The 72,089-nt window shown below is 31.7% G+C and overlaps 3 protein-coding genes and 1 non-coding gene across 5 annotated transcripts; 2 read left to right on the top strand and 2 right to left on the bottom strand.

The window, feature by feature from the left end:
* Positions 1 to 8,111: 8,111 nt before the first annotated feature.
* Positions 8,112 to 10,583, bottom strand: LOC120084796. The gene is made up of 5 exons (XM_039040616.1): positions 10,580 to 10,583; positions 9,303 to 9,602; positions 9,123 to 9,190; positions 8,263 to 8,384; positions 8,112 to 8,174 (listed from the first exon to the last, which is right to left on the bottom strand). The coding sequence occupies exons 1-5, from the start codon at positions 10,581 to 10,583 to the stop codon at positions 8,171 to 8,173; spliced, it is 498 nt and encodes a 165-aa protein (XP_038896544.1). The 3' UTR covers positions 8,112 to 8,170.
* Positions 10,584 to 34,281: 23,698 nt separating this feature from the next.
* TRNAA-AGC lies at positions 34,282 to 34,354 on the top strand. Its single transcript has one exon. It is a non-coding gene; the product is annotated as a tRNA-Ala (tRNA).
* Positions 34,355 to 44,141: 9,787 nt separating this feature from the next.
* LOC120086888 (kinesin-like protein KIN-14N) lies at positions 44,142 to 49,342 on the top strand. Of its 2 annotated transcripts, none has more exons than XM_039043703.1 (16): positions 44,142 to 45,262; positions 45,437 to 45,581; positions 45,695 to 45,804; positions 45,893 to 46,012; positions 46,088 to 46,270; positions 46,357 to 46,566; positions 46,683 to 46,757; positions 46,891 to 47,037; positions 47,113 to 47,251; positions 47,378 to 47,487; positions 47,761 to 47,922; positions 48,030 to 48,247; positions 48,424 to 48,505; positions 48,606 to 48,710; positions 48,798 to 48,902; positions 49,044 to 49,342. In XM_039043703.1, exons 1-16 carry the CDS (start codon positions 45,041 to 45,043, stop codon positions 49,197 to 49,199), a joined length of 2,289 nt encoding a protein of 762 aa, XP_038899631.1. In that variant the 5' UTR covers positions 44,142 to 45,040; the 3' UTR covers positions 49,200 to 49,342. The 2 variants fall into 2 exon arrangements, with proteins under 2 accessions (XP_038899631.1, XP_038899632.1); XM_039043704.1 differs by having other exon boundaries at positions 44,143 to 45,235.
* Positions 49,343 to 49,408: 66 nt separating this feature from the next.
* LOC120086890 (photosynthetic NDH subunit of lumenal location 3, chloroplastic) lies at positions 49,409 to 50,581 on the bottom strand. Its single transcript, XM_039043705.1, has 3 exons — positions 50,238 to 50,581; positions 49,802 to 50,088; positions 49,409 to 49,717 (listed from the first exon to the last, which is right to left on the bottom strand). The coding sequence occupies exons 1-3, from the start codon at positions 50,497 to 50,499 to the stop codon at positions 49,619 to 49,621; spliced, it is 648 nt and encodes a 215-aa protein (XP_038899633.1). The 5' UTR covers positions 50,500 to 50,581; the 3' UTR covers positions 49,409 to 49,618.
* Positions 50,582 to 72,089: the final 21,508 nt, after the last annotated feature.

Below are 72,089 nucleotides of genomic sequence, written 5' to 3'. Positions count from 1 at the left end.
AGAATGTGATAACATAAAGACCAAGAGTAAAACAGGGCCATGGAAAATTTGATCTTTAGAAGATGTAGGACAAAATAGGAAACATGGAAAAGACAATAGTAGGGGAGGGATTTGACTTGGATGATCTAATCAAGTTGACTCAACCTTCATGAACAAGATTATGGATACAAAACATGTTGGGATCGGATCCCGCAATGGAAGCATTGTGAACACCTTGCATCCCATAAATCGATTTTTACATAAACAAAGCAGTAAAAAAAAAAAAATAGAATAAACGTAGAATAAATATGTAAATAGCATGTTGTAGGGAAAGGTTAGAACCATTCTCACCTTTGTAGATTCCTAAGCTCCAAAAACGATCCTCTCGATGTTCCAACGAACAGCTCCTCCAACGATCTTGAACACGAACGTTTCCTCGAACAAACTCGAACACGACCATGAGAGTAACCTTATTATTCTCAAGGATTCCAATAGAACGATATATGGTATCCAATTGGAAGAGGGTGAGGGAAAAAAACTTTTTGGGAGAGTAGAAAGGATTTATTGCTTAGGGAAAAATTGTACAATGAATGCTTGTAATTATATTGTGTGTTGTGTGTTTCTTGTGTGTCCTAGAAAGGGCCATAAGGAAGACTTTATATAGAGAAGAGCCAACCCCTACTTCTAGTCTTTTTCCATTTTTTCTTTGTGCACAATTAATAAAATAACATTTATTTAATTAATTAGTACAATTAATTAAATAATTATTTATACATAAATCCAATTTAACATATATATATATATATATATAATTGTAATGATAATTATCATAAACATCATATGTATATGTGCAATACCTATCTATTAATTAATTAATTCTTTGTGAATCTAATTTCATTGAATTAATTATTTGAATCTCATTCAAATGTTTCTTTCCAACTTAATTTTAACTACACATCACATCTATAATCAATTACATATTAATCAAATTAATATACAATTTCCTCAAATTGATTTGAACAATTCAAATCATCTCTCTTTAATATCCTTTAGTGAACAAGGGGACCTAGTGGACCTGTAGATCAGAAGCTCCAATGATATGAGATTAATTGACTAAACTCATTAATCAAGTTAATCAATATTTGTTAACTGTGGGTACACTCCATTAAAGACCTATAACTGCACTCTTCTCACTATGGATATATTTCTGTGTCCAACAATTTAGTCATTCACGAGTGTTCATAACTCCAACTAGGTCAAATTACCATCTTATCCTTGACTTACCTTTGACTCCTTAAGTACCATTACTTCTCTAATGAACAACCTGTTTATGGTCCAACTAATAATAAAAAACCTAATCTTGGGCCAATGAGAGGGTAGGGCCTTTTATTCAAATCCCAGAGTCACTACTTAAGAGAACATTCATCTACTTATCCCGAAGACGGGAAGGAATGAATTCTATCTTATATTATTATGTTCCCAGCTCTCCATTCAATCTTATCCCCAAAATGGTAGACATATTAAGTGGCCAAACTAGCGACATTCACCCTACAAATCAAAGGACAATCCCTCATGAACAGAAATTCATAATATACTAAGGATTAAGACTAAGTTGCCTAGGTTTTCCTATTAAAATAGGAACCTAACTAGTTAATGGTGTCCCATCTAGTGGTTAATTTCATGATTTGGTCTTATGCAAACTCATTGCATAAGATGCCTTCACTCGTGTGTCACCTATATGAATGCGTTGGATCATTGTGTTTGTATCAAATACAAAGTGGGTCGTATCCATAGTGCCACCAGGATAAGGTACCCAACTTTATCCCTCTACTATAGACCTTTTAGGTTGTATCTTGAACATTGATTCCTGTATGTCTCCACATACAGTTCAAGACTCATAAGGCAGCCTTGGATGTTAATTTATTGGATTTAGGGTTATTAAGACATAATAGAAAACAACACAATAACATTTATTGAATTAACATCTATAACTCTTTATTGATGATGGTCAATAATAACATTTATTATCTACGAGTTTTAGAGCATAAAACCCAACAAAATTTTCACAAAAGATTAAGGTACCAACAATAAAGCCATATGATAGAAAGATCAAGGATTCCATTGAGCATTTAGATACATATCGATCTTGGATGGAGCTCTCAGGTGTTTGAGATGTCATTAATATGTTGGACTCTTTCTTTTACCTTGATAGGACCAATGAAAGAATAGTTTTGAAAACTCAAGAGAAAATCAATTAGTTTGTATAGGGAATTAGCATGAGCGTTTTTGACACAATTCCTAAGCAGGCAAGACCAGAAGAAGCCAATAATGTACCTACTGTCAATTTACCAGAAGTTAGAAAAAATATTGCAAGAATATATAGTAGAAAAGGTTGCAAGAATGTATTGTACGCTTCAACAGCGAAGCGTTGCAAGCAGAAGGTTACAATGATAGAAAAGCTTTAATGACGATAGTTAATGGACCGAGAGACAGAAGACTCTTGAGATCATGAGAGAAAAGAAAAGTCACATCTTATATTAAGCTTATTACACAAGCCTAGATATATGAGTGCAAACGAGATCCTTCAATCAAAGGGAGTAAGCAGTGATAGTTGAAGTGTCAGGATTGAATCCCATAGTAGAAGCATTTTATCACTTTTGTCTTTGAATTGGAAGATTAAAATTACCGAATTAAAGTAACAAACGTACATAACATCATATTTTGTATAATTAACTAGGTTAAGCATGGAATTAAGAATAAGAAATATTACCTTTGAAGAACTCTTCAATTTTCTCCAAGTCTTCACAATAATGAATAATACAATAAAATCTTCTTTCTGATAGGTTGGATATCTCCACTTGATCTTCCTTGCTATTCTCTCGCAAGGACGGGTAGGTGGGAATCCTTTTTGAAATAAGAGAAGGGAGTGGAATTTTTTGTTGTAGAGAAAAACTTTTTTGTAAAGCTTGTGAGTTGAGAGAGTTTTTTTTTTCCCACATTGAAGCAGTATCACACCAATTGTAAAATTTTGCAATTAAAATGAGAAAGAGGAACTCTCTTCTAACTACATGAGAGTTAATTATTTAATTTTAATAAATTAAATTAATTTAATTTAAATATATTAAATAATAATTTATTAATTAGATTAAAATTTATTTATTTATTTAAATATCTTATATTTAATTAAACATATATTTGAATCATATTCAAATAAATTTTTTTCTCATGACCTATAGTTTTAATATGAATCTAATTCACATTAACTTTTAACCTATAAGTTTAAGGTTTGTTTTCAAGTATAGAAAAATTAACCAAAATATTTTCAAATAAAGTAAAATTTCACTGTTTATTTGTGATAGACCGTGATAGACTACTATTTGTGTCTATCTGTGTCATGATAGACTCAAATAGTAGTATATTGCAGTCTATCGCAAATAGACTATGTTATTTTGCTATTATTTATAAATATTTTCAGCAATTTTGTCAATTAAAATATTTTTTCTAATTTTAATATGAATATCATTCACATTAATTTTAACTTATACTTATAATATGAATCTCATTCACATTAATTATAGCTTATAGTTATAATATGAATCTCATTCACATTAATTTCGACTTATAATTATAATATGAATCTCATTCTTATTATTTAAATCTCTCATATTATATAGTTTAATTTTGAATATCATTCAAAATAAACTTTATAATAATGTATCTAAATACATAATATTAATTGTATCATATACAACTAACATATATTCCCTTAATCAATTTGAACATTTCAAATTCTTTAAAAAATCTTAGTAATTGTTTTATCTGTTGTGAGCTAGCTGGGGGATCTAATAGACCTACAGATTGTAGGCTCCATTGATCCGAGATTAATTAATTAAACTCTTTAATTAAGTTAATCAACATTTATTAATTATGGGGTACTCTGCTAAAGACCCTTAATTGCACTCTTATGCACTGTAGAACATATTGTATCCATGGATATAACCACTGTCATGTTCATTATCAATTTACTACACAAGCCGAGTAGTTCATTTCTGTCGCCATGGTCGACTTGCTTTAAAATGCAATGTTTTGTTGTGTCTATTACCTTTGGTTGGTTTAATTTTATGTTCGTTCATAACTCTTTCAAAAATATCGATACTATGTTAAAATGATAAAATAGGAATATAGAAAAAAAAAATTAGAAATTGAATGTTTGGGGCTTGCTATATATGCAAAATGAAAAACCTTAGAGACACAATTGCTATTCTCCTAATCTCTTTTGCTACCCACTGCAATTTTCCTAAAATCAAAGGGTTGTTTTATACATCACCTAAGTTACATTAGCCATAGAAATATAGGTTTAATGACTTAGTCTCCTAAAAATATTTCATAAATGGTTGAATAAGTGTAGAATCCAATTTACCTTGTGCATTGTATAATTGAATCCAGTTTATCATTTCATATTAGACTATAACTCCTTAAATTTGGCATGATCAAATTTAAATCCCCTTTTTTTATAATTGAATTTTTAGCTATTTCCATCATTTACTTTTTGTTTTTACAATTTTCAAAAACCCATAAAAACAATTTTTGATTACCAAAGTTGCAATTTTGAGAAAAATTTTGTTGCCTATAAAAACTTTGTTGAATAACCGTTTCATTGGGAGACGATTTGAAATTCTTCCCATAGTTTCTATTACTTGACGGTAGTGTGCACTTACACTAAGCTGAAACTTTTGTTTAAAGAAGTTTTCAATTTAGTAAAAACGAATTCAACCAATCAGTAATTACAGTTGGGTTAATTTACATTTTACTCTTGCAGTAACCTCTTTCTTCTTAAATACCCCGATCCTTTAATGAACAATTTGTTTATGGTCCAACTATAAACCATGTTCTTCTCAGGCTAGTGAGAGAATAAGGTCCATTGTTCAAGACGTGGTATTAGCACTTAAAGAAACTACTCATCTACTTACCCTAAGGTGAAAATGAGTGAATTCCATCTTGTGTAATTATGTTCTCGTCTCCCCACTCGGTCAAGTCCCTAAACCAAACAAAGAGCCCTCATAGGATACACCATTCACATATGGTAATCTTGTAAAATATTAATCTCTTCGATCAACGGTGTTACAAAGAGAGATTAATTATTTCGCGGTCCAATCATATACAAACTCTTTGTATAGGATATCCTTATTCGCATGTCTCCACATGAAAATTTTGGATCACATCGTTTGTAACGATCACAAAGTGGGTTATATCCACAATGTTATCAGGATAAGGTACCAACCTTATTCATATATTATAAAATCTTTAGGTTATTACTTGAACATGATCGAGATATATGTCAATTACATATTTTTCAAGTCTCATGAAATAACTTTGAATTTTTATTATAATGGATAACTCGTTATTGTATATTTAATAATTAAATTAAATACTATATTAAATAATTAACTATGAATTTAGGGCACAAATTCCATCAAGAAGTCCACCAAAACCTAAAGATCAAGAAAGAAGATATGAGGAAACAAAGTTCAAAAGACAATGTTTAGATGATAAAGAGATAGTTTGATCCCAACCAACTTATAAAATTAAGAGATATACATCAATCGTGACGGAGCTAGAAGAAATTCTCATGGAAATATGTCCCATGAATTCACTAAAAGAGTTATACATAATAGAAGAAAGACCACACATGATAGACAAAGAAAAATATTGCCTTTATCACGGTAACCACATACATCTCACCAAGGAATGCATTCAAAACTAAAGGACGAAATTAAGGTACTAATTAGAAACAAACTCTTGAAAGAGTATATAGGTGAAGGATACAACAAGAGGTCGCGGCGGACTAACAAGGAGTCAAGGTCGCCTGAGGTAATCGATCTTTCGAAGAAAGAAATTTTGCTCCGAAGGAGATCTTGACCATCATTAAAGGACCAACAGATGGAGATTCAAGGCAAAAGCCCAAGGCTAAGGCACGAAAAGTAGGGCACGAGCTAGAAGGACTAGGCATATATTTAGTGGTAAATAAAGATATGGATACAAAGCTAGAGTTCACTTAGACCAAGGCCAACTCCAATCTTGGAATGATTTCAATAAAGCAGTAAGCAATATGTTTTAAAAGAGAGTCTCAATGTTATTTTAAGCAGTTTTATTATGCAAACAGTTTTGTAAAGCTACATTGAAAAAATGCATTTGCTGCAGTTAGAAGACCAATGAAGAACCGATTAAAGGACTCATTGACGATCAATAACTCACTGCTATATCCAAAAAACAAATAAATGAGAAGAAAACCAAGGTTGATTATGAAGATCCAAAGAATTTACATCAAGCATTGAAGAATGTTGCAAAATACAGTGACAGTACAAAAGGAACATAATCTCATTCAGGTGTGGAACGTAAAGACAAGATGGAGCTACAATAATCAAATTTATCAGGGAAGAACCTGTAAAAAACAGAAAAGCAGAAAAGAAGAGATATTCGCCCAACCTAATGCTGAGGTTGATCAACGAAGAGATGACACGTGGAAGATTTGAGAATTGCATGAAGGGCCAGTCATTTGGCTATTATTGATGGGATGGAGAAGAATTGTGCTTGATCATTGCTGAGGCTGATTGTTTAGAAGCTGTCACACGACTATTCAAGGACATGTATCTGAGGTTCTGTTATACCAAGTAAGACTAGCATTGGATAGAAGAAACAATTTGACCTAGACGAGAATGACTAGTGAAGAAGCAACATGTGGCAAACTTGGGATTGCATAGGAAGATTGAACATCTAACTACTGTTGATGGAGTAGATGCGAAAAGAGGTGGAGAAGACCATACTCAACCATTGTTGAGGTCAACAAGTAGGGGCCTGATGCGAGGCAAGTCAAGAAGTTATATGAAAAGTCTTGACAGTACCAGATGAGTCAAGTGCTAAAAGAGGAAACGATGGGGCTAGTTAAGGCAGACTAATGGAGGATTGACACATGGCATGTTAAGAAACTACATGCACTTTCCTCTTAGTAGTGATGTCCAAAATTGTTTAATGATGTAGATGAAGGAGATTTTCCTTGGTTAGACAGACGAATAATAAGGGGTTAAAACAACATTACATGAGTTGAAAGTCCAAAACCTAAGTTCACTCAGGTCGAATGTGAATTGACTGCCAAATCCCGTGGTGAAAAGGCAGGTAAACTAACACCACTTAAGTGTAAGAGGATGAAAACCCAGGAACTAGATAAATACGATGATATTTAACCAATATTCCCGATTAGGCTGGTCTAAAAAAAGATTACCTCGAACAAAAAAAAAAAACAGAGAGAGAGATCTAAGTTCAGATGTCTATGTCCTTCAGAAAATGATTGACATAAAATAAACTTTGAGCTCAACGCTACTTAATTATGGTGGATGCGAGCCAGAAACCTAGCCATATCTTAAAAAAAGATTTGGTTAGATATTTTTTACATGGCCAATGATCCAAGAATGATCTCAGAAGAATCAAGTTAGATATGGGTATATCAGCATTAATAAAGCAGGTACGTCATAAAAATAAGGCATAAGCCCACTAAAGTGCGATGAAGATGAAGGTCATACTCCCAAGATTAGTATACCAAAACTGGTTAGCACACATCCAAACCATGGTCCCTAACTTAGGAGTGGGGGTAAATGTTATAGGTGATTTTGGACCAAATAACATAATCGATATCAAGCAAAAACAGAAACAACAGTCAAGAAGATAGCAAAACTTGAGCCAAGAGTGGCAACTTGAATCGAAATGGGCCTAGAAAAGGGGTGGCTTGGGCCTAACTAAGGCATCATTGGCCTCGATTATGGTTGAGCCCAAGGCCGAGCCTCACAAAATGTAACGACCCGACTCCCTAGGACTTAAGTTAGACCGTTACTAAATACATGCATGCATGGAACTCAAAACGACACTCGGTTATGGTGAAATAAATGCTAATTAAATAAGATAAGTTCAAAAGACTTTCATTAAATTCAAATACTAAAACAATAATAGGGTACCCATAAATCATAAAGGATAATAAATAAGTTTGAAAAACGATTCTTAAAAGTAAGTTTTAAACATCAAAACTAAAAGTTAAGAGAAACATGAAAAGAACTCTAAATCTCATGAGCAGAAGCGTAAAAACTAGTCCTAGTGGCTCGATCACGAATTCTGCTTGTCCATCACCGGTGCATCTCTACCCTTACCTGAAACAATAACATGAGAAAGAATGAGTATAAAATACTCAGTAAATAATCCCACCACTGGGGTCAGGCTAGGCATCTAGATACCTACCTATGGTGAAACATATAAACTTCTCTGGTCCTCATGGGACACAGGAGACTGGGTTCTATCCTACTGCCTCTGGTGAATCCCGAATGAGACACAAAACTGGTGAATCCCAAAGGAGACACAAACTGGTGAATCCCGAAGGAAACACAAACTGGTGAATCCCGAAGGAAAAACAAAATCTAATGGGCATTTAACTAATCAGTAAGGATACTTACACGGTCTCAACATCATAATTATCACTATATGAATCTATGACATACATATATACCTCAACATCATGGCTCTATAATATATACATATATCTCAATATCATCACATCCAATACAACCATATGGAATCAAATACAATCTCATGCTATCATTCAAGTGTCTATGTGCATAAATAAATCTTTCAGATCTCCTACCAGAGTATACATTGGTTATACTATACTATCAGTCTATCATGTCATACTGCCATAATATTCATTTATCGTGCTAGCATACATCTAGTGCCTGGCCGGTAGGCAGTTCCTAAGATTACTTACTTTAAATTTGGTCACAATTTAATCCAAGTAATTAACCCTCTTACAACTCTTGGAAGGCTTTGAATCCACCCTATAACATACATTACAAATATTAATTTAGCACCCCTGGTCCAAAAATAACAAATCCAAAGTTCTAAACTCATCTTTGGGGTCTAAATCCAATTAACCAAATTATTTAAAGATCTTCAATTTAACTTTACCTAAATCGAAAATCTGTAGACAAACTCAGACAGCCAACGAAACCAACAACTCCAAGTAAGACCCTAACATAAGAATGCAACCAAGTTTTAAAATTAAAACAAGGCCTAATCACACATACTCCAAGTATTGCCAAACTCACCCAAGGTGTGACATGAGGCACCCCAAATCTGCTAAACAACTCCAACTTCACAAATAACACCTTAATACCTTCAAGAACATGAATCCAAAGTTGATACATAAAGGCCTCAATCGATTGATGCCAACAGTAAATGGGTAGTCAAGAATCAATTGAAAACAACCCAATCAGTAGAAATCTTACCCAAGTTGACAAATTTGATGACGACATGAGCAACGGCGGCGGGACAGGAAGAATCCAGCGCAGATCCAGTCGATTGCGCTGCAGCGGCTCCGGTGCAGACGCGTCTGGAGCGGCGCTGGTCGGTTCGGACGAAGCGGCTCGAACGCGGGCGGCTTCGGCGTGGGAAACCGGAATCAGATCTGGGCGGCGCGAACGCGGGAGACTCGGCGTAGGAGACCGAAATCAGATCTGGGCGGCACGAACGATTGAGGCGCGAAGAAGCCGAAGTCAAAACTGGGCTGTTCGCGGCTCGGATCTGGGCTGGCGNAGACCGAAATCAGATCTGGGCGGCACGAACGATTGAGGCGCGAAGAAGCCGAAGTCAAAACTGGGCTGTTCGCGGCTCGGATCTGGGCTGGCGGTCAAGGTCAGCAGCAGGGAGATCGGAACTGCTGGTCGAAGTCGGCGGCGGGAGTGAGCGGCTGATAGATCAGAGTGAGGAAGAAGAGGGAAGGGGGGAAGAAAAAGGAAAAAAAAGGATAAAATAAAATATATTTTATTTTATTCTTTTCTTAATCCACATAAATTCTTTAAACTCCCTTCCTTTCAAGAAGATTTAACTCCTGCCATTTAATTCCAACATAAATATTTTCAAACGTCCATAATTAAATTCTCGCAATTACACTTAAGGTCCAAAATTCAAAAAATATCCTCAATTAGTAAAAATTACTGAAATTACATTAATACTACTAAAAGAATACGGAGTGTTACACAAAATACCTAATGGAGCATGCCCTGACTTAAGGGATCATCTTACGCTAAGAATATGGCTAAGAGAACATGGTCGGCCTTGATTTTGGCTGAGGCCAATCCTTACCAAACTTAAGGAACCACCTAAGAAGGGATGTCACACAGATGATCTAGCCCAAGAAAGAGGATAAGATAAAAAGATAATTCAGAAATCTTAATGGAAGAATATTAGGCCAACAAACATTATTAATACACAACTCCAAGGAAAGTGAATTCATTCTAATACTCAAAATTTCTACTTTCTACATATATACATTTTCTGACTTAAGCATTGGAGCCTGTGTGACAAGCACCATACCAATATGTAGTTATTTTCATCTTGCATGTCACGTTTTTTTCCCAAATTATAAATTTTATCACGTAAAGGTCAGATACATTTTTCTCTGTCATACCATTCTAAAAATTATTGTTAATATGACTAACCATGAATGAGAGTTATGTGGAAACAATTTCCTATACTATTATAATACTAAAATTCATTCAATCACCCATTGTTCTCCATCCAAACTAATTCTAGAAACGACAAAATAAGCATATAACATTTCACTATAGCAGTAAATTAAAGAGGCAAGAATAAAAATAATAATAATAATCATTCGGGTGTAGTCTAGTGATTAAGACGCTCATTATCATATTTCAAAAGCTATAGTTTGATCTTCTATTCTTATCATGATTGAACTTAAAATAAAAAAAAAACATCGATAACTTATTGTAGTTTGAATAGTCATTCATACCTTCATGTATTCACTTTTAAGTATTCAATCACATCATAATAATTTTGTAGAACATTTATTTCAATAGTACAAGATTAAATTTGTTTACACCAAACTTATTCATGACTACGTCAATTTGCTCATAAAATTCTTGTTCTTGAACAAAAAATGTGTCGCATACTATCGTTCATGTAATCAATTGGTTCATAAGCATATTATTGCATAGCATATGCAAGTGCAACAAGTATATCTGCAAAACAATTTGGGTAATATTTAAGAAGTTACACCGACACATAATAATCCTATTAAATAGGGTAACATGGATTCGTTTGGTATGTGATTTGGATTGAAATTTCTAAAAAATGACATTTTTTTTTTAATTTTTTCATTATATCTAAATTTTTTAATTTGAAATGTTGGAAAAAGAATAAAAGTTTTAATAAATATGTATAGTACTTCAGTCGTATTATAAATTTATTTCATTTCAAATTTAAATATGTATAAAATATATTATAAAGTATATGGTGTTTGTAAGATAATAATTATACAAACTGATGTATAAAATAAATCATATTTGTAAATTAATGTATAATTATTATTAGATAGATTTTGTTAACTATAACTATTTTTAAAAATTTTTGTTGTGGGGAACTATTTTTATGATTTATAAGTATCCAATATTTTGAACCCTTTTTTAACTTCAAATTAAAAATTTAAATCTACTACCAATCAAATATGAAAATGATAAAATTATGAAATACAAGCCAACTTTTTTATTTAATCCATTATTTTTTAAATTTTGTTTTTAGAACACTAACGAAACACATCTTAAACTTCTTTATCATTCTTCACAAGGGAAACTTTATATAATTTTAATTAATATTGGAGAGAATATTTGAAGATAATTTTATTTCAATATAAATTGCAAATCTATTCTCTTTTAATGGATAAATTATTATGAAATTGGAGCAATATAGTTATATAGTTAGATGTAGGGGAGATAAACTAAAAATTATAGTTTGATTATATATCTAATGAGGTAAGGGGCAGCCACCATGTGATATCCCATTAAATAATTCTCTCATTTACTAAAAAAACAATAGATGTAGAAGATATAATAAAATGCATTTCTTTTGAACAACAAAACCTATGAAGAACTTATCATATGTTTAGGCCAATTAAGAATTAATATGCGCTCGTAAACTAAAATTTAGAGACAAAAAAATTACAATTTATAATTTGGTCAATAACCCAATTCAGCCTAAAATTGTAAACTAGATTAGGTTCGAGTATGAAAAGTAGGTAAATCTAATATATGGACTACATAAGTCAAATGCAATATCACAAATATTAAAAGACAATAAATCAAACCATAGAGCTAATAGAAAGATAAGAACAAAGAAATGAGTAACTTAGGCCTCGTTCACCAATCTACAATCCAAACGAAGATAGTCTAATTCACAAAAGTGAGGCTCACTAATTACTTTTGTGGTTGATTACACTAAAAAGAAGTTGTGAGGCTCATGTAATTACATGACTTCTTTGGACAAATGGCCAAAAAATAATTGTATTTTTTAAAAATAGTTAAACAATTTTGTCCTTATAAAAATGGCCAGAATATTCCAACGGTATGATTTTGTATTTAAAAAAGTTACAACTTAACCCTCCTATAAAATCCCTATATTTTTTGTGTGTTTAAAACCAAAATCTTTTGAATAAAAATTTTCCTAATATCCACATTTAAACTAGTAAAATATATCTCCATTTTTTATACTCATGACTATAGTACCATCGATATCGTGCTATAATTATAGAATATATAAAAAAATAAAAATCAAATTAAAATTAAAAATCAAATCAAATCAACATTTAATACTACGTCTTCTCAAGGAGAAAACTTTCATCTTCCTTCAACCTCCCATGCCCCATTTCATCTTCCCATGCAATACTGAAATAAACCATCATCTCAGATTAAAAATATATATCTAATTTGAGATGCCAAAATATGTGTATGTGAAAAATAAATTCTAATTTGAGATTCTCCATTATATGTCATGTATCCATTCACCATTCACCTCAGTTCTTTATTAATGAGCAAACCCTCCCTGCTTTATTAATTATCTATTTTACATTTTTATAAGGAGGATATTTGTATTTTATCTTATGTTCCTCGTTCATTTACTTCACATTCATAGCATTCTACATATATCTTCTACTTAAAAATACTAGATTTTCATAGTTTTACCATACAAATACATTGTACGTGGGTAAAATTTTCATTAGTCCTTTAGCAAAACAAAATACTCAAAGAGTTTGAATCTTAAACCTTATAACAACTTTAAAAAAATACCCTTTAACAACTAAAGTGAGCCATACTAATAACAAAAAAAAAATCTAAAATTATTAGCATCTGAAGATATAGCGTACTTAGACGAATAAATCGTAACTTAAATAATTGTAGTTTTTTTAGAGGATTGAATGCAGTATTGAAAGGTTGAAGACAAAAGATTGGTGGTGGGAGGGTTTTCGTCGAATATGGAAGATGAACAAACAAACTATAATTACTAATTAATCAAATATATAAGGTTAAATATTGATAAATTGAACACCTAAAAAACAATTAAACACCTATAATTAAAAAAAAAAAAAAAAAATAGAACACACTACTCTTTCCTTTGAAGACCCAAAAAATCCAAATTTTCAAACCTTATATGCATATTTCTCTTCATCCTAGCACTTTTCCTAAATCCTGTTAGCATAAATTATTTATATCTATATTGAATAGATAAACCTTAGGATCATTCATGTCAAATTGTCAAGAATAACATACCGGATTCTATTGCAAAATTGATGATAACTTCAAGATGATGATGGATGACTATGGTCTTCCTCAACCAAAATTCCGAATGCCCTTAGTGAGATCTCTCTCTAGATGGGATTTAAGAAAAACTGAGTGCTTATTGCTTTGATATCTCGGGACCATAGCCCTAAGGTCTAGTTCAATTAGGTTCTCATTAAACCCTAATTAACTAGGAATGAGCTTCTACCCATTAAGTCCATACTCAATTAGGAATCTAGGACCTTAATTAATTAGATCATATAATAATCTAATAAAATAACCCAATGTGATAAATTATTAATCCACATACATAGCCCATACTTTAATTAAACATATTATTATTTAAATATGTCTAACAATCTCCCATTTGGGCTATGTCTATGTACCTAATATAATTAAATCACATAAACCTTAAGCGCGCATAAACAAGTTATTTCAATAATAGAATTCCCCTTTAGTTCAATCTGGTCCATCTCCTGTATTAGCATGGTATCAAGGTGGCTTTCATCACTACCCTTGTAACTAAACCTTTCTTGATCACCAATTCCAGTACATTTAATGACATAGATCAAGTATGGATGGATAACATGGAAACTACATGCAAAGTGATCTGGATCATGCCTGTTTCCAACTGGTCCAAATTCCTTAATGAGATCATTCTAAAAAAAACTTTATGCTAAACTGCATGCACGATAAACAAGTTCAGATAATAAAACATAAACCATCAACTTTATTCTATGTAGAAAATAAACAAAATAAGGTCAAAGAACATCCTTAATAATAAACTCCCACTAAACCATGGAATCAAAAAAGTGACTAACACCCATGTGAGCAATATGCTCATGAAAAACTTTAGGTGGTAAACCTTTAGACAATGGATCTGCCACCATAGAGTTTGTTCCTATGTGTTCTATCGAAATTTGACCATTCTGAACTCTTTTTTTAACAACTAGAAACTTCACGTCTACATGCTTTAACTTCATATTGCTTCTGTTGTTGTTGGAATACATCACAGCCGACTTATTGTCACAAAATAATTTTAGTGGTCTTTCTATGCCAACCACTATCCGCAACCAGTGACAAAATTTCGCAACCATATTCCATGATTAGATGCCTCATAACATGCTATAAACTCTGCAGCCATGGTAGAAGAAACCATAAGTGTTTGTTTAACACTTTTCTAGGATACAGCTCCTCCAGCCAACATGAAGATCTAGCCTGAAGTGGATCGCAAAGTGTCTTGACATCCAGCATAATCAGAATCAGAGTACCCAATGATCTCCAAAACTTCTGATCTCCGATAAGTGAGCATATAATCTTTTGTTCTCTGTAAATATCTCATAACCCATTTGGCTACTTTCCAATGATCCATCCCTGGGTTACTCAAATATTTGCCTAACACTCCAACTATGAGCGCAATATCTAGACGCATACATACTTGAGCATACATTAGACTTCCAATGGCCGATGCACAGGGAACCTTCTGCATCTTCTTAGTCTCGAGTGTGGTCTTGGGGCATTGACCTAAATGAAATTTATCATCTTTAGTGATCAGGGTATCTCCCGGCACACAGTCTTTCATGCCAAATCTATTCAAGATCTTTTCAATGTAGTTCTTTTGTGACAATCTCAAAATACCTTGAGAACGATCTCGTAGTATTTCAATTCCTAATACAAAAGAAGCATCACCAAGATCTTTCATCTCAAAATTTCTTTTGAGAAATCTCTTAGTGTCATGCAATAAACCTACATCATTACTAGCTATGAGTATATCATCAACATATAACACCAGAAAGATTGATTTACTCCCACTGAACTTGTGATATACACAATCTTCCACAATGTTCACCTCAAAACCAAATGAGGTTATCACTTCATAGAATTTGTGATACCATTGATGAGAGGCTTGCTTGAGACCGTAGATGGATTTCTTTAATTTATACATCATAGACTTGGTATTATCAGACACAAAGTTTTCTAGTTGCACCATATAAATCGTCTCATCAATGTTCCCATTGAGAAACGCGATTTTTACATCCATCTGGTGTAACTCTAAATCAAAGTGAGTTACCAGTGCCATGATTACCCTAAAAGAGTCTTTCGATGAAACCGGAGAGAAAGTCTCTTTGTAATCAATTCCTTCCTCTTGAGTAAAACCCTTTGTAACAAGACGAGCCTTATATCTTTCGATATTTCCATGTGAATCCCTTTTGGTTTTAAATATCCATTTACAACCTATGAGTTTCACTCCTGATGGCAGTTCGACAAGTTCCCAAACGTCATTGTCTTTCATGGATTTTATTTCCTCTTCCATAGCACTTATCCACTTTTGAGAGTTAGAACTTTGTAAAGCTTATTGGAAGTTAATTGGATCATCTTCCATTACGCCCACATCATCTTAATGTTCTTGAAGAAACACAATATAATCATCTGGAATTGCACTTCTTATCTCTCTAGTGGATCTTCTTAGTGGCACTTCTTGAGGTTGTTGAGTTTGAACTTCAGGTTCAACAACGGGGACTTTAATGTTGTCTTGTTCTATAATTGGTTCAATAATGAAGTCAGGAATTGGAGCCTGAACATCATTTATAATCACATGAGGAAAAGAAATCAATTTCACTCAACATCCTCAAGGAATCTAGCATTTCCTATCTCAAACAATGATCTAGAAGTGGGATCATAAAACTTGAAACCCCGAGATTGCTCAAAATACCTAACAAAATAGCAACTAATAGTTCTTGAGTCCAATTTTCTTTCATTAGGCTTATAAGGCCTAGCCTCAGCTGGACAATCTCATATGTGAAGATGCCTAATACTAGGCTTCTTTCCTGTCCACAACTCATAAGGGGTTTTGGCTATTGCTTTACTAGGTACCCTATTAAGGATATATGTTGCAGTCTTTAGTGCCTTACCCTAAAGGGATTCTGGTAGAGAAGAATGACTAATCATACTTCTTACCATATCCTCTATTTTTCCTTTCTGCTACACCATTCATGCTGGGTTTGCCCAGCATATTGTACCCTATTAAGGATATAAGTACCAGATGCACGAGTAAATTTTCATTTATCTCGATATCAAGTGCCTTTAATTTACCTGCAAGATTAGACATTTCCATAATGTACTCCCTTATGTTTCCATTGCCCTTATACCTCATAGAAGTTAAAGAAGTCAAAAGATTATTTGCTTCCCTTTTCTCATTTTTAGCAAAATATTTCTCACTCCGGAATGGAGTGCCTAATAATCATCAAACACATGCGATTTGACCGTTCCCACTTCTCTATATTAGTTGTATTTGGTTGTTCCTCGGTAGAAGTAGGTTTATCGGTCCTCAATCCATACACCCAAGAAGTATCACTAGGCTTTCTTTCCATATCTTGAAGTTCGATCCATTCAACTTAGGGATTGAACTTAGATTTCCAGATATTTGTGTAAGACCAACTGAAACAATATACAACAAAACATATGCTCACAACTAAAACATAACAAAATAATTTTACATATGTGGTGGGCCCCTTTAACAAGATACCTAGCACAACATTGATGTCCAGCCTTTGGGACAAAAAACACCAACTGTAAATGGTACTATCAACACAGTAATCAAAGTACTGACAATTAATTCTGTCAAAAAATAGCCTTTCTTTGGATCGACTATTTTTCACATGAGCAATTCTTATAATTACCACATACTTATTACCACATACATACCTACAATTTGGCCAAATAATTATCTTCTTTTGGGCCGATAATTATCCGCATAAATTCATGAATATGCACATCTTATATTTCATAATTAAAACGATCTAGATAATAGAAGCTTCTTTGGTAACATATTATTTTTGACCAATTCAATCTAAACTATAAGATACAATAATATAATTATATTATTGTACAAAAAAATAAAGGAGGAAGAACGCCAAATAGTCTTTTACAGAATTCACTTAATAATTGCATACACATAATACAATTAAAGTAACATAAACATGTGAATATCACAAAAAATAATCAAATTGTAGATTTTAATTCACAAACTTATCAATCAAGAACTAAGAACCCTTTTCAAGAATTTCTCCAAGTTATTAATCAATAAAACTTAGATCCACTAAATTCAATCCGTTTTTTATTTTTATTTTTTGAAACTCATATATCAATTAAGTATTAACATAAGTTTTCAGTTAAAAAGAAAAAAGAAAAAAAAATAGCGACAATATTAACTTTTCCATTACTAATCAAATTTAAAACCGAACTCATAAAGTCATCCATTAAGAATTAAAAAAAAAAAACTGATAATTAAAACCAAGGACCTTCGACAAGACTTTAATCGGTAATTGACAGATACCTTCGCCCAACGGCAACTCTAGTCAGTCATTAACCGAAAGTCTTGATGGATAAAACTTGTAGCAACTAAAGACCTAACTCCTTCGATCGGTCTTTAACTTTTTCTAGTGGATTTCATCACATTAGTGGACTTTTGTCAAGAAGGTTGAACTAAACATCCTTAATTTTGATAATAATAGAACTAAGATTTTTTTTTCTTAAAAAAAAAACTTTAGGAAACCGTTCAATCAAAATAATCAACCAAAAAAAAAATCACTTTAATCCACCACTAGCATATCATTCATAATCGGTGATGGGTATGCCAAATACCACAGACAAGAATACGGGTTGCAAGAACACATATTGCCAAAGAAAAAAATGACTGTCGAGATTTTCATCCTACCGTCGAGTTTACAACGCTGCTATAGTAAGCCGACCATTTTTTTTTTAATTCTTTAAATTCTTTACCGAAACCAAAATTTAATCAACAATGCCAATGGAAAATGCATAAACTAACAATCCAACATGAAATTCATGCTTTGATAAGCATAAATTCTTTATATCTATATTGAATAGATAAACCCTAAGAATTCATGCTTTGATAAGCATAAATTCTTTATATCTATATTGAATAGATAAACCCTAAGATCATTCATGTCAAATTGTCAAGAATAACATCCAGATTCCATTGCAAAATTGATGATAGCTTCAAGATGACGATGGATGACTATGGTCTTCCTCAACCAAAACTCCGAATGCCCTTAATGGGAACTCTCTCTAGATGAGATTCGAAAAAGACTGAGTGCTTATTGTTTTGGTATCTCGGGGACCATAACCCTAAGGTCTCTTTATATACAAGTTCAATTAGGTTCCCATTAAACCCTAATTAACTAGGGAATGGGCTTCTACCCATTAAATCCATACTCAATTAGGAATCTAGGGCCTTAATTAATTAGATCATATAATAATCTAATAAAATAACCCAATGTGATAAATTATTAATCCACATACATAGCCCATACTTTAATTAAACATATTATTATTTAAATATGTCTAACAAACCCTTCATTTTTCTTTGTATTTTTTGGCTCTGGCTCATGCTTGATCTCATTCTCACTCTCACTTAGGTTTGATCTCGCTCTCGCTCTTTCGCTCTTGCTCAAACTCTTGTTATATGGCCAAAACTAGACACACTAGATACTTCTCGATATGGTTTAAGATTGCATAGTAAGATTATAGTTTAATCTCGAATTCGAGTTCCAGATCTTCGATTTCATTGATAAATTCCTCTCTCACTCTTCATCTCAATCTCATGCTTGCGTTCATACTGATCTTGCTCTCGCTCCACCTCACTGTGCGGAAACAAAACACCCTAAATACTTCTAGCTTTAATTTAAGATTATTGATCGTTACTTTTTAAAATTAAAAAGAATATATATTATTTATTATATAGATGTTATACAATTAAAGTTTTGTTTATTTATATAATCATCTAAAAGATATCTATCGGAAATATTATATTAGTTAAAAGAAGATTATTTTGAAAAAGTAAATCTACAATCAAATTAAAATGTGAATTAGATTAACAAAATTTAATTTAATTACTACTTTTTAAAAATTAAACAGTTTTTGGTTTAGGTATTAGTAAATAAAATAAAATAAAATAAAATGAATAACTATAAAAAAAAAAAATGAATAGGGCATTATAAAATTAGTTAAAAATATAAAAGGGTATCATCATAATCAGTTCAAATTTTATTCCCATTACATAGAAAAGTAAACACCACCAACGAGTTTTTAATTACGATTCAACCCATTCTTATCATAGGTTAGTAAACACCTTGAAAGATAATTTGATTACATTGCATCCTACGCCCTTTATAACACAATCCAATTACAATTGCACCTTAAATTGCAAATGGATAGAGGTCTTAATTTAGTAGTTCAATGTAATCACACTTATGTCTGGAAAGTAATGTATCCAACGAAAATAGTTTCACTAATAAGAGTTAAGCAATTACAATGAAATACTTATCCGATGAACACTATCTACAAAGACTCTCAAATAGTTTACTCCTGATGAAGAGTTCAGGCTTCTCGTAAACTTGAAACTTCCTCTCGTAATACTCTGTTACTCTTTTCACCTTCGTGATTAAAACACGAATCTCTCTCAATGCTAGAACTTTGACTCCTCTAAATATAAAGCAATACTGAGATTATTCTTTAGAATAGTAGAAACATAAACTACAGCCACAATCTCACGTTAAGAATACGCCATGTTGTTCGGCACAACGCCTTTTCTTCGGAACATACACATCCAGCTTTTCAAAATGTGTAATCCTAAAAATGCCACGAGCCCACTAAATATCATCGTCACAATTTGGTAAAGGCAAGGAATCATTCAAAGACATGAAACATAAAGTATCTTCTGAAAATTTGCAACATATAAGGAAAAAATATTTTTCTAAAGAAGAAAGGTTCATACAACCAAGATGTTCTTGACAATACAAGAGACATGTTGCAACGATAAAGTCTAGATAACAATATAGTCAATATAACTGTAGTAACAAGGTAAATTAAAAGGGCAACTTGACAAATAGCTAAATTTAAAAGACATATTGAAAGATGTTACAGAAAGAATCGAAATCAAGAAGTAGAACATCGCAGTTGGCAGCTGAACAGTTATCGACCTCTTTCTATTAAGTGTTGTAACCACCAGAGCTTCATCGTTGACTGAATCACCTGCACATATATAAACGAAATTGAATGTGAGATCAATGTAAGAGTGAATAAGAAATCGAGAGAGCAAGACATTCGTTTTGTAATACTTTGAAGAGTAATAAAAAGAGAACCACCCAATTGGTACAGTGGACGTAGGTCTTTGGCCGGACCACTTAAACTCCTGTGTCTTCTCTTCTTACCTCTACCATCGTTTAGATTTTGCTAAGGTATTGTTTACATGATCGTATAGTTTCTATCACATCGTGTACACGATCGTTTAGCTCCTCAGCTGTCGTCTAAACGATCGTCTAGCTTCAGGTAACTGTCGTCTACGCGATCGTCTAACACTTCCTCATATCGTTTACTTAATTGGCCTATCGTTTAGTTCTTGGTGCATCGTCTATACGGTCGTGCAAACTTTTGGTAAATGACATAAGGATTTTCAAGTTTCTACATTCTATCTCCTCTGACTCTTGAATTGTTATCAACCGTTATAGCTAAGTGTTTTGTGATTATTAACATGAAGACCTGGTGGGACAATAAAAGATAACTAATTTTTATCTTTTAAAATTAGCTAAACCAAAAATTGAGAGATTTTTTTTGCTATAATAATAGAGCAAAATGTCCCTGCTAGTTTAAACAAAATAAGATTATAGGTTTAAAACAATTATGATTCACTCCTAATTCTAGCTAACTAAATTATATTTAAAAAGAAATAGAAAATCTTGAAACAAAATTAAAGCTCAGAAACAGTGTATAAATGATCGAGTTATTTCATGATTTTCGGCCCTATGAAATAGAGTTCACTGACACTAAATAAACTTGTATGGAATTAAATGGGAAATAAAAAAAATGGAAATCATCCATAAATTTCAGGCCAGAAAAACAAAAACTTGCAAATAACTCGTATATAAACCATATGATCATACATGTACAACCAAATATCCTATAATTCCGAACCTATGAAAAATTTATGAGGATTAATTTCGAACCATGGAAAAATAGATCTAAATGATTTAATCTTTCGATCCTATTGTATTTGAATGATCAACAATTATGGAGGATTTGGTGCGAGGTTTGAAATGTTAAGCCTCGGGGTTAGATTGGAACGTTTAGGTAGTTTGTATCTAAGAAAATTGTGTTTGTGGGTTTGGAAGTCTAAGTTTAAAAAGTATGTACTTGGATGCATGAGTGTAGATTTATATTTTGAGTTTGTAAAATATTTTCTTTGTATTTAATCAGTTATTAGATTTTAGATTAATTTAAATTTGTCATTTTAATTATTTTAATATAGTTAAGTTTAAAATAAACCGAAAGAATTAGAAGAATATTTATTTTTTAAAAAATAAAATTGAAATAGAGATATGAATAAAATGGTAATTCTATTTAATATATTGTTTTAACAATTTGATATTTTGACTTACTAGGTTTTGAAATAAAATTTTATATAGACTTTTGTTACTTTAACTAATTTAAATGAGTGTTTTTAACCCAAGCCTAAATAAATATACTTAATTGCATAATTGTAGTCTAATGAGCTATTATTTTACACACAAAAAAATTAGTCCAATTTACTTTTTAGCTATTTTTACTATTCAATTTTTATAGAAAATGTGTATATTATAATAATAATAATAATAATAATAATAATAACGATAACGATAATAATAATATGAAAAGAAGCAGTAAGTGATATTACTTGTTGTGATTGATTTAAATAGAAGAAAATAAAGGAAATCTCCTAAAATAAAGGAAACATATAAACAAAAAAGAAACGAAAGAATTAAAAAGATAATTTAATAAATAATAATAACTAAAAGAAAAAAAACTCCAAATGAAAAAAGAATTAGAGAAAGAAAAAATGTAATTTAAAAAATATTATCGTAATTAAACTAAGGGTCTCTTTAGAATGATTTAGAAAAAAACTATATTTCGAATTTATTTTTATTTAAATGCTTTTGAGAAAAAAAAAATCCTTAAAATAAAAACAAACATATGTTTGGCAACTCTTTCTTAGAAGTATTTTTATATATAAGTTTGTTTGGTTTGTTATATACTAAAAATATTTTTCTTAATGTTTTTCAAAGTTAGTCGATGGTAATCGAAGTACGGCCAGACTAAGTGACTGGAAGTTTGCAGGTAAGATCGCTAGAAGTGGAGACCAAAAATTGGCCGACAACAATCCTCAGAGGTGACAGTTGGAGTTGGTTGGCGGCGATCACCGGAGATGTGTTGTCCGGAAGTTGACCGATTAAAAACTTCCTAAATTAAACTTTAAATATATTATATATATATATATAACCTGTGGGTTTGAATAGTGTTTACCATTCATGGGTTTGATAAATTGGTATGATTGTTGGGTTGGGTGATTATTTATTACCCATGTTTGTTAAGGCCATAAAGAAAAATGGTAGGTTATAAAACCATTTTTTTACCACTAAAACTAACCCTAGTTTCATTTCCTTTCTCTTTCCCTCATCTTTGCCGTTTGGATTCTCCTCCAGATCCCTGATTTGTTTCCAGCTTACTTTTTAGTTTTACAAAAATGTGATATGTTTGGTTCATTTGTTTTTGTTGGATTTCTACCAAGGTCGATCTTATCTTATGTTATGTTCTATTTGAGTTCCTCACTGTGTTATATTATAAGTATCGAAAAAAACATATATTTTTGTGATTTTTTTTGGAAACGGCCACATGTTCGGTCGGTTCATATTGTTTTTGTGATTTTATTGAAAAATGTTATGAAAAATGTTACTGTACTACATCATATTTTCACTATCATAATCAAATGAAAGGTAATTATCCTAGGTACAATTTCAATTCCAAATATACTATCCATATTATATAAAAATAAACTGTATGATATATGAAATAATAATGTTAAGTTAACAAGATTCAATATATATACATGCAATATACCGATTAGTAATTAGGATAATTATCTTCAATATATACATACATTCAATATATATATATTATATATATATATTATACAATATACCAATTAAATGAGCAGCAATATGAAATTTATTTTGTTGGTATGTTTTACAAATTGAAGAGAATTAGAATTATTACAGTTTTTGAAAAAAATATATGAAAAATAATCTATCATGTTCTACAAATTGAGAAAAAAATTGAAATTGTCCAATTTATGTCATAAATGATTTGAGAAAATACGTGTATATTTGAAAGTTAATCAACAATAGCAAAACATAAAACTATAAAAAAAAATGAAATTAAAAAAAAAAACAGAAAAAAATAGTTCATGTGTCAGATCCCAACTCAACTCAACTCAATTCTGCACAACAAACATAGATAATAATTACCAACTCAACTCAATTCAACTCTGCAAACAAGCACAGACAATTTAACTCTCCAGATAATAATTACCAACTCAACTCAACTCAACTGATAATAATTACCAACTCAACTCAACTGATAATAATTACCAACTCAACTCAACTCTCTACTTTTATCACGTACCAAACACACATTCAATGGTTTCCTAAGCCCTTGTTAAACTCTTGCCCCAAATAAGGGTTCTAACTCATCCCATACCCAACCCTTGAAACTTCCTATGTGTACCCATTATATTTGAATTATTTAAGCTCTCAAACTTCGTTGCATAAAATAAGAACTATGGTATCCCTTTCTTCACCAAGTCTAAAATATGTCTTCTCCTACATAAAAGCTTTTGACAATGAAAAACCTAAAATACTAAAAATATCAAATAAAAAATTCAACAACAAAGCATACCCTAATTGACTAAATTGTGGGCGTTTAAGTTATTGTTGTGAACTTGAGAAACACAACGGGAACACAGATACCAATAAAATATAATACTAAAATAAATAAATATGAAAATAAATTAGCAAAATATAAAATAAGAAATTTCTCTAAATTATCCACTTTCTCCAATTTTCATGAAATTTTTTCGATATGTGTATGTCTTCAAAACCTACCAAATGCCACTATTATAGTAATTTGACGGATTACATGGACAATAATAATGTGTAATGTTGAGACACATTGACAACACTTGGAAATGAGGGCATGACACATGGTCAATAGAAACTAAGCATGAGCATCTAATGGACATCTATTATTATAATATTTATAATACTCCCTTTAGATGCCCATTATATATATGAAATATGTCTCGTTAAAACCTTAGAAAAAATCCAACGGAAAAGAAGTGAAGGGAAAAGAGTACATATTTCATATAATTTATAATCCTAAGAAAATATATTTACTCCCCTTCATAGAAACATCACTTGAGATCTTTGAGTCGCTGTATTCCAATGTTGTGTACCATTTTTTCAAAGATTGCGGTAGATAATGCCTTTGTAAATCTGTCTACTAGGTTATCTTTCGAACAAATTTGTTGTATAGTGATGTCGTCATTTTCTTCAAGATCATGAGTATAGAAAAGTTTTGGTGAAACATGCTTTGTTCTATCTCCTTTAATATATCCTCATTTGATTTGGGATTTGCATGTTGTATTGTATAATATTGTTGGAATATTTTTACTAGAAGACAAACACATGTTCCATTAATATTTTGAATAATTGATCTTAGTCATACACATTCTCGACTAGCCTCTGAATTGCAAAAATTTCAACATGATTTGAGGAAGTGTCTGTTATGGTTTGTTTCACCGATCGTCATGATATAACAGTTCCTTCACATGTGAATTAGATAACCTATTTGAGATCTAGCTTTGCGTGGATCGGATAAATGTCCAGATTCTGCATAACTAACCACATCAAAATTTGATTTATTTGAATAAAACAAACTCATATCAATCGTTTCTCGGAAATAACAGAGTATATACTTAACTCCTTTCCGATTTTTTTTGTTGGAAAAGAACTATATCCAGCTAATAAATTTATTGAAAATACAATATATAGTCTTATATTATTAGCAAGATACATAAATACACCAATTGTACTAAGATATGGTACTTCGGGACCAAGTAGTTCTCCATTATCATCTCAGGGTCGAAATATATCATTCCTCACATCTAATGAACGAACTTTTCAATGGATGTGTTTTGTCTATATAGAACCTTGTCAAAACTTTTCTCGTATAATTTGACTGATGAACAAATATCTCATCTGCTAAATGCTTAATTTGCAAGCCAAGATAAAATTTTGTTTTTCCGAGATCTGTCATCTCAATTTTTTTCTTAAGATATTCTATTGCCAGTGAAAGCTCTTCAAGAGTTCTAATTATATTTAAATCATCAACATATACAGTTATAATAACAAATTCTGACTGTGATTTCTTTATAAAAATACATAAACATATTAGATTGTTTTGATATCATTCTTTCAACAAATATCCACTCAGGCGATTGTACCACGTTCGTCTTGATTGTTTCAATTCATATAATGATTTCTGTAACTTTATTAAATACAATTACCGCGAATTTGAATTATATATTTTAGGTATTTTAAATCCTTCTGAGATTCTCATATAAATCATTATGAAGAGATCCATATAAATATGTTGTGACTACATTCATAATAAAATAAATAAATTAGCAAAATATAAAATAAGAAATTTCTCTAAATTCTCTATTTTCTTTCATTTTCATGGAATTTGTCCAATGTGTGACTTCCAAAACCCATTAAATGCTACGCAATTTGACAAGTAGGGGTGGATTATATAAACACTAATAATATGTAATATTGAGACATATGTACAACATTTTAGGAAATAAAACATGACACAGGGTCAATAGACACTAAACATGAACATCTAATGCGCATCTATGTTCCTAATATTTATAATAGTTATATCTTCCTTATTCCTTCTTGTTTTTCTTCTTGTTCTGCCAGAAATATATATTTTATATTGATATAAAGATAGATAAAAATCAATTTAAAAGTAGAAATATGAACATATATTAAAAGAAAAAAAACAAGTCGAAAGTTAACCAAATAGGAGATCTACATCAACGTGTAGGAGGAATGGTAAAATTAGGCAATTATAATGTGTGTAAATCTCATCTAATTGGCTATAAATCTAAATCAAAAGGCGATTAGTCATATCTCAGGAAAATAATTAAAAGTTATTCAAGTCTACTATGTTCATAGGGTTGTGTTCAAGTCCAATTTTTTCCCAAGCAAATTCAAAGGATGGGCCCAAAAGGGTAACCATGTCCAAGCCCACACAAGATATTTGAAAAAGGAAAATTGGATACTATAGCAAAAGTTTAGATTTTGTTTGGATATTTGGCACGATTCAAAATTAATAAGATTTTTGGCAAACCACACTTAATGCACGTGTAGATTGGCCATTGTATTCCAAAAATACCCCCAAAACAGAATCTTTCACCCAAATTTAGTTACACTACATTTTTTAAAAAAAAAGAAAATCTTTATATATCTAAATCAATATATATATTCTAGTTTTCAAAATCCATTCATTCTCAATTTTCTTTCTTCGTTTGCTCTCCTCCTTCTTTTCCGTCTTCTTCCCATGGCACATAACACATCGCTTGTCTTGAAACCAAGATCCATCATTGCAGGCGAGTTTTTACCATCAAATTCTGATGCCTCAGTTTTTGTTCCCGTGTTTCTCTCCAAACTCGTACCTTTGCTTACCATTTTCCTTCAATTTTTTTTTTGTATAGATTTTTCTTAATTTCTCTTTTAGATTATTGACTAAAAATTTGAGATTTTTTTTCAATTTTGTTTTGACATGAATGTTAGACGGTTTTACAAGTCCATGATTTCTTTTACTTATTTTGTTTCACATTTCAATTTTTAAAGAAAATACTTTAAAATTATGCATTAGTAGATAATAAAATTTTAAAATCATAAATGGTTGGTTTGAATATCCAAAATTTTGTAATTTTACTTATACTTTTAAATTTTCATTTTTAAATCTTATTCTTCTTTTTTAATGCACATTAAGTTGTAATATACTTTTAAAATATAGTTTAGGTTTTTTTTTCCTTTTTGCAAAGTAAATCTAGTTTACATATATAGAGTATTTTCTGAAGTATTTGCAATATAACTATACTATGTCTCTTAATTTTTTTAGAATTTGCAATATTTCTATATTGTATTTGTATATATATATGTATATATTTGATAGTTTGCAATATTCTTACCTTGTATTTGTTATATTTTGAGAGTTTTCAATATACCTACATTGTATTTCTTATATTTTATAGAGTTTGCAATAAACCTACACTATATTTCTTATCGATTGCCTTTAAATAACATTAGTTTTTTTTAGGTAATTGTGTTTCTAAAATAATCAATGGCAAATTATGCAAATACTTTGAATATCCATTAGTTTTGTGAATTTAAGTGAGAAACATACTTCTCTCTTTTTTAAAAAAAAAAAAAAAAAAAAAGTTGATTTCTATTTCATGCCTACTAGTAGATGGGATGAAGTTAAAAAATAATTTTTTTTCCTCAAATTATTGACAAAAATGGGGTATATGGGAAAGTATTTTTAAAAGTAGGTGGGAGTCGAAAGTATTGACAAAAGTAGGGTAGTGAAATCGTGAACGGGGTACATGATTACCATTTTGCAAAATTGTGTACGAGACGAGTAACACGATTAACGTTTAATCCAGTTAGCACCACGTCGGCTGACTTGGTTGACCGGTCGCATGGAGACTCGTGGACCCTGTCCACGATTTTTTTCTTTTTTTTTAATTGGACATGTACAAAAATATTAAAACTTTAGGAACAGGTCCACAAATTCCTTCATTATTAAACTTAATTATATATTTAATTTACGATGAAAACATAATTATTCTGCACTCATATTAAAAAAAAAATGTTATGATATTAAAGAAGATTTACAATTAGTTCTTTAATTTGAAAATAGAAGTTTACATGAAATTAAAGACGACCCCCTGGCCCTTACCCTTATGGGGTTGTCTTCGCTTCGATTGGTCTCAGTAACATTGAGTCGTCTTGTTTGTTGAATAATACTTTCTATGTTGACCAATGTTTGCTGACGCATTGAACCAACTCTGTAAGTTGTGTTGCACTGAATATTGTTGTACATCTCCGATAAAATTATTTTGTACAATAAAAAAAATAAATATTAAACAATATCCATATCATGTATATGGAAAATGTCTAATTTTAAATCTCTTACCATGCAGTAATAATAAGCGCCGTCAGGTGTGATAAATCGCCTCATGATTAAATCGTACCAGGAAAAGTAGTCATCTGATACAACTGGCCCATTTGTTATTTCTCCCTGTGCACAATGATCATGTCGTCCATACCAGTAGGATATATATTCTGCATCGATTCAGCACCAGTCTTGGTCATGCTTACCTCTCAAACCAATCTGGTATAGTGCTGGGAGTGCATAGGACAACGAATGAGTCGTTTGTCGCAAACCGAACTGTCTCAACACACGATCTAGATGATGCCACTCTACTATATGGAAGTATATAAGAGGGTTAACGGTCAATCAAATATCTTCACCATCACGACAGTAATCAGGTAGTGATGACCAAATCTGTTGTGTGTATGGTGTTTAATTAATCTGACAAAAAAAGAAGAAGAAGATAAGTATACATCCAAAATGTTTTAAATATTCATTTATATATATAATTGTTACCTGATTGTGCATCTGTCTGTCAAATATTTTTCGAGCAACATATTTGCATATTTGCTGACTGTTCAGAGGCAGCCAATATACCACTCCAGATTATAAAAAATACAATTAATTAAATAAATATATAAATGAAATAATACCTGGCACTAAGTGGGCGATGATTTGGGGCTTGTAATTGGACTTGTGGTGCTATAATTGGAAATCTATCCTAAGCCCATACCTTAGTAGTATCAGTGGCCTCACTATTTCCAATGCTTATGCATTGGTAGCCTAACAAAGTTCTCTATACAACCATGCAAGACATGCATTACCCCACGAGTACGTATCAACATGCTCGAAATCAAACAGTAGCGAGAGGAACATGAGATGCACTAGAGTATGTTGTCCGTCCACTCGTAACCCAAATTGTATGGCAACATCCTGCAGCGTGATTGTACATTCCCCACAAGGCAGGTGAAATGTGTGGGTTTCTGGTTTCCAACGCTCAACTAGAGTAGTAATGAGGTGTCAATCAAGTCGGATAAATCCGATTTGTGCAACCTCAAGAAAATCTATTTGTTCAACGTAGGGAATAATACGGTGATCAAATGGGATAGTATGTTGTGCAGATGTCTCCCTTCTTCGATAACTTAAAACTACTGTAGAAGAACTATCCCATATCGATTGAGAACGATGCATATTTTGTTGATATAGTTGTATAGGATTAGAACGATCATGCTCCATTACCTAAGAAATTTGAATTAAATGACATAATAAAATCCATCACATAAAAGATACATAAAAAGTACATAAAAAGATACAATTACATAAAATGAAACTATTATATAAAAAAATATAAGTACATAAAAGATACAATTACATGAAAAATACAAGTATATAAAATATATAATTACATAAAAAAAATATAAGTACATAAAAGATACAATTACATGAAAAAATACAAGTATATAAAATATATAACTACATAAAAAAATATAAGTACATAAAATATACACCTAATGACCCAAAGACGAAGCACCTAATGTACGTTATAAACAAGTACGTCTGTTATGTCCTTCTCTCTTGCAAATTGTGCATCGAACTTTTTGGCTTGCCTCTCTCCAATCCATTTCATTATGAATGCACATACTTTTTGGCCGACCACGTTCTCTTAGTAAGTCCGCATTCGGACGAACATCTATAAATGATAATTCTATCCAATAATCTGGGTGGTCTATTAGATCAAAGCGACCTTTATAACATCGCTTGAAATTGGACAATTTGTAGCATTCACCAACAAGTGGTATGTATGTCAAACGCATGTAATTACAAACTGCAATTACATGAGCGTAAAATCTTGAATGACTACTACTTATTACAAGAACATGTTCCTTCTTTCAAGCTCAAAAATTGTGTGTGTTGTCCTTTATAGGGAGAAATCATACTTATGTCAGTTTGTACTTTAAAAGTTTGACTTTCCCTGTCAATAGATGTCACTGTATGCGCAGATGCTCGTTTTTTCCACCTTTTAAGTTTTCTTAGGGCATATTCTGTATACATGTCCCCACGATCGAGTGCTTCACTATTTCTTGTCTTCGACGTTCAAAATACAGTATTGTGCGATAAAATGTTAGCCTAACCAAAAAAGTAATTGGTAACATTATAGCACCTTTGAAAACATCATTCGTGCATTCAGCTGCATTGCTTGTCATCCACCCATAGCGGTATCCACCGTCATGTGATTGGGTCCATTTTTCAAAGTTAATATCTGAAAAATATTCAAGGCAATCAAGGTTCAATTCTTTCAATTCTTTCATGCACCGAATGAACTTGCGCCTTTGGTGTTGATTTCCTGCCTTAAACATCAAATCTTTTAGTTGCTTTGATTTATATTTCGTATTGAAATTACTGGCAACATGGTGAAAACAATATCGATGGTACGCTTTGATTCACTCCAACCAATTTCCTATTTCCTCATTATTAATTAACCATTTCTTTGGGTAATATATTCACGCAATACCCACAAAAACTATGACCAATTGGACGAATTTTCACCTTCAACAATAGCAAAAGCAAGAGGAAATATATGCCCATTTGCATCAATAGATAAAGCGGTCAATAATTTCCCCTTATACTTTCCGTAGAGATGAGTTCCATCGATCTGGATTAATAGCCTACAATGTTTGAACCTTCCGGACCGAAGGACCAAAAAACTCGACCAAAAATAGTCGTACCTGGCACATCAGACGGAAGAAAATACCAATATGTTCGTGTTCCTGTAATGAACAAGAGCATTCAACTAATAAGGAAGTTCTGAATATGATTTCTCCCAATCATCAAATACAGCAATAAACTCTTTTCTCTTGGCTTGCCACACCTGTTTATAATTAACATTATAGCCATATTGTTTTTAATTGCTTCTTGGAGTATGGCGTACCCCAAGATCAACATTATAACCATATTGTTTTTAATTGCTTCTTAGATTTTGATACTCATAAAATTTGAATCAAGCTGTGAATGATCCTGTGTCAATTCTGAAAACAAACATGAGTGTTTTGCTTGAAGTTTGGTGATTTCAAACATCCCATGAGTTTTACGCCGACATGCCCTAATCTCCGATCACAACTATCCTTCCATGATTTACATCTGACATACCAAAGATCTTGATTTGATTCCCCTATAATAACCTCATAGTGTTCTATCAAACAATATTTTTTTACAGCAAGCTGTAAATCTTCTTTAGTATTAAACAACATTCCTTTCTATATTAAACTACAATTATCTACACCTATACTCCTTTCCTCCAAAGTAGACCCTAGTTCACATGTTGAATTTGTAATTTCTCAATTGAACATATCCGACATACCAACTCAAGATCATGTTCCCCACTACTATCGTTTCCAAATAATTCATCAACTTCAATAGTAACTAAATTTTCTGGACGCATCGACATATTTATTATGATTTTTCAACTGTTATAGTTGACAAAAAAAAAAAACAATAATATATATATATATATAAATATATATATATATATATATATAATATATATGTTAATATGTCAACCCAACAAAATCCAATTTCTAAGTTCAATTTATAAGATCTAAATATTATACATTTAAATCAATCCAAATCTAAAATCCATAAACTATACATTTAAATCAGCCAAAATTTAAGATTCATAAACTATACATTTAAATCAGCCAAAATTTAAGATTCATAAACTATACATTTAGATTAGCCCAAATCTAAGATCCATAAACTATACATTTAAATTAGCCCAAATCTAAGATCCATAAACTATACATTTAAATCAGCCCAAATAAAAACAAAATAGTATATCCATGAATCATACATTTGATTTAGCCCAAATGGAAACAAAATAATATATATATAAAATATGATGCAATCTTCATTTTTATAAACATGTACATTATACTTCTAGGTTCAACCCAACAAATACATAATCATCCGATAAATTAATCATAAAAAAAGAAAAGAAAAAAGAAACCCAACAAATAGGTCAAACATAATCATCCAGAAAAATAGCCCAACAAATCTAATTTCTAAGTACAACATATATTCAAAAATAAATCAGATCCATAAACTACACATTAAGTTCAACCTAAATGCAAGCATGGATCCATAAACTATACATTTAAACATGGATCCATAAACTATACATTTAAATCATGGATCCATAAACATGATCCTATATATGAAGATTATACATTTAAATCATGGTCCATAAACTATACATTTTCGAACTTGATCCTCATTTTTATAAAACAAATACATATATTGGGAAAAATTAAAGAATTTTTTTTACCTCAGTCAAGAGAAATGCTTCGGATGAAGAAAATCCTTCGGTAGATCGACTCACGGTGCAGCAACCAAAGAAAATAAAGCAAAGGTGGAGGTTTTCGGACGATGTTTGAAACGAAGGAAGATCAAAGTTTTCGAAGGAAGACGTTTGGATGGAGGAGAAGAAGAAGATCGTGGTGGTTTAATGGATAAGGAAGTCGTTAAGGTAATCATTGTACCGGGTACACGATTACCTCAGTCAACGCTGCATGACTGCCACATTGGTAGTCTACGCGTGCCAGATCAACAGAACACTCGTGTACCAGGTACACGATTTAGAGCTAATCGTGTAAAACGGGTAATGATCAGGCCGTAGATCGTGTACCGGGTACACGATTAAAAAACATATTTTTGTCAATCTTTTCAACCCTCCCCTATTTTTGTTAATATATATTAAAATAACATTATTTTTTTAAAAAAAAAAGTAGATGGTAATTGATGAACATGATTGGTTTAGAATTTCTAATAATTGAGTTAATTGATTTTTAAATATTATGTATGTTTTTATTTTTTCTATTTTAATAGCAATGAGATCTAAGTCGTTATAACTTTAATTTTATCCTATAACTTGAATTATCAATAAGTAAGATTTGATAGGGTTACTTTGGTCAATTGAAAATTTGAAATTAATAATTCAGAAAACCCTTTTGCCATTTATTTAATTTCAAATTTTTTTTGCCGTTTATTAAAATGAAACTTCCTAATTTACTATTTTTCTAAATGATAGTATAATTACTACTATGTACCTCATTATTCCTAATTAGAAGTCTTACCTTTCATTTTGAAGATAAATTGTTGAGAAAGAAAAGATATGAGGGCTCTACAAACTTTAAAAAAAATTAAAGCTTTGAATATTATAATGATTCTTTGGATGATAAAGCAATCTTTAAGACTAAAATCGATCGATTTTGATTTTCATGTAGATCTGAAGATTGTAGACTAATTGAAAAAGTAAAAAGATTAATACAAAATCAAAGTTCATCCAATAAATTAAATTTCTTCCAAAATATCATATCAAACAACCACTTTCTTCTAATTTATAAATATATATATATATATAGGTTTTTATTATTTATTTTTCGGAGAAGAGACATTTATATAGGTTGATTCTGTGACATTCTTATATAAAATTTCTTTAAATGGTCCATTGGACATCAATGGGGATGTAGCTCAGATGGTAGAGCGCTCGCTTAGCATGCGAGAGGTACGGGGATCGATACCCCGCATCTCCATTATTATTAACTATTTTTTCTTTTTATTTTTTTTAATTAAAAATAGAAGTGGAGTTGGGCTTCAGCTTGAGCCCAATTCAATTTTGTCGTTCTTCGGCCCAATAACTATGAGATCATATCATATCGCTTCCGACTTTCCTCGCATAAAGATGCATAATTTACCTTTTATTAACTATTACTAAAATTTATACCTTTCCCGTCATATATCCTATTCATACTCAAATGAATCAAATTAAAAATGATAATTAATTAAATTAATCTTATAGTTGTTTATGAGATTAATTTCATAAACAATGCAAGAAAATTTGTATCCGCTTGTTTCCTTAGGCATCTATTCGTATTTTTAAATATATATTATATATTTAATTGTCCTCTTTAATATTCACATAAATTCTCTTAATGCCAATTAATAATTAATTATTTAAATATCAATTGACTTGATAAACGGTGGTGAATTAAAGACAATTTAAAAAAGGTTGATATTGAGTCATTATACTTTATAATAAATACGAGCAAGTCCGTTTTAAACATAAATAAATTTGAGTAAGTCAATACTTTATTATAAATATATAAATTAAATTAATTTTTTTCTTCCATTCTTTTCTCTCCCTTCAAATCACATATTTATTACTTATATATACATATAATAAGATTATTATTTTGAAAATCTACTTTGTAATATCCAAGTTTTTAAAAGTAGGTTTAAAATATATTTGAAATATATATGTAAAAAAAAAAGTAGGTTTAAAATATATTTGAAATAAATATAAAAAAAAAGTAGGTTTAAAATATATTTGAAATATCTAAAACATTTAAATTATAAAAATAATTTTAAATTAAAATTGATTTAAAACAAAAATAAGAGAGAGAAAAAGGCCTTGCCGACCTTGTAAATTGTTTGATGGAGTCTTTGTATCTCTCTTTTTATTTATTTATTTATTCATTTATTTTATATTTTCAAATCTGACGCAGAAAATCCATGTATTAGGTCGGCGCATTTTCCTAGTTGCCGGTTATTTTTATTGTTGTTGTAAATTGTAATTATGCACTAAATTTGATTATAAACTTTGTACTAAAAAGAAAAAATCTGATTACAAACATACTACCAATTGGATAGAACTCCCTAGGCCTAATATATTTTTTTTTTATTTATTTACATGACTATCTATAATTTGTTTGGCCATTTAGGCCTAAGTAGATTATTTGTTTGTTTGTTTCCTAATTTGTAACGCGATTGTGATGCAAAGTTTATGTCTTTTTTTAAAAAAAGTTTTTTTTTTAGATAAAAGAATTTAGGAATACTCACAAATCATATTGATCGAGGTATGATTTGATACTCAATTAAAAACAATAATTTTAATCAATCAAATGAATATTCACATGTGAATCTCTTCTTAAATGTTAAGAAAAAAAAAGAAAGGTGAAAGAAAACACAAGTTACTCAAATTCAATCAATCAAATGTGTATTTAAGCATTTAAAGTTTAGTGCAACAATTGTGAGGATGATGATCAAATCACTAACTTTAAAAGAAAATATGTCACATACGACTAAACTAAGCTCACTTCGACATTTTAAATTGTCATCATTTACAAAAATAGAAAGAACGATATAATAAAAAAGTATGTAACAATAAATATCACGAATCAAAGTTTCAACATGACCTCAAATGTCTAGGTTCAGAGGGATCAAACATAATCTAATTTATTTAAAGCACTAAATTACATTATTTAATCATGTCACAAGCATAAAAATTTTAATGTATTTTATCAACTCTAAAACCTAGCTTTTCACTTTGCATAAAAAGGAAAAAAAAAAAAAACTAGTTTTTCAATTATGTAATTTCTATTTAGCTAACTACTCGTTACGATTTTGTCGTATATTTATTTGTCTTACTATATAAAGAAGAACAACGTTATTTTAAATTTTTAGATTGAAGACTAGTTCGTCAGCTAATAGAATTGGTTATTAGACTCGAAATGCTTCGTTTCGATTCTTAACTCCATGTTTTTGTCTGGACGAATTGATATTAGGACTCCAAGAATTAAGGTAGAGCATGACTTGTTTATTTCTCGAATAAGCTCTAAACTAATTGCTTCTAGTTTGAGCTCCATCAAAGCCTCATTAAAAAATTGCTTGAACTCCTAGCTTAAATTTCTGAATTGACTCCTTCTAACATAGCAAAAGCTATATTGTGAACATAGTACACGTACCTAATTCTCGTTGATTTACTCGTAAAATAATACTCGCCATGAATGTTTGAACCTATGTCTAGATTTGTTTTTCCTTTATTGTTTTAATGTATTCAACCATGTAACTTATGTACAAATTGCAAACTATTTAATGGAAGTGGATGCAATTACAAATATATGAATGTGTACATTTATAGTCTAGTCCATTCTTTTTCCCCTAAGTGGTTGTTAGGCTTAGGATTCCTTATTGCGCATAAGAAACAAAAATAATAATAAATCTTAAATTCAAACACACCAAACTCTATCTTAAAAAGATAGAAATTTTTGGGACCTCTTATCTGCAATGCTTGAAACTACAGCAAATTAGGTCAACTCATATTGATCCTCTATCTTAATATATGCTTAATCATCATATACTAATAATTATTAATCTAATCATGCTTAATCATTAAACATGACCTTATAGCTAATGAGTATCATAATATTCATAACTATAACTAGGGGATTTTAAAAAATAACCAAATTTAATATTCAAAGTGATTGAGGCTGATAAAAGTCTACCAATGTCCATCAATGATAGAAACTAATTGAAATCTATTAGTATCATCGGTATTTTTCTTTTTTGCTATTTTTATAAATAGTTTGACATTTTTTTCTATTATGAAAATTTTTCTATAACCATTTGTATTAGTTAATTTCATTGATGGTTTTGCCTTTTATTCTCTCGATTATGATTTAATAAAAAAAAAACTAATCATTAAAGTCTCGTTTTGATAACTATTTAATTTTTGTTTTTGATTTTGGAAAATTAAGCTTATAAACATAATTTTCTCGTCTAAATTTCTTGTTTTATTATCTATTTTGTAACATTATTTTTCTTAAACTTGTTTTTATCTTTAAAAATTGGCTTAAAATTCAACTCTTTTATTTAAGATAGATGAAAATCATTGTAATAAATTAATCGAAAATAAGCATAATTTTATAAAACGAAGAACAAAAAATAAAATAGTTATTAAAAGGGAACCTAAATTTTAAATGCATTGTGTATTTGATTAAATGTTGGGGTTTTTTTTAAAAAAATCTTAAAAAGCAAAAAGTTAGAACTCATTTGATGACGTTCTCGTTTCCCGTTTCTCATTTTTTAAGAAACTGACATATTTGATAATCATTCTGTTTCTTGTTCTTAAAATTTGATAAACGTTCCTAAAAATTGGGCCATAATTGAGAAACTATAAAAATAGCTTCTCCTGTTTCGTTTCTATTTTATTTAAAGTTATTTCTAAAATGAATCAAAGTGTCTTTTGGTTAGTTAGTGAGAAAGCTTGCCCAAAAATATTTATTTAACTTCATGGTCTAAGAACCAAATCTCAAGTAAGACCTTAAAAAAAATATATATTTCTTTCTTTTATATTTTATTTTTCTCTATATTTTTTTAATTCATTTTATATTATCTCTTTCTTTTATTTATATCTGTTTTCTTTATTATTATTTTGATATATGTTAATTTAATTTTAAATTTTGAATTTTTAAATATTTTGATTTCCAAATTTCAAATTTAGTTATTTTCAAATATAAGAAAATGAACTAGAATATTTATAAATATAGTAAATTTAATTTTGAATTTTCAAATATTTAGATTTATATATTATTTTGATTTTCAAATTTCAAATTTTCAATAGGGTTGTTTTCAAATATAAGAAAATGAATCAAAACATTTACAAATATAGCAAAATTTCACAGTCTATCACATGATAGATTAGTATTTGTGTCTATTTGTATCGTGATAGATACAAATAGTAGTATATTGCAGATAGACTATGATATTTTACTATTATTTGTAAATGTTTTTAGCAATTTTATCGTTTAAAATAATTTTCATTTTCAATATGTATATATAAATATTTTTTGAATATGACTTGAATGAGAAATAATATTATAAATCAAATTTTAGCAACGTATAAATGATAGAAACAATTCTATGATTGTTATAATTTTACATAGAGACTTATGTGTATTTGATAATTATTTTTTTATATTTGAATGCATGCTATATATTTTTTTATTTTATATAATTAATTATATTTAAACTATAAAATATGAAGACAAAAATGTAAATAAAAAAAAATACAAGAAACGAGAAATAAGAATAGTTATCAAATAAGTTTATGTTCTTGTTTCTTTTTTTCTTTTTTTTTTTTTCCCAAGAAATAGAAAACATGAATAGTTATCAAACATATTCTTATTTCTTGTCTAAAAAAGTGAAATAAGAAACAAGAAATAGGGAACGAAAAATAGAAAACAGGAAAAAAGAACGTTATCAAACGGTCCTTAGTGATCAATTATGTTATTAAAAAAAAGATTAATGAACTATGAAATTCCTTGAAACTCTAGAAGATGACATTTCATCGCAATACGTTAATTTTATCTTTTCCAACATTATTCTTTTGTAATAGACTTTTATTCATAAAATCGTTTTAAAAAATTATTCTCAGGTGCGTTTAATTATAATTTGGGGTACTTTTCAAATTAAAAAAAATGACCAACTAATTTATAAATATGACAAAATGTCACTTCTATTAGTGATAGGTCATTGGACATCTATCAGCTAAATGTCTATTGTAATTTATCGCCACATTGATAGATGTCTCTCGCGGTTTATCATTGATTATCAATGACATTTTGCTATACTTAAAAATATTTTTAACAGTTTTTACCATTTAAAACAATTTAAATATAAAGAAAACATGACACCAAAGTTGACTTTGTATTGAAAATGGCAACTATATTATCTTTTATAATTACTTCTTTCTTATTTTTTTAAATCGAAACTAATCAGGTGAATTTAACATAATTCAAACAAGATAACATAATTACAACGAATAATCAAATCCCTTCTGTTACTACAGTGTGATTGGTTGAAGACTGCAGTGTGGTTGGCTGATTTTATTACAGGCAAAACTCGAGCAACATGTTGGACAACATGTCAAAGACATTGTCATAAACATTGTTATATGTCTGGCAGTGGATTTTGCATAATATTTTTTTCATATCTATCTACGTGATTTGCAGATTCCCATATACGCCTTCCTTATTTTCGTGCAGAGAATATTTATTCACTCAAAAAAGATGACAAAACTAGCCTTATTTATATTGTATTCTTATTCATTAAGATTAGCCTCTTTATTAGAAAAGTGCATATTGAGAGTTTTAAGCTTAGGGTTTGTCTAAGCCTTAACCTCCATGTATTGTTATTGAAAATCTTTGTATTTTTCATTGAGAATTTTGGTTCGATAGCCTTTGTATGACTTGGGAGGAGTTTGATTTGATATTGTATTTAGGAGGAGCCTAAGTACGTTGAGGATGATGAAAACTCATGTTTAAGGAGAGCCTAGATATGATGAATGTGAGTAGATCTCACTCTTAGGGAGAGCCTAAGTATATTATATTGAGGGAATCTCATACAAAGCTTGAATAAGCATTATTATGGAAGTGAAGGGAGCTCAACTTAGGGAGAGCCTAAGTTGAAACCGAAGAGGAAGCTATACATGAGTCACTGAAGATGGAGTCTATCAGATAAATACTTTCGTTATAATTGTTAAACTCTTTATAGTGAAGTTTCGTACCACGGGACATACTGCCCTTCAGATGTAGGTGTTTTTGCACTGAACTGTGTGATCAATCTCTATGTCATTATTTTTTTGTTTGTTTGTTTGTTTTCATGTTGCCTACTTGTCATACATATTATCTATGACATCGTACTTGACATTGTATCATGTGATTAGATCCACCTAATTTTTCACAATCTAATGAAATTAAAACTTCATGACAAAAATTATTTGACTCTACCAAATTCAAGGGACATAAAACCTTTTTTCAAACACTAATAAATGATCATTAAATTACATTTTGAGTTTTATTTTTGTATCGACCTTTTTCATTGAAAAAAAAAATACATTTTATTGTCATAAACAACATGATTCAATTTTTTTAAAAAAAAACAAATTGTAAATAATATATATGAGAAAAATAACTAGAAATTTACAGAAAAGGCCTTGATTATTAGCACCGACGATTGAAAAAGAAATTGTATTAGCAAAATAACTTTAATTTGGAAAAGCAATAAAAGGGAGATCCATTAACATCAAAGAGAAAATGAGACAAGAAAATCCGTCATTGTCTTTGTTATGTTTGGTGAAGAAAGGTCTAGTTGATGTTTTAAATAAGGATACAAGTCAATATCCTCAAGACAAAGACACCACCATAATAAATCAAATATAAAATAATATTCCAATCTATTTTTATTTTTCATCAATTAATATAGGTAGATTCAATCCTAAATTGTTTCAAAATATTTTATCTATTAGAGTGGTTATAAATCTTTGATTAAGTTGATTTAGTGATGAGGTTAAGAAAGAATATAAAAAATGTTTAAAATGTTGTACTAACAAATTTGTAATCATTTAATCAATGAACTTTAGCGTATAACAATTTAATTTCTATACTTTACAATTTGTAACGTGAAATATCTCATAAATTTAATTATTAATTTTAGCTAAGTTATGACCTAAGCTTGTTTGAAATTGAGTTTGTAAGTGATTTATGAGAAAATTTTAACCACCTAGACTATTTGGTGTAATAAATTAGTTATTAATATATCTACAATCACTTTTAAATTTATTCTAATGTGCAAAAACTATTAAATACCACTTTTAGATGATCAATCATATGTGTAAGAAATTTTATTAAATTATAATTATATTTTTTTCACGATATTCGTTAATTCGTTATAAATTGTAAAATATAAAGACTAATTTGATATTTAGTTTAGAGACGAGAGTGGTATAAATTTAGAAGTATATATAAATTATATCGTTACACGTTTGAAAGTACATAGACCAATTATTAATTATGTAAAAATTCAAAACGACTAAAAGTGTTTTTTAATAAGGGAAATTTAGTTTTGATATGTTTGACTTATAGTTTCAATGCCCAATGAAAACGAAGATCTTGTTTGATAACTATTTGATTGCTGGTCTTTGTTTTTGAAAATTAAGCCTAAAGACACTACTTCAACCTCCAAATTTATTCCTTTGTCATCTACTTTTTATTAATTGTTTAAAAAACCAAACCAAAATTTGAAAACTAAAAAAAATAGTTTTTAAAAACTTGTTTTTGATTTTGGAATTTGGTTAAGAATTCAACAATTGTATTTGGGACATATATAAATCATTATAAGAAATGGGAAGAAAATATGCAAAAATAAAAATAAAAAAATGAAATAATTACCATACATGGTTGAAATTTTTTGAATTTTGTGTAATTAGTTTTAAATTATAAAAAGAGGAATGACTTACTATAAAATTGATAAAATTGAAAATTTATGGTTAGAATCAATATAAACTATTAAGTTTGAGGTTTAAATTAATAAATCTAAGGTTAAAATTGATACAACATGTCAAGTTCAGGGTAAAGAATGAACATTTCCTAATTTTCATTTATCTAACCCCAACTCGAGGATCAATTTTTTGAATTCTACTACAAAGATATTTTTTTGTCCAGTTCAACACCTTTGACGCACCTAACTAAATTTAGTACGATTATACTTATGTAGACAAATTTTAAAAGTTCAAACTACAAATTAGGAGTATTCACCAAATACGAAATAAATAAAAGTTTCAATTATTATTGAAGCGAAAGTTCGATTTAAAATTATAAGAAAATCGAAATTTTTGAGTTGGATCGATTGTATATAGAATAAAAAATCGAACCAAACTAAATATACGCAGTTTGATTCAAATATATCTAAAATCGAAATTTTCAGTTCAATTCAAATTGCTACTAAATTGAATCGAATCAAATCGTGATCCCTCTAATGCTAATTAAAGGACAGAGAGAGATGGGGTAAAGAAGAAGCCTCCAAAAAGGATTGTAAATGAAAAGACAGCAAAAAGAGTTGCAACTGAGCACCAAAAAATGAATTGAGATACCAACCAACTTCTTCCACCACCATATTACATAAACAGAGAATTTTCCAAAAGTAATAATAATAATAATAAAAGTGAAAAATTCTTGACCTCCAATCGACGCAAATGAAAAAGTAATTATTTATTTAATCAATGTAATACAAAACATTAATTAATCTCATTATAAAGTCATTAGTGGCAGCCTTTTCGGTTAAATCTCATCGATTATATTAATAATTAATAATAATAATATAACAAGATTAGTGATAATAATTACTACATAAATAAATAATACCATAATTGTAATTTCCTTAAAATTTGGTGAATCAATTATTAGAGATGGTCATGTTTTGTCTTTCTTATTTTTTTTCAGGTGACATTGTCTTTTCAGTTGGCAACCATATTTATTTTCTCATTTATTAATTACAAATGCCTACACCTATTATTTCCCCCTCCTCACTCCTCATCTTATGTATATTATTATTAACCAACCAAACACTATTTTTATTTTTAAATCTTAATAACCCTCTCCCACATAAATTGGAGCACCAACCTCCCTTTTTCTTTAAATGGCAAAAAAAAAAAAAAAAAAGAGGTTAGCCCATATAACATTTTTTTTAGTAGTTTTATTATTTGGACTATTATCCATTTGGTCCTTACACTTTTTGATAGTTTCAATATTGTCCATAATATATTAGTAGATTTTGAGAGATTTTTATGTATTTTTTTTCCAATTTTTTTGGTACAAAAATTGTAGAATGAGAGATTGAATCTTCGACTTCGGACAAAGATCTTGTTGATACCACTGAATCAAACTTACTTTAGCCATAATTTTTTTTTAAGTTCAACACATAAGAAAATAGAGAGATTATATTAAATTTTTTTTTAACTTTTATATAAATTATAAATGTCTCAACTAATTGAACTACATTTAAGTCAATAAATGAAACAAGAATCTAATAAAAGATAAAAGTTGCAAACTCTAAAGTTCATTTTTTTTTCATATTTTACAAATGTTGATATTGTTTTTGTTTTTGTTTTTTTGTTTTTTTTGTTTTTTTTGTTTTTTTTTACATTTTAGTGGATTGCAAGACATTTTTATTTTATTTTTTCAATCAAACTAGTAGTTATAAATGTAATACATTTGACAATATAACATAATATAGTAGATAATATATTAATTACCATCTCAAAAGTCAATATTCGATCTTCCATCATAACACCATCGAACTTGAAAAAAAAAGATTAAAAGTTGTAATATTTGTCCAATCCAACAAGAATCAAATTTTTAAGATAAAAAGTAATCATTTTCTCAATTTCATAAATAAAAGTTAATTCTTTTAAAAAATATATACAAACATTATATTGTCTTCAAGATGTAAGTCAATTCATACGTAACTCAACAAATAAATATACCAATTATCATTTTAAAGTTAGATGATTTGATAATCTGACTCAAATAGTTGAAGGAAAAAAAAAAAACTTGGAAAAATTAATAATAAACTAGAAAACATGGGAAACACTAAGCTACACTATACAATATATTTAGCTCAAATGTTTATCCAAACAAAGATTTTATTTTGTTCTTATAATTATTTTCTGAGATATGTTGAAATAGATTTATGGAATAAGCGAGATAGAGAGAGAGAGAGACCAAAAACAAACGTGGCTTCATGATCTTCATCTTGTAAAGAACAAGTCACATGCTTCCCATCTGATTCCCCAAAACCCCATTTCAAAAATTTTCACACTCCTCCATTGATTACAGAGTAAAATAACAAGGCCAGGAATCCGTGCTTTTCTTTACCAAACAAGAACAACCCATTAAAATCTCTGCTCAGTAGCTCCAAAATCCCATTACCACCTTCATTTTCCACCCAAAATCTCTCTTTCTGGATAGCTTTTCCAAATTACACTTCAAATCTTTACTCCCCATAACCCCATTTCTCCATTTCTATACATTTCCTACAATCCATTTTCTTTTCTCTCTCTGGGAGCTCATCAATCTTTCCTGCTCGTTCAAGCAAGCGGCTGCAGTACATATACATACATAATCGTTAGCTTTAAATGCAATCAATGGCCCCACAGCTACATGCTTAAACTCTTTTTTGCCTCTCCTTCTTCCTCAAATATTATATTGTTTTCTCTTTTTTTTGCTGTTTCTTTTGGCTTCATTCCCTCTCCCCATGTCTTAGATTTAGTCTTTCCTTCCATTTTTCAAGATTTGAGCATTTACCCTGTTCTGGGTTTCTTGTTTTTTGTGTTTTCCCTCTTTTGGGTTTGGATTATGATCCATCAGGTCTCTGTTTTCTCTCTTGAAAGAAAGGCATTGGTGATGAACTGGGTATAGAAGATTTGAGCAATTTCCCCGTTCTGAGTTTCTTGTTTCTTGTGTTCTTTTTTTTTTTTTTTTTGGTTTTCCCTCTTTTGGGTTTCGATTATGATCCATCAGCTCTTTGTTTTCTCTCTTGAAAGAAGGGTATTGGTGATGAACTGGGTTTTATAGATTGAGAGGTTTGAGTAGATAGAGGCTATGATGGTTGGAACTCCAACTAATGGTAGGGCTCGCTTGGCCTTCTCAGTGGTTAATGGTGGACAGGAACTTTGTCTTACAAGTACTCCGACTAGCATTGCGGGCTCCGATTGCGGTAGCATTGAGTTCACTAAAGAAGATGTTGAGGCTTTGTTGAATGAGAAGCTTAAAAGGAAGGACAGGTTTAATCTTAAGGTCAGTCCCTCCTTTTCAGCAGTTAAGGTAATTCAGAGCTGAGACCATTTTTTTCTTCTTCTTTTTGTATGGTTGGTTGTTTTTTTTCCCTTGCTTTCTATACATTAGCTGATAGTCAGAACTTTAGAACAGGATTGTTGGAATTTGGGAAAACTTTGGTGGCAATTGCATTTTTTGATGAGGCCCTTTTGTGGATTTCAGGAAAAATGTGACAACATGGTGGAATACATTAAAAAGCTTAAACTCTGCATCAAATGGTTCCAAGAGCTTGAATATAGCTACTTATTAGAGCAGAAGAAACTACAAGATGAGTTGGAATCTTCTGAGATCAAGTGCAGTGAAATGGGTATCTCCAAGATCTCATGTTCTTCTTGGTTTTGGATGTAATCATCAAGCCATTTTTGTTCATTTTTATTGACCCTTATTTTGGTTATTCTTTCTATTTTTCTTTTTCAATAGAAATGATAGTGAAGAAGAAAGAGGAAGAATTGAATTCTATCATTACGGAACTCAGAAAGAACAATGCTTTTTTGCGAGAGAAATTCACAAAAGAAGAATCAGATAAGTTGGTAAGCTTTGTATTGTGCTTTTGAGTATGAATGTATCGATAAATTGGAGCTCTTGGTGTGTTACTTAGAAATTTATTATCACTGTCAGGCTGCAGTAGAATCTCTCACCAAGGAGAAAGAGGCTAGGTTGATTATGGAAAGGTCACAGGCTTCAATTTCTGAGGAGCTTGCAAGGGCTCAACGTGAGCTCTCGAGTGCAAATCAAAAGGTAAAATTGAAACAGAACTGATCAATGTACCAAACACAACAAATGTTTTGACACCAACTTGTGGGAATTCTGCAGATATCGTCTCTTAATGAGATGTACAAGCGGTTACAGGATTACATCACTAGTTTACAGCAATATAATGGCAAACTTCATACAGAGCTTTCGACCGCTGAGGATGACCTTAAACGCGTAGAGAAAGAAAAAGCTGCCATGGTGGAGGACCTCAGCATGATCAAGGGCGAACTTGCTCTGTCTAAAGTGAGTTTCTTTTCTCTAAGAGTCGTCTTGTGTTTCTAATAATGAATATTGGTGTTGAATCATCAATGTCTGAATTGTGATTATAGGCATCTCAAGACGAGGCAGTAAAGCAGAAGGATGCTATGGTGAACGAAGTTATGTGTTTAAGAAGAGAAATACAACAGGTTAGAGATGATCGAGATCGTCAATTATCTCTGGTTCAGACTTTGTCAGATGAAGTAGAGAAGTGCAGGGAGTCTGCAGGAAAGTACTGTGAGGAGCTGGATGAAATGAAGGAAAAAACAAATGAATTAGAGGTTCTTACATTGATCTTGATTGATCCCTTTTTGCACTTTTTGTATATTATTTGTAAAGATCTTAAAGCTTGTCATGTACTTAGAAGTCCTTTGATAATCTTAGAGTTCTTTTGCAGGCAACATGCTCTTCACAAAGTATTGAGCTAAGGGCATTGCAAAATCATCTAGCTGCTGCAGAAAACAAGCTGCAGGTGATGATAAACCAAAGATATTAAACTAGTTATTTTTCACTGAAAATGTTGTATTTGACATTAAGATGATCAAGTGGGTTTTGCGATTCAAGCAACAAACTGTAGATCTTTTGACATGCTTTTCTCATGCTAGGTCTCTGATCTAACTGCAATGGAGACGATGCATGAATTCGAAGATCAAAAGAGACTTGTACTTGAGTTACAACAACGACTTGCAGATGCAGAAAATAAGCTAATGGAAGGAGAAAAGCTTCGTAAAAAATTGCATAATACTATCTTGGTAATGCCCTTGTTGCATAAAACATTACATTAACCATGGTCTTATTGTTACTTATTGGACTCTTTTGTAATACAGGAATTAAAAGGGAATATTCGTGTATTTTGTCGAGTACGACCTCTGTTGCCTGATGAACGTTCTAGTCCTGATGGAAATTTTATTTCCTATCCGTCATCAGTGGAATCTCTTGGACGAGGAATCGATCTGGTGCAAAATGGTATACTTATCATGCATAATATTCAAGCCTTCCAAATTATTTCCATTATGGTACATTGCCCTCTAGCTCTCTTAATTCAATGTGATATTGAATAATTCAACTTCTTCCATGTTTATTTTCTGTCAGGGCAAAGACATTCTTTCACATATGACAAGGTTTTTGCACCAGAAGCAACACAGGAAGATGTCTTTGTAGAAATTTCCCAGCTCGTACAAAGTGCGCTTGATGGTTATAAGGTAATACACAGCACCAAAATATTTATTTCTATACTATGGCCAATTTACCGGATAATCGAAACAATATCTATCCATTTTTTATAAGAGAAAAAAGAAGAACTTGAATGGTCTATGAAAACAGTTGATGAATCCCATTTGGTCACCTGTGCACACCTGAACGTGTTCTCCACTTTTAAAGGAGTTATTTCTGCAGGATATTAGTTCAAGATGAGACAATTGAGTTATTTCATCAAACTGTTTTTGAAGTTCATTAGTGAATGCTGTTTCTTTTAGGTTTGCATATTCGCCTATGGTCAAACTGGTTCGGGAAAAACCTATACAATGATGGGTCAGCCAGGGCTCCTGGAGGAGAAGGGACTTATACCTCGATCGTTGGAACAAATATTTCAAACTAGGCAATCTCTTCAACCTCAGGGTTGGAAATATGAAATGCAGGTGAGAGAGAAAGAACATGGAAGTTTTATATTTTATCATCTGTAGGATGTATATTTTCTACTGGCATGTTCTCAGACATTTTTGTTGAACCTCTCAACATTTTCTAGGTATCGATGTTGGAAATATACAATGAAACTATCCGTGATTTACTATCAACAAATCGATCAACTCCAGATGTGCTACGAGCAGAAAATGGTTCTCCTATAAAACCATACTCGATCAAACACGATGCAAGTGGAAATACTCAAGTTTCTGATCTTACTGTCGTGGATGTTCGTAGCGCCAGGGAGGTCTCATTTCTATTAGAGCAAGCTTCTCGTAGCAGGTATCAATAATTTCCTCATTTGCATTCATCTGGACTTTGGATTAGTACCTTAGTTTTGACGGAACTGTTGCTTATTGTTCATCTTAATCATGATGCCCGGGCCAAAATTCTGTGTTTACTTGATAGATGTTCCTCTTGAATCATAAATTACATTATTACATTTATTTTCTGCTTAGATCCGTTGGCAAAACTCAAATGAACGAGCAATCGTCAAGAAGTCATTTTGTGTTCACTCTCAAAATATACGGTATCAACGAGGTAAGAAATGGTTGGTCACCATTTATATTTTGAATATGGTTCCTCTCTACTGCTATGTTTCCATCCATACACTAAGTTCTAATGGTTTTGCATTTGCTAGAGTACTGATCAACAAGTACAAGGGATTTTGAATTTAATTGATCTTGCTGGGAGCGAGCGTCTTTCCAAGAGCGGGTCAACAGGAGATCGACTGAAAGAAACCCAAGTAATTGATCACTACTATCATATTTTGTTTTAATTTGTTACATTATGCAAAATTATGCTCCTAATCCTTTATTTTCTTCACATTCAGGCCATAAATAGAAGTTTATCATCTTTGAGTGATGTTATATTTGCTTTGGCAAAGAAGGAAGAGCATGTTCCATTTAGAAACTCAAAGCTTACCTATCTTCTTCAGGTACTTGTTCAAAGATTACCATTATTTATTCACAAGTCTGTTCTCTTAGACTCTATTAGGAATGTAAACTTCTCATGCTAATTCCTCTGTTTGACATTCACAATCTGGTCGTTCTAATTCTCAATATGGATGTCTAAACAGCCGTGTCTCGGTGGAGATTCAAAGACGTTGATGTTTGTAAATATCTCTCCCGATTCCTCCTCGGCCAGTGAATCACTCTGCTCGCTTCGCTTTGCTGCCCGGGTCAATGCTTGTGAGATCGGTACTCCTCGGCGTCTAACCAATACACGACATTAAGATTTTATGCTCGAACATTGCCTATACATTGGCAAATCAACTATTTGATGATGAAATATGAGAATGATTCTGACTTAGGCTTAGTTGTGTATAGCAAAAGAGATCTGATTGTATTAATGAAAGTAAGATTTTTTGTTGTTCCCCTTCACTTTTTTTAACAATTAAACCTCTCTAATTGTGCCAAGCATGCTGCAAATTGTCTGTTCTTGTTTGCCCGATCAATTTCGTCTTCGTTGATAAAATCCAAATGAACTATAATTTGTGAAATTCACTGCACCGTTTTTTCTGGATTTCGCATCACTAAGCTGCACTGAAATACAGATGAAAAATGGCAACAAATTATGAACAAGAACGACATAAGAATGATGGAAAAGCAGGCAGATCGTTCAAAATCTTCTGTTCAATAAACTTGCTCAAACTTATGCCATTCTATCCATGACTTCTTGAAGTAATGGTGTTGTCTGTTGATAGTAGGCTTCAGTTTCACTCAGATTCTTTTGCTTTGCTGCATCTTCAAGCTGCAAAACACAAAAGAGAAGGTACTTCAGCTTGAAAATTTGCATACATTTGCTGGAACTTGTTAAAACTTCTCTACTTTTTACCTTTTCGAAGTTGTCGAATAATCTGTTTGCTAAATCAATGAGAGGCTGCTTCGCACCTTCCTCTGTGGCCGAGATAACATTGTCAAAATCGTAGTACATAAAGGTTGATTTGAGTCGCAGATACTTCCTGACGTAATTCAAAGTATCTTTTCCAATCAAATCTGCCATAGCTAGAAGATCAAATGCATACTTTTTCAATCTGTATTTTCTTCCTTCTGTTCCTATGTTAGCTATGTATATCCCCGTCTTCAGAAACGACCGAGTCCCTGTTTTCTCGTTCGCAATGTCTGTAACAAAGAATTCATCGCAAATTCTATAGTATTTGCCACCGAACTAACCAAACCAACTCGGATTTTCTAATTTCGACTTGCACCCAGATGAAGAAAACAAAAACAGAAACAGAAAGTTGCAAGCTTAGTTCAATGAGAAAGCTTACTGTTGTAAACAGAAGGCACGGGCAAAGGGCCGTCGAGCCAGTACTCATTAGCGGAAGCGATCTCGAGGGATGCGTTGCCAAACAGAGCAACAGAGACAAGGCTGGTTAAAGCCAATCTTCTTGTCAACGAGATTTGATGAGAAGAGACATCTGTTTGTTTCTTGAGAAACCCAGTAATTTTGAGTCTCTTACGAGTGTTTTGAAGCTTTGGGAGGTTGGGAATGGCGGTGAACTTCTGGTTTAAATTTGCAAGACGAGCCATTTGATGGAAAGACTTAGAAGAGAGAAGGGAGGAGAATTGGCAACAGAAAGAAGAAGAGCTTCTAATTTCAGTTATCCGTTTCTCTTTTTTAGTTTCTTCATTGTCCACCCAAAGGATATCCTCCTGAAGGTTATTTTGGTAATTTTGTCATGAAAAAAACACTAAAATTCTTCAAATAGGTTAAAATAGGTGAGGTATTTCTGAGTTTTGTTCTAATTTCTGTTTAATTTTAATTTCTAAACTTTTAATAAATTTTAAGATTAATTTATGCGGTTAACTCATTGTTAGACTTTTTTTTCAAATAATAATAATAATTTGTCTATGTGCCTTTTCTTTATAGATTATAAAAACACGTTTACATGAAGTCTTTTTTGTTAAGGAAATTATTAGAATCAAAATTTGAAGGATGGAATTTAAGATTTATTGAAAATATATAAACTAAATTTCAATTTTTTTAAAACTACATCGATTAAAATTAAATAATTGAAAGTATATAAACTAAAATAGAATGAATCTCAAAATGTGGAGACCAAAATAATATTTTATCCATTCTTTTTTAAGGAGATTTTTAAAAATACTAAGGGAAACTATTTACACAAAATTACAAAATTTAATCCTTTTAGACTTTTATCCGTTTCTATCATCGATAGATATGGATGAACTTCTATCAACCTCTATTAGTGATGGACTTCTATCCGTTTCTATCATTGTTTTTTTTATTATTTTTGTAAATAGTTTGACATTTTTCTATCTGTGAAATTTTTTCATTTTTTAAACCTCATACGGAAATTATTATTATCATTACTACCATCATCGGCTATGTATATGGACACTCAACTAAAAGTTTAGAAGTTTGAATCACTCCCATTTGAATAAAAAAAATGTCCTCTTAATTTTTCATTTTTTATTTTTTTAGGTGATAGAAGAATGGTAGTCATTTGTTAGATAATTTTTTCTATAATTGCATTTTCTTTTTAGGTTTTGTAAATTAACATTAATTTCAATTTTGAACTAAGAAAAGGCCTCAATTTAAGTTTTACCTTACTTTAAGTTTATATCTTCAATAGTTTTAAAAGTTTTTATTTTAAATTTTAAACCCCTTATGCCTGTTTAATAACAATTTAGATTTTAAAAATTAAGCCTATAAATACCAGTTCTATCTATTGATTTAAATGTTTTGTTATCTACATTTTAGGAGTGTTTTCAAAAAAATATTTTTGTTTTTGGAGATTGACTAAAAATTCAAATATTTATATAGGAAATTTGAAAGCCATGAATAAGAAATTACGAGAAAACAAATCCAATATTCAAAAACCAAAAACCAAAAACAAAAAACGAAATAGTTACCAAACGAGATTCCAACTTTAAGAAGTTTTAATATAATCTCTATATTTTGATTAACCTTTTCCATTTTCTTACAATTAATATAAATTAACAAATAAATACATCAATTATAATAAAATCATTTTTAATACAATTGGAGGTATGAGGATTCATACCACATTAAGACACTCGTATTATGTTTACTTTGACAATTTTAATAAAATCATTAGTTTATATGTAATGTCAAGCCATATTTTTTTTTTTAACCAAGATGACTTATTAGACTTCTAATCATTGTAACAAAATGTCTATATTATAAAGCTCATTTATCACATCTACAAATAATTTCTCACGTTAGATTTATATTTATTTCACAAGATTATTTGAAATTGAGTTTAAGAGCAAAGAAACTTAGTTTAAGCGGTACTTTTTTAGTAAATGAAAGAGAATGCTAAAGAATATACCTACATACATGCACCCACTTTTGTCATAAAAATACAAATAAAACAAAAATACACACATTTTACATTTGTATTACTTATTTATTAATTGGAGAATCCATTGCTGGGATTGATGCCTTAAATTCTCGTTGGATCATGTAGTTTGTAAGCACCTGTATCGAACAAACGCTTGTGATGTAATAATATGTGATATTTTATTTACTGTTGTCTATGAAATATGAGATGTTTTAATTGCTTTACCACAAACCAATAAACTAAGATCCCTGATTGTCGTTATAACTTAAACATGTATGTGGAGACATACAAGTGGACCATGCCTTAAGTGATAACCAAAATGGTTTGTAGTTTATGGATATAGGAGTGAAACCTTATCCTGGTGACACTATGGATGCGGCTCGCTTTGTAGATAGTTACAAGTGTCGTGATGTGCTACATATGGTCTGATCTTGATCATTCATGTGGAGACATGCGAGCGGGGGTGTTCTATACAAAATGGCCGAACTAATAAGTATTTAGTCTAGTTATATAACGCCGTTCATGATAGAGACTTCACTTTACTAGAATGACCATAGGTAACATGACCTTAATCCTAAGTGAGTCGGGAACTCCTGCCTTTGATGGCGGTCCTTTGATTTGTATGGGTGCGATTGGTCAGATCGCCGACTCAAACCTACCACTTTTGGAATTCGTCTGATTGAGGAGCTGGGAACTCAGTTACACAAGATGGATTTCACTCCTTCCCTGAAGCAGGGGTAAGTAGATAGATTGCTCCCTTAAGGGCTGATTCCGGGGTTTGAACGATGTGGCGCCACACACCTTCTCATGGCCTGAGACGTATCCACTCATAGTAGGACTATGATATATTGTTCATTAGAGGGATCAATAGTACTTAAGGAATTAGATGTAACTACAGTGCATGAAAGCGGGAGGTTTTATTCAGTTTTTATAACTGAAGGATAAAATGAAAAATGTTTTCATTTTGGAAAAGAATCGTAATATTGCATCATTTGAGTACATTTCCTATTGTTTAGCTCACGAAAGACTACACGACAGCTTCAAGTATTTATCTAAACGATCGTGTACACGTGTATTTGTCTAAACGATCGTGTAATCTTTAACTAAACGATCGCGTGCCTGAGTGATATTCTCTAAACAATCGTTTAAAGGATCAAGCTATTTTTTCTAAACGATCGTGCATGTTGTCTTTTACTAAACAATCAAGCACAAAGTCTATACGGTAGACTCTATACTCTCTCACTTGCTTGGTCGTTGAGTACGATCGTTGTTTCCTCTTTCCCTCTACCAAATTCAACAGAGCCCACACCTCCTAGATTCTCACTCCGAGAATACCAAGGTCAATGAGTGGTGGTGTCCGAGAGGCTGCTTGTTCGTGGAGAAGACTGTTTGTGTGCTAAGCAATAGCGAGAGATTTGGGTAGACGATTTCAGTGACAATGAGAGGTTGTTGGTCCTAGTTCATCACGAAAGCGAGAGAAAAACAGAGGAAGAGTTCTTCAAAGGTAAGTCTCTCATTCCTTTGTATTTAATTTATGAAAGCATGCTGTAATTTATTCTGAAATGCATAACTTGTTTGTATGTTTGCGAATGCTTGTAATTCTGTCACAATGAATTTGGAACGATCTTGCTTCCATTCATAGGTTCTCTTTGATAAGAGTTCCTTCATCCATAATGTACAAGTCTAGCCCAGATGAGTTAATTGGTTCTTGAGAATGGGCTAATTGGAGTTTGTGTTGATATCTGTTTGCAATTGAATTACGCTCACTTTGACTACACAAGTACTAGCTACAAGAAAAAAGTAATAAAAACTATAACATGTATTTTAATTTAAAGTTCTAAATCAATAATTGTAAAAGAAAAAAAAAGTAAAATAATAGTGGTAATAACAATAATAATAGATAAATAAATAAAATATCAAGTGTATCAATAGTTTTTTTTTTAATACAATAAGAGTGGGGATTCGAATCCTAATCTCTATCGTTAACACAAAAATTGAATTATGCTTGTTTTGGTAATCAATCAATAGTTTGCTGAAATTTTAGAAGGTTAAATTCATAACTATATTTGTATGACTATGCAGTTTTACTATATTACTATATATTGTTTAAGATTTACCATGTCAATTTGCTTAATTGGTTTATACATGTATATATATACCGTAGAAGAAAAAGTTAGAGGTCTGAATCTTCAACTTCTTCATATTATACGCAAATAATTAATAAATAAATAACTAATTTTTTCGAAGATATTTATAAAAGAAATCAAAAAATTGATTTTGTCTTAGATACAATTTTTTTTTTCAAACTATTCCAAAAATACTATTAAATTATACTAAACACACTATTATACGAGCTGTGGACAATGTTTAAAAGGTTTTAATCAATACTATCTAATCTAAAAGGGGCTATAGGGATAAACTTGTTTCCCCTTTTATCTTTTTAGTTGATGGTGATAGTGATATCTTATATACATAATTTCATATCTGAATTATATTTTGTCTCTAGTTAAATATCTACTTCAAATGATTTTTTTTTAAAATCTAATAAATTTCTACTTGAAAAAAAACAAAAAAAAAACTATATTTGATCTCTAACTAATATTCACTTCCCGTGAAATTAAATAAATAGATTTTTTATTAAATAAATCACATTTTATGTCTTACCAATATCTATTTCACTTTAGTCTTTAAATAGGGGAATAGTTTATTTTGCTTCTTTTTGGATCTATTCTTTATTGCTCAAATTTTTTCCAACTTTAATTGTTATATATTTTAATCTCTACATAGTTTATTCAATAAAAACTTACATAAACACATCATTGATTCATCCTATTTAATGGGTAAATGTATGAATAGAAACAAAAAAATAAAATAACAATTAAGTAACAAAGTTTCGAATCAAAATAGAATTTAAACTTGAAAAGATATCGTCCAGCCTTACTTTTATTTTTTTTTACTCTAAAAAATAAATATTGATAAGAATACTTAAAAATTCAGAAAAGAGATTGCAAAACCATCCCTTAGAAATGATTTAGGATTAAGATATTTCCCAAGCTCCATATAATATCTTATATTTTCTTTAATTGATTATTTGACCAGTTCATCTACAAAAGATGATGGTTCTCACTTAGAAAATTGGTATTTATGCTAACACCGTCCATCACCATCTACTGACCTATGAACAACAAATTCATTCTAACGTTAAATCTTATGAATGAATTCTTTAATATATTTGTTTTCATTCAAGCCATATTGTGGCAGAGTTGACACGAGAGGTTTATTCAAGGATGTTGCTATATTCTTTCACAAATTTTTTCATGGATCGATGCTCTTTGAACCTTGAATTATGTCAATGTTGCCTAAGGAACATGATGATGGCAAAGTTGACTATTCAAATTATGTCTCATTTGACAATAAGATTTTAAGATATCTAATGGTAGTCTTATCAATTTTTCTTGGAATAATAACTTTTACACATTACTTTTATTTCTTATATTGTAAATATTAAGTTTTTCTTTAAAAAAAATTATTTCTTACAAATGATTGTTATGCAAAAGTTCCTATAATGATCACTCATTCCAACGTAAAATTTGAACCAATAGTAAGGAAGTAATTCTCACTACAAATGTATTTTTCTTCCACGTTCAAGATGACAATTGTTATTCAACTTGATCTTTTTAGTTAATAGAGTTGTTTCATGAGATTATTACATTGTTCAAATTTGACTATTTTATAAATATGCTCATATTGTCATCCATTGATTATTTGGCTAGTTAAACATTAAAAGGTTGTGATTCTCTTTGAAATTTGATATCTATGATTGTAGCTGGGTGAGATACCCAAAATCTGGCTAGATTCTAAAAAGTCCATCACCATGGATCGACTTATTGAGCAGTCAACTTTAAATCTTATGAATGAATTCTTCATTCATTTATTTGCGATCAATCATATTGTGGATAGTTGCACGATATGTTTAAATATATAAAGATGGATATGTGTTAAAATTAATTTAATATTTGACATTAAATTAATTAAGTTTTATTTAATAATTAATTTATGAAATTAATTAATTTTTCATTTTTTAAAATCAAATAGATTTTTTAAATCAAAATTTAATTTTTAGATAAAATTGAAAAAGGAAAAGAAAACAAAAATACATAATGGAAAAATGGGTTTTTCCATTATCCATCTTTGAATTAGCTCACACATATAGCAATATATTTGCCTTGTCTTCTTCAAGCATGAGCTGCAACTCATGTAACTCTTCTCTTTGCATGTTGATCTGCAATATAATGAAGAGATTGGAGTGAAAATCAGACATACAATCTACAAAATTCGGTTTGAAGAAAGGTTCTTCAACAAAGGTTGCTGCAGTGAGCTTTTCTTCTTCATCCCTTGGTTCAAGCTTGTTTTGAGTCCCATAATTCAATCTAGAGCACCAAAAGAATAGTGGGGAAGATCATGAGGTGGTCTACAATAAGATATGGAAAAGATAGTAGCTGGAGATAGAACTTTGAAGAAGTTCTACAAGAGGTATGTCTTGAAACCCATTTTTCTACAGAAGCATGCTTTATATTATGCCAAAATTAGTGAATTGAGTGCTTAGATGATTCTTGTGCTTTCGCTACAATTGTATAATCCTACAATTAGTATCAGAGCATCAAATAAGCATTCAATTCAGTTTAATTTTGGTTTGGTGGGTGTTTTATATGAGAAATATGAAACTGATGCACTGATATGGTTTTCTGAGTTTTGGCTATTTAATTCTCTTTAATTTCTCATTTAAATTTATAATTGGCTCTTGCTTGATGAGCTTTAATGTGTTCCCAAGAGTCTGTAATTTATTTGGAGTCATTAGAGTTGAAATTAAACTGTAAATCGAAGAAACAAGCGAAGGGGCCAAGTTGTAGTTCCAGAAAATCAACCTCTGTTCTTGTCTTCGCTAATGTTCCAGTTGCTAAACGATCGTCTAGCTCCAGGCGCTACACGATGTGAAGAAAATCTAGATGATTGTATATCAATGGGCGCTGGTCATTGTGATGTTGAATGCTAGATGATCGTGTACCTGCGGGAGCTAAACGATGTGTTCAATTTGCTATACGATAGAATTAAGCGATCGTTTAGCTTTGGCGTGGGAACTAAAAAATACGTTGAATTTACTATACGATGGTACTATACGATCATTTAGCAATGATGCGTGCTAAGCGATGCGATGAAGTGCTACGCGATAGTGCTGAGCGATCGTTTAGATGTGGAGCTAAACGATCGTGTAGACGAAGTGCTAAGCGATACGTTGAAATTTCTATGCGATGGAACTAAAACAATATCGCTTACCTACGATGCTAATGACGCGATGATGTTCTATACGATGGAGTTAAGCGATCGTTTAGCTACACGGTGGATACTGAATGATGACACCAGCGTTAGTGGGTGTTAAGCGATCATTTGGTTCTATACGATAGAACTAAACGATAGTTATGAAGAGCTATATAATGCCTGAGCGATCGCTTTACTACGATCGTTTATCTTTAATCGGGAGCTAAACGATGCGTTGAATTGCTATGCTATACACTGCTCGCGATCGCTTACCTCTAGGTGGCAACTAAACGATGCGTTAAGTTTCTATGCGATAGCATACCTTTGTGCGGCAGCTGGGCGATGTGTTGAATGCTATACGATGGCATTAAACGATCGTTTACTTTTTTGCGCGCGCTAAATGATCAAGCATTTACTAAACGATTTGGAAAAATGCTAGTCGATGGTCGTCTTTGCTAAACGATGAGACTTAGCGAGATGTTGAACATGTACAAGGGTTGCTGGTTTGACTGGTTCTCTTGTGGTCTGGTCCGGTTCAGCTTCGAATGGTTCTTGACTGGTCCGGTTCAGACATGACTGGTCTGGTTCAGATAGTTCGGATCTGGTTCAAGCTACTTGAGTTCGTTTTGGAGTGGTTCGAGCGGTTCAGAAACTGTTTTATAATAGTTAGGCTTCTATTTGCTTGTTTTTTGCCAAAACTAAAACTATATCAGTCAGTGTTTAATTTTTTATACATTTGATGTATGTTATAATTAAATAAATCTTGTATGTGTATATAGTATGCCATTTAGATTTAAAATTCTACCGTAGGAAGCATGTTACATGCATTGAAAGTATGTTATAATTATTATAATATATAGTTTGCATGTTAGGGTTTCTTGTATTTAATATAAATGTTATATTAAATTTGAATGCCTCATGTATGTTATGGATGAATAGCATGTCTAAAGTTTTATAAGTTGTTATAAAATTAGATTAAACATTTAAAATCCATAAACAACAGTTACATGCTCACGTAGGTTGACCACCTGTTTTAATTGTTAAAACTTATAAAACCTAGGTTACAAACTCAACTGGTATATAATCCTGTCTAACGTTGGGGTACTTAAGTTGACGGATTACGGAACACCTCCTACCTGAGGATTATGGCCGAATTATTGAGCGTTGGTAACCGATTTTATGAGCATACGTGAGTGATGTGAGGTAATAAAATGGTTTATCACCGAGACATCATAGGTTAAAATCCAATTATAAGAGTTATACTACATAGTGGCCTCCATTTGGAAAGTGTTTTGTATGAGTCAATATCAAGGTAAACGAAGGAAGCAGTTCATAGTAAGTGGGTGAAGGATATGTGTCAATATATCCTACGGTCTCTTCCATTAATCTAAACCGTGAGATTCCTATATTGCGCTTGCTAGTTTGCTTTAGGCGGCCATTTGCTATTTAGCGACGGCTATCCCCTCGGAGGGTTGTAACATAGGATTCGGAACAACATAAGCTTTAGTAAAATGAATAGGGTCTTATAGTTCCATTTTGGATGTTGTCTTCTATTTCGGAGGCAAATTCATACCGTCCTATAGGATCTGAAAATGGCGGGTCACACTTACAAGAATTACTAAGTTGTTAGTAAAGATCTTGACTGAAAACGGTAACTAAAACGATTATAGGAATAAGGGTTATTCTGGAGATAGGAATAAGAGTTATTCTAGGAATAGTGTTTGGTCAAAATTGTTTGTTATAGTGAAGGAGTATCTGACTTCCCCTCGGTAGCACATATTATGACTCACTAAAATATTGTTGCAAATAAATAATGGTTATGGGTACATTATTACTTTTTGCTAATACTTGACTTTGGATTTAGTTACAATTTGCTAATTAGAATTTGTTTGAATTTTATCAGCATGTCGAATTCTAAAATACTTGTTTCTGATGTACATAACAGTAAAATCAAATCAACAAACAAATTACTAGCGGTTGATTATACCAAAAGAGTTTTAACAGAGGATTGTTCTCTATCTCCCAACTCATCTAAAATTATGAATTATGTAGATGAGGATGCTGAATTCGAACAACAAGATAAATATGATTTACTTGTTATCGAAGCATGTTTAGTGGAAAACGATAAAATCTGGATAATTGATTCAGGTGCCGCTAATCATGTATGTACTATCTCACAGGAAACAAGTTCCTGGAGACAGTTGACAGAAGGTGAAACAATCTTTAAGATAGGAACCAGGGAGATTGTTTCGGCCAAAGCAGTGGGAGATATAAAGTTATTTATAGGAGATAAGTACATTTATTTGAAAAATGTATATTATATTCCTTCTATGAAAAGGAATCTAATATCCGTCTCTTGTTTGCTAGAACAAAATTATAACGTTTATTTTGAAATGGTGAAGTGTTCATCAATATGGAAAATAAACAGATTTGCTCTGCAAAATTAGAAAATAACTTGTACATGTTAAAACCAACTAAGGTCAAAGCTGTTTTGAACATAGAGATGTTTAAAACTGCTGGGACTCATAAGAAAAAGAAGATTTCTCCAAATGCCTATCTTTGGTACTTGAGACTGGGTCACATAAATCTCAACAGGATTGAGAGATTGGTTAAGAACGGTCTTTTAAACAAGTTGGAAGACAGTTCATTACCACCATGTAAGTCATGTCTTGAGGGTAAAATGACAAAAAGATCTTTTTCTAGAAAAGGTCTTAGAACCAAAGAACTCCTAGAGTTGATTCATTCAGACCTTTGTGGGCCTTTAAATGTTAGAGCAAGAGGGGAGTATGAATATTTCATTACTTTTATAGATGATTATTTAAGGTATGAGCATGTTTACCTAATACACCAAAAGTCTGAAACTTTTGAAAAGTTCAAAGAGTATAAGGCTGAGGTTGAAAACAAATTAGGTAAAAAGATTAAAACGCTTCGATCGGATCGAATTGGTGAGTATATGGACATAGAATTCCAGAACTATTTGATAGAACATAGAATTCAGTTTCAACTCACAGCCCCTGGTACACCTCAGCAGAACGGAGTGGCAGAGAAGAGAAACAGAACCTTGTTGGACATGGTTCGTTCCATGATGAGTTACACTTAATTACCAAATTCCTTTTGGGGACACGCAATTGGGACTGCAGTGTATATTTTGAACTGGTTCCCTCGAAAAGTGTTTCTGAAACACCTTACGAACTCTGGAGAGGACGTAAAGGAAATTTATGTCACTTCAGAATTTGGGGTTTTCCAGCACAAGTGTTGATGCAAAATCCTAAAAAGTTGGAACACTGTTCAAAAGTATGCTTATTTGTAGGCTACCCAAAAGAAATAAAAGGTGGTCTCTTTTATGATCCTTAGGAAGATAAAGTATTTGTATTGACAAATGCAACCTTCCTGGAGGAAGGTTATATACAGAACCATGAACCTCGCAGTAATCTAGTAATAGAAGAAATGTCCAGAGAAACGACAAATGCTTCAACAAGAGTTGTTGATAGAGCAGGTCTGTCAACAAAAGTTGTTGATGAAACTGATACTTCACATCCTTCTCAAGATTTGAGAATGCCTCGTTGTAATGCAAGTGTTGTGCAACAGCCTGACCGGTACATGGGTTTAACTGAAACTCAAGTCATCATACCAGATGATGGTTTAGAGGATCCGTTGTCTTTTAATCAAGCAATGAACGATGTGGACAAAGACCAATGGATTAAAGCTATGGACCTTGAAATGGAATCTATGTATTTCAATTCTATCTAGGATTTTGTAGATCAACCGGAAGGGGTAAAACCCATCGGTTGCAAGTAGATCTGCAAGAGAAAACAAGACCAAGCTGATAAGGTATAGACCTACAAAGCTAGACTAGTGGCAAAAGGGTTTACCCAAAGAAAGGGATTAGATTTTGAAGAAACCTTCTCTCCAGTTGCCATGATAAAATCTATTAGAATATTCTTGTCCATAGCCACATTTTATGATTATGAAATATAGCAAATGGATGTCAAGACAACTTTTCTGAATGGCTATCTTGAAGAGAGTATCTATATATCTTAACGAGAAAGGTTTATATAGCAGGTTCAAGAGCAAAAAATTTGCAAGCTTAATCGATCCATTTATGGATTAAAACAAGCTTCTAAATCCTGGAATATGAGATTTGACATTGCGATCAAATCTTATGGCTTTGAACAAAATGTTGAAGAACCCTGTGTATCAAAAAGATTGTCAACAAAACTATCGCTTTTCTGGTGTTGTATGTTGATGATATTCTACTCATTGGGAATGAGGTAGAATATCTAGCTGACGTTAAGAGATGGCTAGTTTCACAATTCCAAATGAAAGATTTTGGAGAAGCATAGTATGTTCTTGGAATCCAAATAGTTTGGAATCTCAAGAACAGAACATTGGCATTATCTTATGCATCTTATATAGACAAGATGTTGTCTAGGTATAAAATGCAAAATTCCAAGAAAAGATCTTTACCTTTCAGGCATGGAATTTACTTGTCTAAGGAGCAGAGTCCTAAGACATCTCAAGATGTTGAGGAGATGAATTAAATTCTATATGCATCTGCAGTTGGGAGTTTGATGTATGTAATGTTATGTACTCGTCCTGACATATGCTATGCCGTAAGAATTGTCAGCAGATTTCAGTTCAATCCTTGTCATGACCATTAGACTGCTGTTAAAAATATTATCAAGTATCTTCGTTGAACAAGAGATTATATGCTCGTGTATGGTCCTAAGGATCTGGTCCTTACTGAATACACTAATTCTGGCTTTCAGACTAATATTGATTCGAGGAAATCAACTTCGGGGTTAGTATTCACTCTTAACGGAGGAGCATCAAACAGAGTTGTATTGCGGACTCCACAATGGAAGCTGAGTATGTAGCTGGAAGTAGTTCCTAACATGCACCTGCCTGTCACTCTCTATTGTGACAACAGTGGAGCAGTTGCAAATTCAAAGGAACCACGAATCCATAAAAGGGGAAAACATATAGAACGAAAGTACCATCTCATCAGGGAGATTGTACACAAAGGAGACATCATTGTCACTCAGATTGCTTCCCAAGAAAACTTAGCTGATCCATTTACGAAGGCCCTCTCGGCTAAAGTGTTCGAGGGTCACCTAGTAGGACTAGGTCTACGAGTTTTGTATCACTAGGGCAAGTGGAAGAATTTATGGGTATTGTAATGCCCTAGTTTACTGTATTTGTACATTTTATTCTCTTCATGTAAACTCAACATTGTATATATTTTTATATATTGATCCATTGGAGTTTTAGTCCAAGTGGGAGTATTGTTGGCTTTTATGTCCTAAAACTCGCAGTTTGTAAAATGATAAACATTTTCTATTATCAATATACTTATTATTGATCTCATAAATTTTATGAAAGTTTAAATCCAATAAACTAAGACCCATGACTATTGTATGTGTACTTAAACTTTATGTGGAGACATAAGAGTGGATCAGGTTTGAGTAAATAGTCAAAATGATCTATGGTACATGAATGAGGTTGGGTACCTTATTCTGGTAACACCATTGGATGCGGCCTACTCTGTAGTTATAAAAAGTTGTAAAGTGCTACATACGATGTGATTCTAATTCGTACTTGTTATGACATGAGGATTGGGGACGTTCTATGCAATGAGTTTGCATAAGATCAGGACTAAGAAATAAGTCACTCTTACTTTATAACGCTGTTTACTGTTTAAGACTGACTATTTCATCTAGATGACCTAGGTGACTCGATCTTAATCCTGAGCTAACTATGAACTCCTGTTTATTCGAGATTGCCCTTAGATTTTCATAGTTTAGGATTAGTTCAATAGCGTCGGCTCAATAAGACTCCCATTTCAGGGGTAAGACCGGATAGATAGTTGGGGACATAGGGTACAAGATGGAGTTCACGCCTACCCGATTTATGGGTAGGAGAAAGGTTGTTCTCTCAAGTACTGAATCCAGGTCTTGAACAAGGGGCCTCACCCTCTCACTAGGTTGAGAGAGTTTGATTTGGTGAATGGATCACAAATCAGTTGTTCATTAGAGGATCAGTAGGGATTTGAGGAATAAGACGTAATCTCGGGGGTAAAACAGATATTTGGCCTAGCCGTTATTACAAACAACCCGTGAAGGGTCGACTTGCTGATTATGGTTAAATCACGTGGACATAATATATCTACAATGAGAGGAGTGGAACTATGGGCTTTAATGGAGTGACATATTAGTTAACGAATGAAGATTAATTTTGTCTAATAAGTTTAACCAATTAAAGCTTGTTTTGATCTCACAAATCAATCTAGAGCACCAAGAGAATAGTGGGAAAGATCTTGAGGTGGTCTACAACAAGATATGGAGAAGATAGCAGCTGAAGATGGAGCTTTGAAGAAGTTCTACAAGAGGTATGTCTTAAAACCCATTTTTCTGCAGAAACATGCTTTATATTATGCCAAAATTAGTTAATTTGAGTGCTTAGATGATCCTTGTTCTTCCGCTACAATTGATACAATCCTACAATTAAGGTCGCCTAAGGAACATTATGACGACAAAGTTGACTATTCAAACTATGTCTCATTTGAGACAATAGAATTTCAAGACAACTAATGGTAGTTCATCAATGTTTCTTGGAGTAATAACTTTCACACATTTCTTGTATTTCTATTATTGTAAATATTAAGTTCATCTTAAAAAAAAAAATCTAAAATTGTATATTATGCAACAATTCTTATGACATCACTCATTCGACCATAAAATTTGAACTTAAACGGGAAGTAGTTTTCACCATACACGTATTTTTCTTTCACATTCAAGATGCCAACATTATTTGATAATAGGCAGAAATGCACGTTATCATATTACTAAGTTCTTAAAAAATGTTGGCTTGCATTGATAAAATATGTTAAATTGTATCCAAAAAGCATTAAGTTTATTATATTGTGGCCACATGTGTTCATCGCATAGGAACAATTGATTTTTGTGGTTTTACGTAGAATATGCGTTGACGCAAGGCGAAAATTGCGATCATAGGAAATCATTGGTCGAGCGCAGTATTACCGCAAGGCTTTGTGGTGATCCTGTTCGCAAATATTTTCCTGAGAAGGATTGCCGCAACTTGGTCAGCGCAACATGGTGGGCACATCTAGGTTAAAGGCTAATTAATCGTGATGGGACAGAAAGCTGATGACAGTCAAATTCGAATCAAGTTGATAGTCACTAACGATACAAGTACATTCAGCTTTTCGGTGACAAATATTCGGCATATCAGTCAGGGGAATTAAAGTCGTTCCATCTGTGCAATCATGAGAGAGAAGCCACCATTCACCCTGGATGCTCTATAAATACCAAAGGCAATCTTCAGAAAAGGGGTTCACCATTCCACCAGTTCAAAAGTTTGTTCATAGTTTAGCCTTGTTCTTTGATTTTCTTTTATTTTAAGGCGGACGAGAGAAAGGAAGGTTGTGCCGACAGATTGTTTCGATAAGCTTGGGAGAGCACTAGAAGCTTCAAGGACATAGAGAGGGCCGACGCCTGCTGAAGCAGAAACATCTTTGGAACCGAATAGAGATTTATAGTGTAAAAACCTCGGTCAGCAAGGAATTGCTACCAGGCTCTCTACCTTTGACTTCCATTATTATTTTGTACTCCATTCATTTATTGAAATGGAATCTACTTCTTTATATCTGTTCACTCTCTGTTATTTAAGCATGAGTAGCTAAATTAGTTGAATGGGTTGAGAAGCATTTAGCTAGCACAACTAGGGAATCTTAATTCTATGCGATTATCTTGTATTATGTATGCTTCATTCGTCCATTAGAGATACTCGGGAGGGTAGTCTAAGGACAGGATCTAGGCTTTGGAAGGTCAAGTTAGAATCTAGGCTCGGGAGAGTCAGATTAGAACACATAATCAAGAGATAGGAGCTTAGGAATAAGCACTATTTGTTATCAACGCATCACATGCATCCTAGAGATATGATATGATTGTATGCAGTCACTTGCCTTTATGCATTTTGCATCATCGCATAGGACAAGAGTAGAGACTTAGGGATAAGCTATATGGATACTTTTGCATTCACGCATGCATCCTAGACTTAGGAGCATCGTATTTGCATTGGAAAATGACTTATTGTGCATGGTTGTAGCATGATCGCATAGTCTGACGCATTTTCAAGTAACACTAGCTAAAGATTTTCTCAACTCGTTCCTCCGCACACTTAGTGTATCTATCACACAACTGTCTTTTCTTAAATCCGCCGCATTTTTTTTATTTTTCATTAATGCAATCAACAACAAATCAACAATTAATTGAGTTACTGGTTACTGCAAAGTTTTCCTAAAAATTACCAATGCAACCTGTTTTCACAAGTCCCTGAGTTCGACCCTGGACTTACCAGGAAACTCAGTGGAATTTACACTTAGATTCTGCTGAGGAAACTTGAATGCTCAATGCAATTTCACCATCATATATCACCCATAATTCACTTCATAAAAATAAGCATCATTATTCAAACTTGATTTTTTAAAGTTATTAGAGTTGTTTCTTTAGATTCCTATATTATTGAAAAATGTAAAGGTTTGAGGCTATCATATTTACTTTGTCCCTTTGTTTTCTTTGAACAAGTCTACATAGCATGTTTAGTAAGACTAGTGAAGATACTTTCAATAACATATTTGTGTCTTTGATGTTGGATTTGAACTTGTGTTATCGTCACATTACTAGAGTTTTGGGAATCACGTCTGCAGTGATGAGACAATCATGGTAGTAATGGCTTAATAGATGATAAGGACTCAGTTGCAAAACTTCTATTGATGCAAAACAGGTAGGGAGTACATAGTCATCAAACATCGTTATTTCATCTTTTGTTATTGCCCTATTGCAAATCGTTGAACAATGCTATTGAAAGTTTTGATCATCGGCTGCCTGAAGGAGGTCCGTGTGGCTTCTTTGCAGCACAACCATCAAAGAAGATGAATGTGAGTCGTGCTATTTGGAGTGGAATCATCGTCAAAATCTTTGCTCAATGCGTAACTCTTTGTCAGGTTGTCCACGAATTTGCGATGAATCTTTGCTAAAAGATGCCAACGGGCGTCAGAGAGGTGGCAACGTTGAGCAATAGTTTTCATAGTTTGTGAGTTTTGATATTATTGAGTGGCATATGGACACGCCACCAATTGTATCGGAGAAGATGTCATGATGTTCACCGTCACAACTCATTGAGTAATGGTGGCGGCCCAAATATATGTGAGTCTTTTGTGATGTAGTCGTTGGAGAGGGGATATTGATTGCTAGAATGATGAGTGACTTGGCGTTTATTTTTAGTTGATCAGAATCAACTTCGCATGCATTGGTCATAACTTCTTGCTGTTGAATTTAATGGCAACACACACGAACAACTGAAATCACGACAGTACTGAAATTTTCTACAAAATCAGCAACATGAAATCATGGCAACACCATTGATCTGTTCTAGATGAGATTGCATTTAACATGTAGCTGAAACGATGGATCGTGAAGTAGGGGATAGTTGGATCTACAACAAATGGAGACGATTGAACTTGGAAGATGGCTGGAACTGCAATGACAGAATTTGGAATGGTAAACACAAACAAATCTAGTTCTAACAAATGCAAGTAGAGTCACGAGCGGAGTCTGGGAGTAGTTCCATGCAGAGCAAGATGGTCGACGTGGGTGACAGATCTATACGTGCATCAGAGTAAAAAAGGGATTTATTAACAAAGGCGGAGCGAGTCAATGTACATCGATGTGAAGTACTCAGGGATTTGGGCTTGAATGAGATTAAGTGGTCGGTGTGGTTTTGAACAGCGGGTGGGACAGATTTCAAAAATAGGAAAAATGGGTATGAATTTTGGGCGAAAAGAGTTTGAACAATGGCATAACAGATCTGAGCGAAGAGTGGTGTGGGTTTAGATGGGGAGCAACATGGGTTTTAATGGTAAGGGGTGAGGGTCTGAACGACAGTTCGATACGAGTCTCGGCGTAGGTCTAGTCGACGAGTGACATGGGTCTAGACGATAGGCAACATAGGTCTGAATGGTAGGTTGCATGAGTCTGAATGGGGGGCAACGCGATCTTTAGGCTAGAGACCCGAGCAGTGGAACTGGTCGAAAATAGTGGTTGGTGATAGACAGAAGGTAAACTTCTATGGAACCACAATGATGTATTTATAAGGGAATTAAGATGGAGTTTACTTTTCCCTTCTAAAATAAGATAAGATGAATCTTTCTCTATTCTATTTATTTTATGATTAGATCTTATCTTATCTTATATTTTCTTGATTCCTAGCTTATTTAGTTAGGTTAAAATTCACACATAATAGAATGTTAAGAGTTTTTAAACCTCTTCTTTCCCATCCTACAACTACAAAAAAGGTTATATTCTTCTCACACACGCGCACAATTTTGGTTGAGCTATATAAAATATATATAAAATTTTATTTACTTTTCTCTTACTTTTTCATTTTCTTCAACTATAGAAAATTCTTCACTTTCAACAATAATTTGAGAGGTGTATCATCAATTTCTTCTTTTTATATCTATATATTTTCTCTATCGATGTCTAGATTGCCAAAAAATAAAATAAAAAACTATATGAAAGATATTCATAGGGCAGTGGATGAGTTAGAAATGTTAATGAACAATTTCCTCTTGATTACGATACGACAATATTTATTATAAAATTTATGGTACTCATATAAATATAATCATTTCCACTTACCTTTCATTAAACCTTTTCACATCTCCACCCCGTATTTAATTAATTACTTTACTTTTAGTTAAAATTTAAATAAGAATTTCAAAAAGTTAGTATATGAAAAGCTTAATAAAAATATTTGTCAATTTTTGTTTCAAAAACCAATTCTAAAATTAATGATTTTGATAGTTCTGATAGTTAAGTATTTTTTTTAAAAAAATAATAAACGAATTAATATAAGTGACAACTTATGAGAAGAACGTAGAAATTATTTAAAACAAGCAAATATTGAAAATTAAAATAATAATAATAATAATTATATAATTTACGATTTATCTTGAATTTCAAAAGTTTGGGTATATATTAGTTGTTTCTCCATCTTCTTCAACTCATAAAACTATTGAATTAACATTGAACCTTCACACATATTATTAACCAAATTACAGAATTTCGACTGATACAGAACCTGTCGAGTAAACTTACAATGCTAGAAAATATGCAAACATAAAGAGTGCAAATTAAGATTAATTCCTTTAGATGATATATTTGCAAGTTTAAGAAGACGGTCTAAACAAAGTCTCCAGAAAAGATTTTAATCTTTTTTGGTATCCTCATTTTCTTGCACATTTTTTCATTAAAGTGTGCATAAATCCAATGTGGAGGAAGACCCCTCCTATCTGTAGTAGTGTTATGGGTGATTTTGGATTAATGGGTAAAATTGATATACGAAGAAAAGAAGCAACTGGGACAAGAAAATGATGATAAAAGGACAAGCTATAATGCTCGGAGGATGGAATAGGCCTTGAGAGAAAGGTTGACTTGGCCCAAAGCTAAATCAGCCAGGTTGGCCTCAACCCCCACCATATCATGCATCTCATACATGATTTGACCCAACTTGGGTCGAGCCCAACGGATTGTGTGTTTCTCTTGTGGAATAACCTGACAAAGGAAAAGAAGAGTCCAAGAGCAGTAGGGAAACCCTAATCGAAGAAAGGAATAGATCATTAAACCCTATAAATAAGTTAGGAAGGTGATAGAAGAGGTAAGTTGATTATCCACTAGAAATTCTATAACAAACTTTGTCTTCATACTAACTTAAGCATCTGAGTGTGCGTGGCTAACACATGAAAGTGTATGTGTCGAAGCAATAAAATCCCAATAGATTGGCTATTATCCTTAGGAAATTAGAGATTTTATTTAACTAGCTACAAACAATCTTTTCGACTTTATTTAGGGAATCAAAACAGGATAGTTTTGTAAGAAATAAATTAAGGCAATCAAATAAATATTCAAACCAGGGATTCACTTGACTAAGATGTCCTAGGGTATTGATTTCATTCAACATTATTATGGAATCTAAATATTTTCTTTCAATTAAATCAATGTATCAACTTAGGCCTAGAAGGTCTATGATATGGGTTTTCTCTTACGAGCTCCATCATTTCTTATGTCTAAAAACCATTTCTATTTTCATGCATTTGAAACTAATAAACATAGCATCAAGCCTCTATCGTTTTCCTATCATTCTCATGCATATTCCAACATCAGTTCATCATGTTAATTCTGGTTTAGAAATCTCTTTGTCAAGCATATTTAAAATCCTTAAAATAATTATGTTGGAGATTTGCTGATTGTCTCCATATTTTTATAAGGCAGTGTCTGGCGGTGTTTGCAGATGTAAAAAATGAAGTCTTAAAATTTTCCACAAATATTACTAATTTCTACAGAATATTTTACTTTCCTAATATGAAAATTTTATGCAGAATATCTTTATTTTCTAATCTGAAAAATTTCAGCAGATGTTTATTGATCGGTATTTTCCTTATTTATGGTGTAATCTAATTTGACCGAAAGAAAAATATTTTCTGAAAATGTTTTCCTTAGTTGGCCACAGTTTTTAAAAGGAAAATAATGGTTTTCATTGAAGTGAGCCGCATTTTGTTCATAGTGAGAGAGCATCTTTGTTCTTGGTGGCCGATTTGTTCAACATGGTGTTTTGATCTTTGCTCACTTTATTCTACTGTGTGTTTCCATTGGTTGAATCATTCAGGAACTTGAAGATAACTTCTGTCTCATGGAGAGCCTAAGGCATCGCTGAAGAGAAGGAAATCTCGGTCTTAAGGGGAGCTTAAGACTCATTCTCGAAAGAATTTCTCAATCTGAGGGAGAACCTAAGACTCGTTAGTGAAGGGAGTTCACTAAATCATAAGGAAGATAATCAAATGGAGAGGAGTCTCATATATTGTCGAAAGTCAAAGTGTTCAACACTAATGTTATCACATTTAGGGGGAACCTAAGTACGGAAGTCTCACATCTAAGGGGAGCCTAGGTGACTTGTGAGTTGGGCTCTACGTGAGTCACTATAGTAGTCATTAAATTACAGATAAGTATTACGTTGTGATTGCTTGACTCTTTAATATTAGTGGATTATCTTTCTTAGGCACACTGGCCTCCTAGATGTAGGTGGTTTATCGATGATCTGGTTTACCAACTTCTGTGTGTCTTTACTTTTTTTTTGTTGTTGGTATTTTATTGTTATTTTGTTTGTCTATACGTTCTGTTTAACATTCATATCTCAAGTCAAGAGTCATCTTATCATTTTTTTTCAATTAGTCAAAGTGGGAATGATTATAGTTTACTATACACCTTTGATATAAGTAGCTCTTTAGTTGACTGCTATGATGCTGATTGGGCTAGGAGCTCTGAAGACAGGAAAAGTACATCTGGAGGTTGCTTCTTTCTAAGTAACAATCTGATTTCGTGGTTTAACAAGAAATGAAACTATTTTTCTTTGTTCACTACTAAAGATGAATACATTGCTGCAGGGAGTAGCTGCACCCAGTTAATATGGATGAAACATGGGATTGATGTCTTAATTCTCCAGAGTCTCGTAATTTGTAATATACACATTGTTATGAATAAAATAAGAGTTATTTCATTATGGCATTTACTCATATCCAATAAACAAAGCTCCATGGTTATCGTATGTAAATTTAAGCATATATATGAGATATACAAGTGAATTATGCCTTAAGTGATAACCTAAATAGGTCTGTAGTATAAAGATTAAGATGGGTTACCTGATCCTTGTGACACTACGGATGCGACCCATTTTGTAGAGGTTTTCAAGTATTGTAAACTACTACAGATGGTAGATCCTGACCATTCATGTGGAGACATTCGAGAGGTAGGGGTGTATATAGTCCAGGTTGGAAGATTTTTGTGGACCAACCCAAAAATTTGGGTTGGCTAATAATGAACCCTATTAGTTCTTTTTTGGAGGGTCAATCCAACCCAATCCAACTCAAAATTTCCGGGTTGGGTCATCGGTTTTTTTTTTTTTTTTTTTAATTTTTAATTTGACTTTTTTTCGTTACTTCCTTAATCCTGTCTCTTATACACATCTAGATGTGTATAAGAGACAGGTGTCACCTATTCTTTTTTTTTTTAATTTGACTTTTTTTTAACTTTTATTTATATATATATTCGGGTCGGGTCAACCCGACCCTGAAATGGGGTAACCCCTGTCTCTTATACACATCTAGATGTGTATAAGAGACAGGTCCTATACAAAGAGTTTGTATAAGACCGGACCACGAGATGATTCGTCTCTGTATATAACATCGTTGATACTGGAGACTTACATCTCATCTAAATGACCATAGGTGACATGACCTCAATCTTGAGTGTTTTGAGAACTCCTTCCTTTGAGGGCGGCCCTTTGATTAGTATGGGTGAGAGTGGTCAGATTGCCAACTCAACATACCTTTTAGGGACT

The sequence above is a fragment of the Benincasa hispida genome, chromosome 9, assembly GCF_009727055.1.
Source record: "Benincasa hispida cultivar B227 chromosome 9, ASM972705v1, whole genome shotgun sequence".
NCBI lineage: Eukaryota > Viridiplantae > Streptophyta > Magnoliopsida > Cucurbitales > Cucurbitaceae > Benincasa > Benincasa hispida.
Note: the sequence above shows the minus strand (reverse complement) of the source record. Positions and strands in the feature narration are given on the sequence as shown.

Excerpts from the sequence above, each read along its gene's own strand:
- LOC120084796 (XM_039040616.1), bottom strand. Across the intron at positions 9,191-9,302 it reads CATCAAATTTGTCAACTTGG|GTATTAAGGTGTTATTTGTG; the intron begins GTAAGATTTCTA and ends ATGTTCTTGAAG. Across the intron at positions 8,385-9,122 it reads TGCCTCATGTCACACCTTGG|TTTGTGTCTCCTTTGGGATT; the intron begins GTGAGTTTGGCA and ends GGGATTCACCAG.
- LOC120086888 (XM_039043703.1), top strand. The coding sequence starts at position 45,041 with ATGATGGTTGGAACTCCAACTAATGGTAGGGCTCGCTTGGCCTTCTCA. Across the intron at positions 46,567-46,682 it reads AAAAAACAAATGAATTAGAG|GCAACATGCTCTTCACAAAG; the intron begins GTTCTTACATTG and ends GTTCTTTTGCAG. Across the intron at positions 46,758-46,890 it reads CTGCAGAAAACAAGCTGCAG|GTCTCTGATCTAACTGCAAT; the intron begins GTGATGATAAAC and ends TTCTCATGCTAG.
- LOC120086890 (XM_039043705.1), bottom strand. The coding sequence starts at position 50,499 with ATGGCTCGTCTTGCAAATTTAAACCAGAAGTTCACCGCCATTCCCAAC. Across the intron at positions 50,089-50,237 it reads CGTGCCTTCTGTTTACAACA|ACATTGCGAACGAGAAAACA; the intron begins GTAAGCTTTCTC and ends TCTTTGTTACAG. Across the intron at positions 49,718-49,801 it reads TATTCGACAACTTCGAAAAG|CTTGAAGATGCAGCAAAGCA; the intron begins GTAAAAAGTAGA and ends TGTGTTTTGCAG.